Source organism: Setaria viridis, chromosome 1 (genome assembly GCF_005286985.2).
Source record: "Setaria viridis chromosome 1, Setaria_viridis_v4.0, whole genome shotgun sequence".
NCBI classification, from domain to species: Eukaryota; Viridiplantae; Streptophyta; class Magnoliopsida; order Poales; family Poaceae; genus Setaria; species Setaria viridis.
This window is the reverse complement of record NC_048263.2, coordinates 30255191-30322955: the sequence shown is the minus strand read 5'-3', so window position 1 is coordinate 30322955 and position 67765 is coordinate 30255191. Positions and strand designations below refer to the sequence as shown.

Below are 67765 nucleotides of genomic sequence, written 5' to 3'. Positions count from 1 at the left end.
CTAGTTTCTACAGTGAACGAAAGTCAGATAAGAAGGATCTATCATGGAAAGCTATGCGTACATTGAATGCGGCAAGGAGAAGACCGTGGTTGTGTATAGGTGATTTTAATGAAATTTTACTAAGCTATGAAAAGGATACCACGGGCACAAGGCTGCATGGACCGTTGCAGAGAAGCCCTAGAGGAGTGTTCCCTGACTGATTTAGGATTTGTGGGGGATCCATACACTTGGAGGAACAATAATCATAACAGTGATGGCTACATACGAGAGAGATTGGATCGTGCAGTTGCAGATAGTGCATGGTGTGCTAGGTTTCCAAGCTTCCGTGTGATCAATGGTGAACCTAGACACTCTGACTATAGGCCTGTTATGGTGATCACAAAAGAGGAGAATGCAAGTTACAGAAACCCACCTGCTCCATGTTTTCGCTTCGAAGCTAGCTGGACAAAGGAGGATAATTTTGTAGCAATTGTTGAGAACGCATGGAAACTCACTATGAATGCAAGGAATGGTAAAGTGCAGGATTGTAACAACTCTACCTAAATTAAGTGCTTTTAACTATAAACCAGTGGTTAATCCCTAATTAAAGAGGTGAAATGACCATTATGACCCTAAGAAGCTCTTTTTGGAGTTTGAAATAAAACTTGGAATTTTATATGCAAACTTAAGTTTATGCCCAAATAAGAGTTGTAAAACTTTTTAATTCAAACAACTTTCGTTAAAGGCCTTTGACTGATTCGGAGTGGAAGGAAGTTAAAAACCGCAATCAAAATCGGAATACTCAAGAACTCTAAAAACCTCGTAAGTCCTGGAATTCGAGTTTTCCTCCATCTTGCAAGCTTTTATCTCACAAATTCCTATCTAAACTCAAGGCAGGCCCTTAATGAAGTTGTAGTACCTCGAGTGTGTTCCAACTTTGTTACACTAACCAAGGTCCAACTCGGGCCAGAACCTGTTCAAAACCTCGGTCAAAATAAGGTAAAACAGTCAACTCATCCCTGATGCCTTAAAATCCTAAGTCTGGAATTCCAGATTTTTAGCAAACTTTGGCATGAAATATCTTCAAATCCTTTCACAATCTAAACCGACACCTTAAGCAAAGTTTGAAGAACGTCTAGATTTGAGCTTTGTTTAAAAGAGTTTTGGAAGTTGTGTCGAAAAATCCGGAGAAAGATCTCCCCAAAGCTGGTCGGGCTTGCTGCCCGAAGGGAGCCTCGACGCCCGCGCGCCAGAGCACGTTCGCTCGCGCGCTGCGCGCCGCGTGGCCACCGGCCACCGGCAGCTCGCCGGCGCCCTATCACCGGCATGATAGCGACAGTGCGAAGGCCACGGCGTCCAACCCGCGCCTGCGACAGGACGGGGCGAACGCCGGGCTAGCCAACCACCAGCCGCGCACGTGTCGTCTTCCGCCTACCACGGCTCTGCTCCACCAACCATGTTCCGCCCGTCCGTCGGAGAAGCTGCCACGCCCACGGCATCCCGCGCCTCCGCCTGCTCGCCCAACCCCCACGGTAGCCCTCCACCTCGCCCGCCCGACAGACCGGAAGCCCCAGACGCGCGTCGCCCAAGGCCAATCGCCGTCGGAGACCACCTGGAGCTCCGCCTCCTCTGCCCAATGGCGCCGCTGGCCAATGGCCGCCTTGCCCGCACACTCGCCGCTCCCGGCCTTATCCCTCCCCCATCGGAGCCCCGCCTCGACCCTCCGCTCCACCCCGGCCCTATAAAAGGGTCCCCCTCACCGGCAACGCCATCCCTTTGCCACCGCCTGCACACGCGCCACCGCTTTCTCCTCTGCGCCGCCGCTGAGCTGCTGTGGAGCTCACACCTCTGCGCCACCCCACACTCCGGCGACTTCGCCGCCACACTCTTGAGGAAGTTTCCCTCTCCACTCAAGCCACTTCCCCCAACCCACCAGCCGCCTGTTCCTCCCCACGGTGCTAGAGCTTGCTTGTTGTCCACAAGAAGCACTGCCGCCGCCGGAGTACTGTTGAACCTCGCCGCCGCCCAAGCCTTAGCGCCTTAGCCCTTCCGCCAAAGCCTGTTCCTTCCTGACCCCAAGACTTCACCCGTAGGCCTAAAGGTAAGCTGCTGACCCCCTTCTCGGTTCACCTGACCCCTTTTTTTTTGTTTCGCCCGACCCTTTTTCTTTTCGTTTCCTCCGACCCCTTTTTCTGTCTCGCTCGACCTTGTTAGTTTCGCCGACCCTTATCCGTCTCGCCCGAGGGCTCGGTTGTATCTTTTTCTTTGACCCGAGGGTATCTGTGTAATATTTCGGGGACTTCTCTGTGTTAAATCCGAGGACCCCGGTACAGTTATTCCTTAAGTCTAAGGGTCAGATCATAAGTTTCTCCCAATCCGACCCTTTTATCCTGTTCTCCACCAACTGAAGTTGGACTCCCCCACCTTTCCTGTAGCTTTGCTACAAGTGTCTAAGCTAAAACGTGCAAGTGTTGTTGAAATAACCATCTAAAATGTTTAACCCCTGCATTGCACTTCCGTGTAGAGCTAAATCTCACCAACGGAACTTACGAGCTCCACACAGCACCTGAAGAAGACCCCGCTGCGGAGCTTCACCCCTTCGAAGGCGAGCCCAAACCGGAGCAAGACCCCGAGGACCCACAAGCTTTTTTCCTAAAGGCAAGCCCCGGAGCATAAATTCCTATCTTGAACACTTGCAATACTATTGAATGCTTTGATTGCGCATTTACGTTTCTAGGAGTTGTAATGAAACCTTAGATGCATGAACTTAGTACCTTGTTTGAATATTAGTTGTTAAAGTCGAGTAGTTGCAATGCTTAATAGGCATCGGTAAAAGTCGAGTGATTTCCTGTCACTCGCGAGTTATAGGAGTTGAATGTTTACTTATGTTGCAAACTATAAGGACGACGGACGGGGTCAGGCTTATGTTCGATACTTGGTGGTTTTCCCCATTTGTCTAAATGAAATTGATCTAAGGTCGAAATGTGTCGGCGTTCGTGATCAAGTGTTTGAAAGTACTAATCTCATACGTAGTATGGGATGGGGAAGCCTAGTACCTGATTGAACTGGGGCGTGGCATGCCCTCCGGCTATCCTTGGAACGTCGTTCCCATGGTGCATCATGTGGGTGCAAGTGCGGTCATAGTACGATAGAGGCCGAGATTATGGAGCATTGCATGCCAAAGGCAGTTGGCCCTGACACGTGCCTAAGGGATCGATGGGGACGGCTGACAAATGAAGCGACCCTTCGTGGTGCGCAGATGTCGTGAGATTAGGTTTGCCATGCATGGTTAATAAATTCAAATCGATTCGTCTGCCTCTCACAGTTTGGGACTACTTGATCACTATTCTGCACTGAGTAACGATGAAACATGATTAAGAGATTAAGTTGATGCTTGTCATAAATTGCTTGGAAACTATGCTTGCTTAGAATAGTTGCTAATCTAGACTGGATGAAGAACGTAGAATATGAGCTAAAATATTGAAGGTAAGGACCAACTGTAGACGCTTTTGGCAAAGCAAACCCAAAGCCAGAAAGCCTTTCATGTTTAAGTTTTGGTGAAAAGAGCTATCACCCGACGGGTCAGTCTTGCTGAGTACTAGTTGCTCAGCCTTGTTGTGGCTTAATCTTTTCAAGTGATGTCAATAGTTTGGTTGCTGGCACCACTTGGCCTACCCAGCTCCCTCCGGGCTGGACAGTCGAGTGGGATCCCTCCTCGGATGGCGAGGGAAGGAATTTTTGATGTCATGATCGGCTCCGTCGTGATGTCATGTATCGACATTTAGCTTCCGCTTGTTTTAATTGACTTTTTGAACCTTGCATCTTATTTTGAATTTCAGAATTCTGATGTAATAATTTAAGAGACTAAGTTATGTGATGGAATGTTGTAATCTCTGTGCTACTCACCTTCACATGAGCGATGCTTCTCGATCCTGTTCAGGTGGTTAATCGGATGAAATCTGACGGTCGACCAGGTTGACTTGCTTAAAGTGCATAATCGCGTGTTAGGCGACTTCAATGCATTTTAGTCAGGTTAATTTGGGCGGTTCCGCCACAAGGATGCTCTTAGAGAGGTTGCTACAGACCTTTGGGATTGGAGTAGGAATATCTTGGGTGATCTTGAGAAGAGAATCAAACAAGCTCGACGTGCTCTGGAGGAGTGTCGGAAGAGCTCTCTAAATGCACAAAATGTAGCTAGGGAGGAAATTCTAAAATATAAATTGGAGAAATTGGAGGAGCAAAAAGAACTCTATTGGCGACAACGTGCATATGCCCATTGGTTAGAAAAGGGAGATCGTAATACAAAGTATTTTCAACAATATGCATCGGAAAGAAAGAAGAGGAACAAAATTAAAAGTTTAGTGAAGGAGGATGGGAGCATCGAGGCAGAGATGATAGGGATGTTCACTTATATCACTGATGATTATAAAAATCTTTTTGAATACCATGCAGGCGACATAACTTATGAGCTGCTACAACAAGTTAATCCCAAAGTATCGCCAGAGATGAATGATATGCTACTGAAAGAGTTCAGCAATGATGAAATTAAATAAGCTTTGGACAATATTGGTGATGTGAAGGCACCTGGAGCTGATGGCATGCCAGCCTTGTTTTACAAACAATATTGGGACATCATTGGGGATGACATTACAAAGGAAGTGGAAAACTTTTTGTACGGGGGAGAAATACCATGTGGATGGAATGATACTGTTGTTGTGCTAATACCAAAAGTGGAAAACCCGTAAAAGGTTAAAGACCTAAGGCCTATCAGTCTGTGCAATGTGGTGTACAAAATTACATCAAAGATAATTTCAAATCAACTAAAACTGATCTTGTCCGAGGTTATCCTCCTAAACTAGAGTGCCTTTGTGCCTGGCTGGCTCATAACAGATAATGTACTTTTACCTTATGAATTTACTCACTTCCTACAAGCAAAAAGATCTGGTGTAGATGGTTATGCAGTAGTGAAATTAGACATGAGTAAAGCATATGACCGAGTGGAATGGTCTTTTTTTGGAAAAAATGATGATGAAATTGGGTTTTGCAAGAAGATGGGTGGACATTATAATGAGATGTATTTCTACAGTCTCTTACCGCATCAAGATAAATGGTGAGCTTACTGAGGAAATTTCACCAAAACATGGTTTGAGACAAGGTGACCCTCTATCTCCTTATTTATTCCTGATCTATGATGAGGGTTTTTCTGCCTTGTTGAATGCAGTTGAAGCTAATGGTTTCTTAACTGGTATAAGGGTCTGTCAAGAGGCACCGAGCATCAACCACCTTCTGTTTGTAGATGACTCATTGCTACTTTTGAAAATTGATGATTGAAGTGCACATCATCTGCAAAATAGTCTCACCTTGTCTGAGGAATGCTCGGGGCAAACTATCAACAAAGATAAATCATCGGTGATGTTTAGCAAGAATACTAAGGCATCTGACAAGCTTCAGTTAATGGCAGTCCTGGACATTGCAACAGAGGCAAGAAATGATAAGTATTTGGGTCTTCCAGTTTATATGGGAAAATCAATAGCAAAAACTTTTGCATATTTGAAAGAAAGGGTCTGGCAAAGAACTCAAGGCCGGAAGGAAAAGCTGCTTTCAAAAGCTGGCAAAGAGATCATAATCAAGGCCATAGCGCAGGCGATCCCCACATACGCAATGTCCTGTTTTGACCTCACCAAAACCTTATGTGATGAAATCAGTACGATGATTTGTAGATACTGGTGGACACTACAAGATAAAGAAAATAAGATGCATTGGTTGCCCCGGGATTTTTTGTGTCAATGAAAAAAGAAATGGAGTTTGGGATATAGAGATCTCCACCTTTTTAATTTGGCAATGTTAGCAAGGCAAGGATGAAGATTACTGATTAATCCAGATTGTTTATGTGCCCAAGTCCTGCGAGCAAAATATTTTGAGAATAGAAAATTACTTGACGTGACAGAGGCTCCAAGCATCTCATACTCCTGAAGAAGCATTGTTCGCGGTGTACAAGCACTAAAGGAGGGCTTAATTTGGAGGGTCGGTGATGTATCACAAATAAATATTTGGTTAGATCCTTGGGTACCGACAGGTGTGATGAGAAGGCCAATCACTCCTGGAGGGCATAACATCTTGACAAAGGTTTAAGAACTTATTGATCCATTAACAGGGGGCTGGGATAAAATTATAATCAAAGATGTGTTTCGAGAAGAGGATGTGAAGCATATCCTTGCAACCCCAATAAATAATAATATGGAGGATTTTTTGCATGGTATGACACAAAAAGGCTATTTTCAGTAAAATTGATGTATCACACTTTGGAGGACAAACAGGAGCGGCAAGCCACAAGACAGAGAGGTGAGTCATCATCACCTTCGGCAACTGCAAACCAGATAGAGTGGGGAATAATATGGAAATTGGAATGCCCTTCTAAGATCAAACATTTTTTTATGGCGCCTAACGCATAATAGTCTGCCTTTGCGGATGAATATTAAAAGAAGAGGTATGGATGGTGTTGACACCCGCTGTCAAATGTGTTTGAGGATGGATAAAGATGGTAGCCATTGTTTTTTTAAATGCAAATTCATGCGCAAATGCTGGCAGATGTTGAACCTGGAAGGTGTGAGGGTGAAATTAGTAGACCTAAAAGATGTCAAGGAGGTAACAAACTGTATACTATCTATGGAGGAGGAAAACAAATATAAGACCATGATCCTAATATGGTCATGGTGGGATGCAAGAAACAAAGTTAATGCTAGTAAACAGAGAAGAACAATGGAAGAAGTAGTGCACCAAGCAAAGTTAATGCTAGTAAACAGAGAAGAACAGTGAAAGAAGTAGTGCACCAAGCAAGAAACATGACATGGGAGGTTTGTATTATGCTAAAAAAAAATAGTTGAGAAGCATCGTAAAAAAGTACAGAGATGGAATCCACCTTCGGAGGAAGTTTTCAAAATTAACATTGATAGAGCTTTCCTCATGGAGCAGAAATCGGGAGGATGGGGCTTCATTGTTAGAGATGCTAACGGCAATGCAGTAATGGCGGGAGCAGGGAGATTAGAATCAGTTCATGATTCTTTTTTATGCAGAGGCTCAAGCTTGCCTTGCAGCTTTAACGGCCATCTCAGCTCAAGGTATGACGAGAATTCAGTTGGAAAGTGATTCTTCGAACCTAGTCACTGCTTTGAAGTCAAGGGTTTTGATCAATCACCGGCTGGTACGTTGCTTATGGAGGCATGGCAACTTATTCAACTAGATTTTGTGTCTGTTGAAGTTTCTTTTACCCCACAATCTTGTAATCTGTGTGCACATGAATTAGCTCGTTCTGGTTTGAGTTGGGACCCCGATCAGTCATGTGTTTGGCTTGATCTCCTCCCGAATTTTGTAAAGTTTTTAGCAGTTCGTGATTTTACTGGACCTCCGACAGATGAATAAATAAAAAAAATATTTTCAAAAAAAACGCCGAAGCTTGACACGCTGTCATCAATGGCCGGCAGCAATCAACATGATGGATTGATGGGTGGATACGAAGGCGAACTGGATGAACATCGTGGTAGGTGCATGTTCCGAGTGTCCACCGCCGCGCCTAAAGTTCGATCCTAGCACCACCTTTGCAAATTGCAACGTTCACATACTCGTGCCAGCCATCATGTGGACCAATAAAAAAGTTCGATCGAATAGCTTTATTATTTGTTGATGAAGCACGCACGCGCACGGGTGCACTTTCTCGCCGGTCGCTCCCACTCCCAGTGTTTTACAGTCCCGTAGGTGTGGTTTGGTGGGCAGACGGTGGATCACGTTTGAGTAGTGGTCTACGCCTCCATGGCTTCATCCCGATGGCCGCGAGGTGCCGCACTGCTGCATCATCCAGACACCGGCTGACCCACCAACCCCCAACCGAGCAGGCAAGGATAGGAGTATAGGAGGGCCCACTTGAGCTGACCACGAGCACAACTGCACAAGGCACCGTGCCGTGGACATGGACTCGTGGGCAATTCCTCATGGAGCCCATCGGCGTCACCACCAACCTGCAACCAGCCAGGGTTACCAGACACCCACCAATCATCCACCAACTAAACAGCGTTCCTTCGTGTAAGCTTTCGGTCGCTAGGGTGAGCAGATCTTTAATCCCACACGGCCAAACCGCCAAACCCGCACCACACCTGCTCAGCCGATACATCAATGGAGCTCGACCTAATCCTCATCTTCTTTCTTCTTGCCACCACCTTGTCCGCGCATGGGGTCCCGAGGTCCTAACAAGAGGGGGGACTTCTTGGACCATCGCTGCAACAGTGCAACTGTTCATGGAAGAAGACCGACGGGTCGCGGGAGGATGGAGCTCTTCCCACAGTGCCCTGCCCGTGTCATGTGCAGTGTCTTCTCCATCCAGATTATTGAGCCGGCCCGTTTGGAGGGCAGCAATTCGTCAACTAGTTTGGAAAGTAGGTTCAGTCCTATGCAGATTGCTATTTGATAAGGAATAGGTTCAGACTTCAGACTGTACTTTCAGGTCCAACTTGCACGTGTGAAAGTAAAACAAGAACAGATTGTACTATTTCAAACTGATTGATCCATCTCGAACTCTCAGGGTCGTAACACTGTCCTGCACTCCTGCACACATTTTTTTGTTAAAAAATGGATCAAGAGATAATTAACCTTATTAATCTGTCTCATTAGGAACTGATTAAATTGTTCATCATACAATTGCTCAGGCCGTTCAGGCCCGTGACTCATATACGGCACAAAACGTGTACATCCAGCCCAAAAGGGGCAGGCAGGAACGGAAAACGTGTGCAGGAACTAGTATGTGTGCAATCAAAGAATCTTGCTGCAACCTAGTAAACTTGTAAGATCACCCTCCTGTTTCGATTCTGCTGCTCCTGCGCTTACTGATGGATGGCTCGTGTGTGAAGGAGATCAGAAGTCGTAGATGAGCTTCCGGAACTTCTCCATGTGCTCGGCCTGCAGCGAGATGGCCACGGACAGGCTGCCGTCGCGGTTGGCGCTGGGGAGGACGAAGGCGAGCCCCTCGTACGCGATGCCGCCGGGGCCCATGAACACGGGCCGCCCCCACCCGAAGTCCGCGTCGTGGATGGGCAGGCGCACCCAACTGGTGAGCCCCAGGTTGGGGCACCGGAACGTGTGCGCGCCGCGGACAAGCGCCGACAGGTCCGGCTGCAGCTCCAGGTAGTCCAGCGCCGACCGGCAGTACCCGTCGTCCATCCGGTCCAGCGCCTCCTGGATCACCGCCGCGCCCTCCGCCACCCCGGCCGTCACCGTGCCGGCGTCGGCCAGCGGCGTCGCCGTGAAGATCACGTTGCCGAAGTACCCCTCCGGGAGCGGCGGCTGCAGCCGCTGCCGCCCGTCCGTGGCGCAGTACATCTTGGTGGGCTGGTCGGCGGGGAGGCCGCGCGCCAGGGACGCGCACCGCCACACGTGCGCTGCCAGCACCGCGTACGTGCTGAACCGCGGCGCGCCCTCGCGCGCGGGGATCCGCGAGCGGAGGCGCCCGAGGTCGGCGCGGCTCAGCCTGAAGATGGCAACGGCGGTGGGCGGCGCCGCCGGCTTCGCCGTGAGGGGCGCCTGCGGAGGCTCGGAGAGCATGGCGGGAGCCGGCTGGTACTCGATGTGAGGGTAGGCCGGGGCCGGCGGGTCACGCGCGCGGAGGTGGGAGCGGTTGATGTAGGGCATGACGGCGATCGGGACGCCGCGGCAGAGGTCCGCCCACGAGTTGATGAAGTGCAGGCCGGAGAAGCCGTCGGCAACGTGGTGCTGCATGCCCACGCCGATCGCGACGCCACCGCATTTGAAGTGTGTCACCTGGAGCAAAAAATGCGCGCCAACTTCGGTTAGTTGCAGAAATTGCTTCAAAAATTTTGAACTAAGCAAGTCTTTGGCTTGTCAAATGTCAATAACTCGATATCAAATTTAAGAACACAAGGGGTAAGGCCACACTGAATGGGTTTGGGGTCAATGCACTCAATAGATGCGGATAGGTAACTGAATGGGATAATTCATTCACATGCTTAACCATGGTATCATGGTAACTGAATGATTGATATCAGCCATGTAATCATGTATGAACAGCTAAGTATGGACCAAACACGACAGCTACGTATATCCAAGCCAAGAGAATTGCAGACCAGAACGGAAGAAGCCACCAAACGTTGGTTGCTGTCTCAAGAAATGTCTCTATAAAAGACCCCGTCTCTTTGGCGCTCCAGTTAGGCTATCATTTTCTTTGAACGAGCGTGCCATGTGTGCATCCTAAGCAACGAACACCTAGCACGCAACGCAACCACCCAGCAACATTTCGCTGTTCAGACGACGAAAGGAGCAGCCCACGCTACTCATAAGTGTGGTTGCCGGGTCACACCACGGCGAGGTGCAAAAGTAGCACCTGATGAGCATGGTTATGATCTATCAGCCGTAGTAAACAAATAAAAAGGAAGTGTTCGGTATGCATGCATGTGTTATAAGATGCCATCATGTGGGCCGGTTATATCAAAATAGTTAGGTGCCGGGCATTCATCCGCCGGTTGAAAGAAAGCGAAGATCTATCATCTACGAAATGGCAATCTAGTGGTGCCGGGATTGCCGTGAGATTAAGCTAGCAGATAGACCACGGTATGCATGCTCAAAGAGTCAAGAGTGGTAGCACATTGCTGTCACAATGGTTTCTTTGCGAAGGCAAAAGGACGTCATATTTGGGCCTAACAGCACCAATAATGGAATGCGCGATTGTGTGCGAGCTAAGTCCAGTACACAATTTCTCTGCAAAGACCTACAGAAAGCGAGCTGATCTCTAGATATTATGTCCGCGACCATGAAACAATAAATTTGGGTTTCCATGGACAGGTAACAGGTTGCAACGGCACGTTTCCACTCTTCCAGCAATGTTTCCCAGAACTAGGCACGCTGATATATTCTACAAAAGGTGGAAAATCAACTTTTTGTAATATCTGAAGAGTCTACAACAGGTTGAAAAAACAAATTTCTGGTAATATTTGAAGAGTCACGAGCTCGAGAGTGTTTGCTGTGGGCAAAACATGGAATTCTCGTTCTCACCTACAGATTAGCGTAGCGATTAAATGTGGCACGGCACGTGTGACTCAGCAACCCATTTGTTGACTACGATTTCTCACCAGAGCGTTGCTATCTGACGAGATCCTACTGGCTTCTTGCATGAAATGTCAGAGAAGCTTTGGTTGCATTTTTCGTGAGGTAGATACTCTGTTTCCAGAGCACCTCCTCAAAAATAGCATCGGTATTTTTTCGTGGCTGAACAAGGCTCGTTCCAACATCTGTCTTCCCACGGGACGGAAGTACAGCCGACAGTACGGTGACGGCCGGCCGCCAACCCGCCAGAAAAAATACGGCAGAGCAGCGTGCGAGCAACGTCAAGCAGAGTTCGACCAGCGTCGGCGCCACGTCGCCCGCCCACGTGCCGTCGGCACCGGCACACCGCGCACATGCGCCGACCCGGACAAAACGAGAGAGGCACCCAACAGCTATGACGCGTCTGCGTCTGGGTCTGCGGTGTGCCTCCGTTGACTGAGACGTCGTGGGCTGTGGGCACTCGCGTCGTCGTGGATTCAGATAACCTCATCTTTTCACAATCTCACTCTCACGCAACTCTGTTTAGACCCTGCCTAGACGAAAATCCTAGCGAAATGTAATAGCAACCGACGAGGAGGTGTGATCGATCGATCGGTTTGTTACCTGGAGCACGAGGAGCGGGAAGGCGGAGATGTCGTCGGTGTACTCGACGGTGGGGATGAGGCGCTTGAGCTCCATGGTGGGCGCGAAGTCGCCGAAGTCGTCGACGGTGGCGTCGGGCGCGTCCGCCTCCTGGAACAGCACCCCGCCCGCGTTGCAGTCGATCTCCACGCGGCCGTCCTCGTCGCGGGCCAGCCGCCCCGCCATCGGGTAGAAGGGCACCAGCGCCTCCGCCAGCGCGCGCCGCATCCGTGCCCCGTCGAAGAAGCTCCCGTCCGCGGCCGCCAGGTCGTTCCCCTCCGCGTCCTTCCGGCGGAAGAAGTAGACGCTGGGCGTGTGGAACCGCGGCACCACCAGGTCCGGGCCCGAGTTCCACAGCCGCCGACGCGGCGTCTCCGCCGCCGGGTACACAATCTCCGACCCCCGCACCGTGATCTTCATCTGCACGCAACGCAACCCCGCACGACGACCGCGTCACGCGATTGGTCCACCACAAAAATCCAAACGGAGAAGAGGCAAAATCCAGGGCACCAACCTTTGCTGGAGCGATCGAAGAACTCGGCGGATCTGGGAACGCACGACGCGGTGTAAAGCAAGCAGCCGGCGTTAGGTGGTGGTGCGGTGGTGTTACGGTATATTCTGGTATTAGCTCTTGGTGGAGAGCTGGTGAGTTCGTGGGGGGTGGAGCGCCTTTTATAGCCGGGGAATCCGTGCGCGCAATCCTCCATTTTTTCCCCTTGTCGTCCGCCATGACCCCTGCGTCGCTTTCTCTTCGGAAAATTTTAAAAAAAAATCCCCGGGCGTTTGGTGGGATGGATGACCGGTGGAAAGCTACAGCCTACAGCCGAGGTGATGGTGGGGTGGATGGATGGGGGTTGGATTCGGCGGGGGAGGCGCGGGCGGGTTTCTGGATGGCGTGGCAGGAGAGGCTCCTCCTCCGTGGACGCGGTCCACCCCACCGGACGCTGGACGCTGGACGCTGGACGATCCGATGAGATCGCCACCGCATCAGCAGTGACACGATGATGACAGCGTCCGAGGCTGGTCATCTGGAAGGCCGACCGCGAACGCGGCGGCTCGGCCGTCGGCGCGACCTGGTCTGTATAGTGATGGCTGAATGCTGATGGGTGTGCATCGGAAGCGGCGACGCCGTCAGGGTCCAGGCTCTGAACGTGCAGAACTGGAGACGCCTTGGTTAGTTGGTTATGGGACATGCATTTCGATGGATTTTTCGCTGAAGTTTCTGACGAGCAACGTCCGAGAACGACTGCTTCAATGGCGTGCACGGACATGAGAATTGAGGCGATCCACAAAATAATCGGGCCCGCACATCGCTGCAATCTTCTATATCGACGGCGGCAGTGTGTTAGACATAGACCCGGTGCCTCGAGGCAGTCTCAACGTGTTGTGATGCTGATGATTGCTGGAGCCTACCACGATCATGTCACTCTGCACTTTTTCAAGTAACACGTTTTGTGCTTGCGTGTGTGCGGGTGAACCGTGATACCGTCGCAGCTCGCGCCTCCCCCGCGTCCGGTTCTGAGTTCTGGGTTCTGACGCCGCACCAGCCACCTGAGCTGACAACCAAAAACCTTTTCACTTGTCAGGCGTCTCAGGTCCCAGCCAAACATGCTTCACGCTCACTGCTGCAGCTGCAACCTGCGAGATTCTGGTTTGCTGTGGGAACAATTCGAAGTCAGCACACATTGTCAGAAGCAGGGCGCAACAGGCAGGATCAAGCAAGCAGAGCAGCCATGCTGTTTCTGAACTTGTGCTTTGCTCCTCCGTTTGATCCAAACGTTCGAGGACTCGAGGTTACAAGGAGCGATGCAGCGCAGTGGTTGCACGAGTGCAGACCAAGCAAGCAACCACACGCAGCTCTGGTTGCTTTTCACTCTCTGCTCCAAAGACACCAAATCCGAGAGCGTTTGGTGAGGGAGAAAATTGCAAGATAATGCGTATGCGGTGGCTCGAGCGACTCGCGGTGGGTCGGTCAGTGTGAGGCCGGCGCATCACCGCAACCGCCGTCATAGGTTTACTGCAAAAACCTTCGATGGAGACAGTGTTTTTTTTTTCACACGGAAAAAGGGCTGCACCGCAGGACCGGACGGATCGGCAGGTGTGTAAAGAAGTCAGAGGTGATCATCGTCCTCCACGGGGCATCACTAAAACGTTGGATCCGAGTCATGGTGAGATCACCCGGCCAGCCTCATGCGGTCATGCACGGTCAGGTAGTAGGTGGCACCCGTAGCAGTAGCACCGGGGGGATCAGAAATGGTGCGTGCCCTTTGTTGCACAACAGGCTGGCAGATGCAGCAGCAGCAATGGCGCGTCGCTTGTAAATGGAGTGGCAGAAGAAAACGGCTGGCTGGTTCTGTTGCCGTGCCTGCCGCGGTGGCCGGCGACCCGGATCGCCGGATCGCCATGCGGGAACGCACCACCGGCGGCCGTGGCCGTTCGTCCACGCCTTTTTTTTTTTCCCCACCATCAGCACGGCTCAAGGCTCGAGCAGGGAGGACGAGGATCTGGAAAACAATCCATGGAGCCTGGGTCGTGTGGCGCTGGGAGCCTGGAACCGGGAGATATGACGGGAGCGCCGCGTCGGCGTGCCGGCCTGATGCCCAAATCCACGACTGGCCTCGGTGCTGCTCGCGTTCTCCCCGTGGCATTTTACAAACTGTGACACACGTTTTGTTCCTGTTTCATGTGCCACTCGAGTACTTCACAGCACACAGACACAGCTCATGTTAATGGAACCAGCATTACTCCAAAGCTGTGAAAAGAGAGAATGCTTCGAACAGCGGAAAGGAGATTTGGATTGGTACGCTTAATTTTATAATAATTTGGCCTGAAGTGCTCCCTTTTTCTGTTTTCTTTTCTAGTAGGCCATTGCACATTTTTTCTTATGATCTTCTTTTTTTTGTTTGTACTTTAAAGTTATTTATAGGCAATTGACCGCCGAAAAGAAACAACAGCGGGTGGTGCGATAGAATTGCAAGTTATAATGGAGATTAGAGTGGCAGAAAGAAATCCACTGGACACAAAGAAGATGAAACACAAGGACGGGGTTTAACTTTTTAGTCTGCTCTCGACCTCTACCAGTGCTTGATTATTTTGTACAAGTTTCCAACTGAGCACTTAACACACTTTACTCCGGTGGTGAAATGATTAAGGGTAATTGGGAATGCATATATTGATCACTCTCTCTATTTGCTCTGAAGAATAGCATGCTATCATCCGCAGAAGAGAAGGCGGCTTACCACCGAAGCCGACGGAGCCACTTTAATACCCGATGGTTTGATTTCTTAAGCTGCCAAAGGAACAAAATAAGGAGAGATAGGATCATCATCTTCACGGATCCCCTCGACGAGTGAGATTGTTCAAGCCGTTCACCGTTAAATAAAATTACCAAGCGCATGATCAAGCCCAACGGAACCATGATAGCGCGTAGGTATCCCAATCCACGCGATCGTAAAAGCCTTCCCACATCCAGTTTCAGAGCACGACATCCGAGATCTCGCTCTTTCTTCTTTTTCATCTGATATCTCGCGCTTTCTTCTTTTTTCATGAAATGCGGGCACTCATAGGCCATGATGACGTTATCTGTAATGATCTGAGGCAACACCCCTTTGAGCTATACGCTGCCACCTTCGACACGATCTTTGGAGATGACATTACGGGTGGAATTGGTCCAGTTAGAGCAAGAGACTGCTAATCTTACCCTCAATACTTTTTTTTAGGAAAAAAGAGAGAAAAAATGAACTCCAACAATCCACCTAAACCTTCCTCAATTTTTTAGCGACGCTAAAAAACAGCCTGCCACCGTGTATATTTTAGCGTTGGCGTTCCTCCCCCAATCCTGATTCCCGCACGCCCGCGCGTCCCTTCCGATGGGCCCAATATGATGACGTGGCCTGTGTTTGAAATATTGGGGGCTATTTATTAGCGATCTGCTGTGGACTGATATGTTTTTGGGGGAAATTTTTTTTAGGAGAATCCCCAATACATAGTTTTGGGGAAGAATTTTTTAGGATACTCTTGGAGTTGCTCTTAGTTCCTCACTTCATCTGCCCTAGCCACTTTCGGGATTCGAACGACTAGAGTGTTGTTCTGACATGATTCCTCAGGTTCTCTAACCGTGTGTTTGGTTACTAGGTCGAGGTGGGTTGGAATGGGTCGAACCCTCGTCGTCCCGTGTTTGGTTCAGAACGGAGTGGGTTGGGTTCGACCCAGACGGGGAATATTCCCCTTTTGTCCGGGTCGAGTGCATACCGCCGATTTGGAGGGACCGCGCGGACCCAGTCCCACGCCGTTCGCTCCGTCGTCTCGCCTGCGCGCTGGCGCGGTCGCCGCTGGGCGACGAGCGGCGCTGGGAGGAGCCGGGACCGGGGACGAGTGGCGCGGTGGCGGGCGCAGGAAGGTGGTGGCGGAGCCGCCTACTCCATGGCTGGCGGCGCAGGTCCTCCACCTCTGCGACGCCCCCATGGCCGCGGCCCCTCATGCCGGTGCGGGGAGGGAGATGAGGCCGCCGGCGGCGGCGGGATTTGGGCAGGCGGCGGCGGCGTAGGGAGCTGGGCCGCTGGGGAGGCAGGGGCGGCGGCGCAGGGAGCTGGGGAGGCACGGGGCGGCGCGCGCGGAGCTGGGGAGGCAGGGGTGGCGGCGCAGTTGGGGGACGGCGGCGCAGGGAGCAGGATCGGGGGGGGGGCGCGTCGGCGGCTGAGGACCGGCCGGGGAGGAGCCGTGCGGGAGGAGAGGAGGAAGAAGATGGGAGGGAGAGGGAAAAAAACAGAGGCTGACAGGTAGGTCCTACGGTTGACAGGTGGGACCCACCACTAACGGTGTTAAAAGGACATCCATCCAACCTTCTCAACCTCTCCAACCAAACAAAATACTAGGTCGGCTCCAACCATTCATCCAAACATAAGATGGGTTAGCTCCAACCCGCAAAAGTGGGTCGGCTCCAACCCAACCCACTTCGTCCCAAAATAAAACACATGCTAAATTACAAATCCGTCATATGGGCCGCCTTATGGGCTTGTTCGGCCGAAAAGCCCAACCAAGTCAGTTGTGCAATCTCGTTTTTTTTTAAAAAAAAAGGTAGAACGGCTTGTGGATAACAATAACTCTAACAAGGTAGTGACATCAGATTGACGTGGCACAATATTTTGATATCGTACGGCTCATAATTTATATGTGACATCAGCATCACGTGGCACAATATTTTGACAGGACAGCGACGCGGTTTCAGTCAAAAAAAAAAAGATGCGCGCAAGAGAGGGAGATCATCAATTGTGGCTGGCCTACGAGGCGCGCATGGGCCAGACCAAGTCAAGTGGGCCGCCTTATGCGTTTGTCGGGCCACACGTTCTCCACGAAGGAGAGTCAAGAAGAGGCTGCTGCTCCTGTGCTGCCTGCTGCCTCTGCTGCCCGTGCCTCTGGCGGCAGTTCTAGCTCCGGCGTGGTCTTCTCCAACATCTCGACGACCCTGCTCATGGACGGGCGATCGGAAGGAGACATCCGGATGCACCAGAGGCCGACGATCACCATCTTCCTCACCACCTCCGCAGTGCCCACCTTCTCGTCAGGCCCACAGGCGCTCGCGCAGAACCCGTCCAGATCTTGGTACAGGCACTCCGGGAAGTAGCTGCTGCTGCCGCTGCTCGCCCCGGTGGTTACCGAACCCACACCATTGTTGACGGTGGTCCTCCTTGCACCGACCATCTCCAGCACCATCATGCCATAGCTGTAGACGTCGGACTTGCTGGTAACCGCCCCCAACCCGACCTGCCTGGAGAACACCTCCGGCGCGATGTAGCCGACGGTGCCCCTGGCCCCGGTAATGGACACGGGGATGGTGCTGTCCCTCTGGGGCCGCAGCTTGGCCAGCCCGAAGTCGGAGATCTTGGGGCGGAGCTCCGCGTCCAGGAGGATGTTGTGGGGCTTGATGTCGAAGTGCACGATGTGGGCGTTGCACCCGCGGTGGAGGTACTCGAGCCCCCGCGCGATGCCCACGGCGATGCCCAGCAGCTGCTCCCACCCGAGGTCGCCGCCGGCGGTGTACCTCTCCAGCGAGCCGTTGGGCATGAACTCGTAGACAAGGCCCCTCTTGGATCTGGGCCCCGATCCTTCCAGGCAGAAGCCCAGTAGCGTGACCACGTTCACATGCGAGGTCCGGCTGATGCTGGCCACCTCGTTAATGAACTCCTCGCCGTCCACCTTGGCCTCCTTGAGCATCTTCACCGCCACCTCGCGCCCGTCGGGTAGGCTTCCCTTGTACACCTCGCCATTGCCGCCCTGGCCCAGCTTGTGCGCAAAGGATCCGGTCATCCGCTTCAGCTGCGCGTAGCTGTACCTCCGCGGATACTGCTGGTGCTGCTGCAGAAGCGACTCCATCCTCTTCCTGCCTGACGATCCCTTCTTCTTGTACCACCATGTTGTTATTAGGCAAGCCCCGAGAAGAAGAACCAGCACTCCACCCAATGCTCCTGCTAGTACGTCTGCATCAACAAATCACAAATTCGCATTTGCGATGGTCGATGAGCCAAGAGGATCGAAACAGAATCCAATTGACAATAATCGGATACTCACAGCTCCTGGTCTTTTTCTTCGAGGATGAGGAGCTCCCAGTCCCAGTCCCAGAAGGAGCTCCTGGTGCAGATGGCGGCGGCGGTTCGGCGAGCGGCGCCATGGACGGCGTCGTGGCGGGCTCGAACGCAAAGAGTTCGTAGCGCAGGTAGCAGCTGGGCCCGATGAGCCGGACGCCGTCCATGTCCGCGCAGCAGACGCCAAGCCAGACCATGTGCGTCGCCAGGCAGCGGGTGCACTCCTCGGCGGTCAGGTCCTCCGTGCACTGCGCCAGCCCGTGCAGCGTCGTGTTGGCGGTGACCCGCTCGTCGCCGAACGCGAGCCGGACCGGCGATCCCGCCGCCGCGGCGAGCATCCGGCCGCCCAGCCTCTCGCGCGCCTCGCCGAGGACCGCCGGGTCGGAGAAGTTGTTCGGGTTGGGCACGCTGAGGCGGCGGTCGGCTGACGTGTCTGCGGCGCCGAAGAAGCTAGTGTTGTCGTAGCGCACGAGGCATTGCGGGTACCAGAGCACCATGTCCCTGCGGCTCCCGCATCGCGTCCCCGCCACCTCGGCGGCCGCGCCCGCCAGGCAGGCGGCGCAGGCCGGCATCTCGACGTCCGCGAGGCACGTGGCGAGGCCGTACACCGTGTCCCCGCCGTCCCCTCCCGCGCCGAAGGTGGCGTTGAGGAAGCTGGCGTTGGCGGCGGCCATGTCCCGGAGGGAGTCCCGGAGGCGGAGCAGGTTGGCCTCGAAGGCGACGCCGCGGCTGGAGGTGGAGGTGGAGCAGGAGGGGGCAGGCGTACCTGCCGTTCGCCTTGGTCGCGCAGAGGTTGGGGTCCTGGGTGAGCACGACAGGGAGGAGGAACGCCACGAGGACGGAGATGGCGAGCCAAATTGGAATTGGAAGACGGGAGGAGTAGAGGAAAGCAGCGGCATCCATGGCTGAACCCTGTGCCGGCTGGCAATCGAACGTTGCTTGTTGCCAATGCCAAGAGGAATGGAAAGAATGGACGTGGTGAAGAGGAACCGGCCGCGGGTCAGCGAGTGGAAGAGAAGAAGCTGCCGGCCTGCCGCCGAAATAGGTTTGACTGGCTGGTCTCCGCATTGCTAATGCAGGCCCACACGGCATCTGCACAAGTAGTCGGTGCCAAGTCTACTCGTACTGCAAACCAACAAGAACCACTACTAGTCACAAATTGACGAATGCAGCCATTGTCCGCACCACACCAGTAGACAACAACTCAGGCGGTTCCCTTTGCTAAAAGTTAGTGGACTAAATTTTAGCTCACTAACATTGCTAAATTTTAGCCCAAGCCCAAAAAGAACTTTAGCCATTAGCCAGCCAAGAGTAGCTAAAATCTGCTAAGGGAGTGTTTGGTTCCTTGTTAAAGTTTAGCTCAGGTCACATCGGATATTTGATACCAATTAGGAAGATTAAACATAAGCTAATAATAAAAATAATTACATAAATGGGAGCTAATTTGCAAGATGAATCCATTAAACATAATTAGTTCACGATTATCACATGTGATGTTACTGTAAACATGTGCTAATCATAGATTAATTAGGCTTAATGGATTCATCTCGCGAATTAGCCCTCATTTATACAATTATTTTTTATCATTAGTCTACATTTAATCATCTCGCGAATTAGCCCTCATTTATACAATTATTTTTATCATTAGTCTACATTTAATGATCCTAATTAACCTCCAAACATTCGACCCGAGCTAAGCTTTAGCAAGAATCCAAACACCCCTCTGCTCGAAAGTGAGCAAAGTTCAAAACACCGTCGCATTTAGGCCCTGTTTGAGAAGGGGGTGTTAAAGTTTAACAAGGTGTTAAAGTTTAACACCCTCAAATGGAGTGTTAAACTTTAGCATCTTAAGGTGTTTGGATAGTATGCTAAAGTTTAGCATATTTGGTGGCAAATGACCCAAGTGCCCCTCCTTTTCCCTCTTCCCTCGCCGGCGCACTGCCCCTCCCAGTGCTCCCTTTCCCCCCGCTCGCCTTCCACGCGCTCCACCCGCGCGCCATCTCCGCCTTCTTCCTCGCTCCGCCCATCGCTCCCGCTGCCCGCCTGTTTGGGAAGCACCTCTTCGATGGGGTGCCGGCGGAGCTCGGGCGGCTACCGGCCACCATCACATTCGACCTCCAGAGCAGGCGAGGCGGATCTGGCGCAAGGAGGCGGGGCTTGCGGAGGCAGCATGGCACGCCGACAGGGCCGGGCGGAGGAGGCAGGGTCGGCGGAGGGCGAGCAACTGAAGGCATCGGAGGCCGTGCGGGAGGCGCTGGACGGTGAGATGCGGCGCCTGCGGTCACCGGCGACGCGGAGCCCGACCCCCACGCGGGATGGTGTAATGATCTGGATTAAATAAGCCGAGTTTAATCTTAAAACAAGTTCCCTAATCTGGTTGACTCAGCTTTTCTTGAGCTATACCGGCTAAGTCTGGTTTTCAACCCAACCTAGCGCCTTAGGGAGGGTTTATCTTTGGAAAGTTGAGCAGGACACCAAGAAAACTCTTGTTAGAAGTTGGAGAACGAAGTCCCTGCTTTAGCTTTGTTAATTGGACCTTGCTCCAATCCATCTCTGAAACTTCCCAAATCTGCAGTTCAAATCAGCCCCGACCCCTGAAACCCAGCAAACCGTCGTTTTCTTTAAGTCCCGAAACCAGTGTTCCTTCCAACTTTGGAGCTTTGGATCTACGAATCCACTGCGTCTTTGAGCTCGATCCAATTACAAAAGTTGGACCTTAGCTGGTGTTCTACAACTCTTGTTAAGGGAGTCAAAGTGGTGAAGATTGGAACTTGGGAGATCAAGAGGCTGGAAAATGGATCCAGAAAAAGGATCCCGTGGATCTCTCGAGCCAAGCGCGCCAGAGCTTGCGTGCGCCCTATTTCAGAGTGCCGCCGCCACGTGGTGTGACCTCATCGTCTCGCCCAGTCGCTGGCCGCAACACGATGGATCAGCGCGCCTCCTTCCCAATCGCGCGCCGAAGCTGCCGCTGCTGCGACCGAAGATTTGGCCGCGCTAGTCTGCCTCGCCTCCCGTGTGCATCTCCTCACCAGGATCCCCGCCCGCGCCCCAACTCCTTCCGGCTTTTCCGTCATACCTCAGTCGCGCTGCCCACGCGCGCGCCCCGTGACGATACCGCCTTCGCCAACCACCGCGCAGGCAGTGACAACTCTTTTTCCCCCGCCTCGCCAGTCGTGTGCCGCGGCAGAGCCGCTAGTACGCGCATGCTCGCGTCGCATCGCTCGCCCTGTCACCTCGCCTGCAGCACCCTCGCCTGCAGTGCCCCTCTCTCCCTCCTGTCCGCCAATACCGAGTTGCCGCACCCAATCCGGCGCTTGACGCGACCAGGCACAGGCTCGACCTCACCAGTCCTTCCGTCCGGCAAAACCGCGCCTGCCTAGCGCTATCTTCAGTGCCCAATGCTGTAAGATCCTCTCCCCGGAGCTCCTCTTCGCCGGCCAATGGAGATGCCGACCAATCGCCGCCACAGCAGAGCACTCCTTTGTCTCTCGATCTTATCCTCGCGCCGCTCGAACTCTTTCTCTTCCGCGTAGCTATAAAAGGGGTACCGAAGCCTCTTACCGGAGTTCCCTTTTGCCACCACCGCCTTGCCACCCTTGCTTGCTTGTTCTTCTCCAGCGCACTCGTCGCCGCACACTTCTCTGCTTCACGCGCAAGTGCTGCCGCCTGAGCTCTCTATGGAGCTCCCCTTCCGCCCAACACCTCGCCAGCCGTTTTGCCTTCCTTCGCGCTGTGCTAGAGTGTGCTTGTTGCCCTCAAGCAGCGCCACCGCCGCCCGAAACTTAGCGCCTTTTGTCATTCCGCCTGAGCTTGCTTCTTCCCGACCCCAAGTTTTCGTCGGTAAGACCAAAGGTAAGCTGCCGACCCCTTTCCGTTTCGCCCGACCCCTTTCCGTTTCGCCTGACCCCTGTCCGTTTCACCCGACCCCTATCTGTTTCGTCCGACCCTTGTCCGCCTCGCCCGAGGGCTCGGCTGTATCCTTTCCTTTTGACCAAGGGTATCTGTGTAAAATTTCAGGGACTTCTCTGTGTTAAGTCTGAGGACCCCGGTACAGTTATTCCTTAGGTCTAAGGGTCAGATCGTAAGTTTTTCCCGATCCGACTCTTTTATCTTTTCTAAATCAACAGAAGCTTGGGGAAATTCATCTTAAATCGAGGAAAAATTAGAAAAATGTGAAATCACTTGGGTTCGAATCCTCTTTCTGAGTAGAATCCAATAAAATGGGTTTCACACTTTTCCTGTAGTTTTGCTACAGTTTCTGGGCTAAATCTTGTAAGCGTTGTTGAAATAACCGTCTAAGTGTCTGACCCTTGCATTTGCATTCCGTGTAGAGCTAAACCTCGCTGACGGCACGTACGAGCTGCACCCGGTGTCAGAAGACAGAGTTATAGCCGAGCTGCCGCCTAGAGGAGCTGAAGCCGAGCACCCAGAAGATTAGTTTGCTTCCGCTCCGATCGAAGGCAAGCCCCGAAGCATAACCCAGTCTTTCTAAACTTGCACATGCCTTCATTTGTATGTATGTGCATTTACGTTACAGGAATTGTTTGAAACCCTAGATGCATGACTTAGTTCCCTTGATCTAAATACTAGTATGATAGTCCGAGTAGTTGCAGTGCTTAACATGACTTGGTAAAAGTCGAGTGATTCCCTGTCACTCGTGAGTTATAGGAGTTGCTTGCTCCCCTTCTGGTTACAACTATAAGGACGATGGACGGGGCAGGGCTCTGTGAACTATTTTGGTGGTCGGTGGATTGCCTCGTCTGTCTACATGAAATTGATTAAGGTCGGAAAGTGTTGGTGTTTGTGATCAAGTGTTTGAAAGTACTAATCTCATACCTAGTATGGGATGGGGAAGCCTAGTACCTGATTGAACTAGTGCGTGGCTTATACCACTGCTGTCCCTGGAACGAGGTTCCCATGGTGCATCATGTGGGTGCAAGTGCGGTCACAGTACGGCAAGAGGTCGGGACTGTGGAGCATTGCATGCCAAGGGAAGTTTGGACCTGACACGCGCCTGGGAACTGATGGGGACAGCCGACACAGGAAGCGACCCTCTGTGGTGCGCGGATGTCGTGAGATTAGGTTCACCATGCATAGTTAAAAAATTCGAATCGATTCGTCTGCCTCTCACAGTTTGGGACTGCTTGATCGCTATGCTACACTGAGTAAAGATGGAATATGATGATGATGTGAACCTTGATGCTTGTTCTTTAAATTGTTTGGAACCTATGTTTGCTTAGCATAAGTTGCTAATGTAGACTGGTTAATAAACTTAGAACTTGAGCTAAAATATTGAAAGTAAGGACTTACTGTAGTCGCTTTGGCAAAGCAAACCCCTTAGCCAAGAGCCTTGCATGTCTAGAATTTGGTGGAGTAGATCCCAAAGGTCAGTTAAGTCTTGTTGAGTGTAGTCGCTCAGCTTTGCTTGTGGCACATCTTTCAGGTGATGTTGAAGCTACTGTGTTAGCTGCTATTGGCACTTGGCCTCCCCAGTTTCCTCCTGGGTGGACGGTCGAGTGGGATCCCTCCTCGGACGGCGTGGATAGGGACCAGTGATGTCATGATCGGCCTTATCAGTGACATCCGACCCCGGTGCTAGCTTCCGCGGTTTATCTTTTTCGCTGCTCATGAACTCTGTACAACATTGTTTTTTGAACCAGTGTTGTAAGAAATTAATGTACTCATTTAAGTTGGATGATCCGTTGTATTCTCTGGAACCACTCACCTTCGTGTGAGCTCTGCTATTTCGATCCTGTGTAGTGGTCTTATCGGATGAAATCCGACGGACTGCCGAGTTAACTTGATTAAAGCATATGATCGTGGGTCAGGCGACTTAATTGTGCTTTAGCTAAGTTAATTTGAGCGGTTCCGCCACAGATGGTCAGCGGGAGGAGATGCGGGAGGGAGAAGAGGGGCCGCGGAGAAGAGGGGTGGCGGGGCTCGGCGAAGGCGGCGGGACGGGGGCGACGAAGGGGTTCGAGTCCTGCTCCCCCGTCGAGTCCTGTTCCCCCGTTGAGCTCGGTGGCGGCAAGGACCCTGTCGTCCAGCCTCTAGCGGAGGCGTGCGACCTCAAGCTCGAGGCGCAAGGCCCAAGCCGCCACGGCCACAACCGTGATCTTGTGCGCCACCTCCAGCTACTCGTACGGGTCTGGCGGCAGCACGGCCGCGATGGCGTCTGGCAGCCCCGTCAAGGCTGTGGCGCCGGTCGAAGGAGGACGAGTCGCGGCGCCACCGGTCGGAGGCCGCGTCGAGGTTGTGGCACCGGTCGGAGGAGGATGAGTCACGACGGCGGTGGTCGGAGGCCGCGCCATGGATCTGCGAGTGGGGATGGCCGGCGGGAGGACCTACGGGTGGGGAAGGACCGGCGGCAGGGGATGGCCAGCGTGAGGAGATGCCGGCGGGAGGGGCGGACGCGATGCGGGAGGGAGAAGAGGGGCAGCGGAGGAGAGAGAAAGGGGGGCAACCAGGGAATAAGTGAGGAGGGGGATCACTTTTAACACCTTTAGCAAGTTTTAACACCCCCTCCATGTGTTTATGAAATATGGGGTGTTAAACTTTAACACAACCCTTTTAAAACAACTGTTTGGCAGCCAATATGTTAAAAATGTGTTAAAAGGGGCTTCCCAAACAGGACCTTACTCGCACCTACAGCGCCGCACCCGTCGGTCTCCTCCCGTCCTTTTTTCCCCGCAGCGCCGCAACCCCCTACCGATCCACTTTTCCCGCAGCGCCGCTCTCGCCGTCCCCTTCATCGCTCCACCGCCCATCGCCACCGCACCGCCACCGCATCCCACCCCCGCCTCCAGTGCTCCCACACCGGCACAGGATGGAGCGCCGAGACGAGGTCGACGACGACATCTTCTTTCGGGAAGCCAACACCCCGTCCCGTGGAAGGCTCTTCTCCCCATCTTCATCGGCGCCAGCCCCCAATCCCCGCTGCCGAGAGGATGGTGGCGGCACTGACACCGGCTTGCCCCGTGGTAGCCGCGGCGGCCGTGGCAGCCGAGGCGCCGGTGCTAGCCGTGGCGCCCCTGCCGACCGTGGCGGGGCTGCTGGCTGTGGCCCGCGGTGGCTCGCCGCTGTGGCCGTGGCCGTAGCCGCCGCTTTGGTGTAGGGGATTATTAAGGTTAATCTTCTCTCTCGAGGCGGATCTGCTGGAGTGGTGGTGGTGGTCTGTCGGTGGTTGCTGTGACTGTGAGTCAGTGCGTGAGTATGTGCTGTGAGATTTCGTTCCTTTCTTTTCGTTCTTCTTTCTCCTTGTTCATTGTTCAGTTGCTGTTGTTCAGTGTACATATGTATGTGTCTTTGCAATTGACAGCTGCTTGTTTTTTGCGTGAGAACAACAACACGGCAAAGGAGCACGGTTGGCCTTGGCGCGCTAATAAAGAAGGGTAGCATGGGCATTTAGAGGGGTTTAGCTCGGGGATCCACTAGCTAAAAAAACTCCAAACTTTAGCTAAGTTAAGAGGGATCTAAACAGGCCCTCAACCGGGCGAGAGAGCTCATAGTTTTTTTTTTCTGAAAATGATCACCACGTCTTTTCCAAAAAAAGAAAATGATCACCATCCGACCTCGGTACAGGGAGGATGGGATCTCTCCGCAGCTAAGGTCCTTTGGATTCACCGTCTAAAGTTAGCTCGGCACAGGGAGGATGGGATCTCTCCACAGCTAAGATCCTGTTTGGATTCATCGTCTAAAGTTAGCTGGTCAAATTTAGTTACTAGGGATCCAAATAGAATCCAGCTAAACTTTAGCTTTAGCTAAAATTCTTTAGCTGGTTGGAACCAGCTAAAGTGATGAAAGATCGATATGCCCCTCCTACTTCCTGGGAGGAATCCCCTCCCACCATCGGTCCCGCCGCTTGCCACGCCTATCCTGTCGCTCGCACCTCCTCCGTGAAGCTGCTCGCCGGGATGCTGCGCCGCCGGGGACGCCGCGCTGCTCCTGCACTGCTGTGCCGTTGGGGACGCTGTGCCGGGATGTCGCGCCGGGGACGCTGCGCCGGGATGTCGCGCCGGGATGCTGCGCCGGGGAGGGATGGCTGCCGCACGCGCCGCCGGTCTCCCATCCGTCCCGGCCACCGCCATCCCCGCCGCGTCCCTGCTTCGCGCCATCCTCCACTCCGGCCATGCCTTGATGCCATCCTCCTCCCGGATCCGTCGGCTGCCACCAACGTTGTCCACGTCATGAGGAGCAGCTCCAGTGCGAGGCCAAGCGCCGCCGTGAGTCGGACCTCCACCTCGTCGTGCTTCGCCGCAACCGCGGCCTCGTCCAGGCGGAGCCGCCCTCCACAGCTCCCCTCCTCCCGACGGCGGCGCCGGTGGAGCCGCGGCGGATGCCTTTCCATCCCCGACCTCTGACGGAGACCACATCAACCTCTTCTCGGGGAGATTTGACACGGGCCGCCGCTCGCCCCACGCCAGCCTCCATCCATATCGGCCTGCTCCGGCCACCGGGGGCTTAAATTCCTAGCCGACGAGGACACAGCAGGTGACCTGAAAAAGTTGAGGAGGAAGCTTGTGAGGTGGAGGATCTATGGGTACGGTTGATTTGTGACCTTGTGGGAGATAGCCGGAGGAGAGTGGAGTTGGCTGGCGGTGATGGAGTGAGAGGAGGAAGGAAGGAAGAAGGGAGGAGGGTGAGATGAGGGTAGTATGCTAACCACTAGCTAGTGGATCCAAACAACCCCATTAAAGTTTAGCCAGCTAAAAAAATAAGCTTCTAAACTTTAACCAGCTAAAAAAATAAGCTTCTAAACTTTAACCAGCTAAAATTTAGATGGGTGGATCCAAACAACGCCTTAAGTTAGTGACAGAAGTTAGTGACAGAAAACTCAGTTATAATCGTTTCTCCGTTTACTCCGACTATAGAATACACACCGTGTTCCGATATCGATGCAACCTCGACACCCACTACAAAATCAGCAGGGCGTCCATCCTCACGTACAAGGCAGCGTAAGGCTAGTTCCAATGGGGAGTTTCATGAGGTTTCATTCTCATTAATTAGTATGCCACATAGGATTTTGATTGATGACACGGCATGAAATTAAAAAAGAGAGAGAGGGAACCAGTTTCATCTGGATGAAACTAACTGTACACGAATACCAACTCTCGATGAGACATGAAATCAAATGCTATTTTGATCCTATGAAACCACACCATAAATTATACATTAGGGAGGGTAGTTGCAAGCACATTTCATTTCATTCTTGCTTATCGTGGCTGTCTTGGAAGCTCAATATAAAACTTTTCATTAGGATTAAATGACACGAATAGCACGAATTGCTCCATCTGCCTTCTGAACGTCAATAATGGATACCATATATCCATCATCCATGCCTTAAATGACACCACTGCCATCCACAGCAAAATAGACTTCAACGAGCTGACGCACCATTACCTATCGGTGGTGCACCAGCACGTGCTCCTCACGCAGCAGAGTACAATCCTGTGCTACCTGTGCTGCCCATTACGTAAAGTTTAATAGATTCGTCTCATGAATTATATCAAAACTTCTGCAATTAATTTTATAATTATCTCATATTTAATTCTTCTAATTAATATCCGAATATTTAATGTGAAAAAGAATAAACTTTAGCTGAGGATTTAAATACGTCCTAACTCCGTCAGATCATTAAGCAGGAGAGCGCCGATCAGACAAATCGATTCCTGCACATGTAATGCACGAGAGCTACATACCAACACGCATAACGACAGCTCACACACAACACATAGCAGATGCAATCACAGCAACAGAGGTGAAGCGACTGACACTGTCCATGAGTCCATCGGCGGTTTGCAGCCTGGAACGGGTGGCGCAACTTGGCATGTCGAGAGTCATTTTGGAGACAGACGCAACATCGACGGAGATGGATCGAAGCCCGAATGGTTCCCTTCTTAAGCAGATACGAGAGTTTGGGTCTTCTCATTTTGTGCACTGTACTGTATCTGCTCGAGAATGTGTAACAGGGTAGCACACAGTTTAGCAGCCTATGGGATTGCAGGCCGGCTCGCATGAGTACAGGGTATTTGGGGTATTTTGATACCAGGTGCTAAACTTTAGTTGTATCACATCGGATGTTCGGATACTAATTAGGAGGACTAAACATGACCTAATTATAAGACTAATTGCAGAACTCTGGGCTAATTCGCGAAACGAATCTATTAAAGCTAATTAATCCATCATTAGCAAATAGTTACTATAGCATCACATTGTCAAATCATGGACTAATTAGGCTTAATAGATTCGTCTCGCGAATTAGACTCCATCTGTGCAATTAGTTTTGTAATTAGCCTATGTTTAATACTCCTAATTAATATCCTAACATCCATGATGACAGGTGCTAAACTTTAGCAGGTGGGAGCCAAACAGACCCTATATGTACATGAGTCAGCCTCAGGAGGCCCCAGACTTTGTAATTTGCCTTGAGCCAGTTGTTAATAGAACTCGCTCGAGCGACCCGGGAGGTGACACCGTCCTCCCCAACCCCACCTCGCGGAAGCCCCTGCATGGTCGCCGCCGCCGCCGCCGGTAGCTGGTGGTGGCGGCGTCAAGCAATGTCGCTCACTCCTGTTTCCTCCTCCCCTCCCTCCTTTTCCCCTTTTTTTCCTTCTCCCGTTTCCTGTGTGTTGGCGGCGGCAAGATTCGGCACGGCAAGGTTCGATCAACGCCGGGGATGTGCGGATCTGCGTCCATGGTGGGTGGATTTGCTCGATCGGTGCCGGCACGCGCCGCTGTCCGGGGTGACGGCACACGGCCTGGGAAGCGGCGCGTGCTGGCGCTCGTGGGCGGCCTGGCCCTACGGCGGTGGCGACGCGGCTTCTGGCATGGGCTCCTTCATCTCACCATCGGGGTAGGTGGCCTGGGGTGTGAACATGGGCGCGCCGGCGACGGTTGTGGTGCGCGTGCTCGCCGCCCTCTCCGACCCGTCCACAGGCGGCGGGTGCGCTCCCATTCGTCCTCTCCTTGGACGTGAAGCTCCAGGCGTCGCTGCTCGTGTACCGGGGGGCATGGCTTGGGAAGCGTCGCTGCTCATGTACCAAGGGCCGCGGCGGGGAACCAGCGTCCTGTGGCGTGGCGCCCTGCAGCGGGGCTTGGCTGCCGGCGGCGCGCCACTACATTGCCGCAAGGTCCTACCTTTCGCACTCCCGGCGAGTGTCGGCGTGGGTCGTGCTATCCAGCCCACCGTCTTCGGCGCTTGGATGACCATCGTTCAGGGGGCGCTCGGCACCGAGCTTCAGGGACGTGGCCTTTTGGAGCGGCAAGCCTTCCCTAGACCGTCGTTGACCAGCGGCTGTGCACGCTCCTCCCACCTCTCTTCCCCTGGTCGCGCTCCTCATCCTCCTCTCACCTCCACTGCACACCCCATCACACCTAGATCGCGCTCTGGCAGGCCTGCCTGCTCCCCCTTCGGTCGCTTGGTCGCTCCATGGTCATTTTCGGTTGTCGTGATGGCAGCCCCTCTCTACCGTGCCTGCGGACGTTCCTCATCGTCGTCACCATGGGTTACTCGCTGCCATTCCATCGCATTGGCTATCTTCCAGGCCTCGGCGGTCTCTGTGCAGAGTTGGTTTTTTGGGCCTTTGGTGAAAGCCTAGCTAGGCACTCGTCGGGGCCGACAACGGTTGTGTCCTTTGACATAGTTAACCTCGCTGGGGGCATTGTTGCAGCCACCAAATCCAGTAGTTTGTGCTAGGTGAAGACTTGGTCTCCTTCCTCAAGGACAGATGGACGATGCCGGCATTGGCGTAACTCCCTCCCTGGAGGCATCATCTTGCACGACCTTCTCACTATACCTCCAATGGCTTCGTGTTGTTAGGCAGTCGGTGATGTGCGTGTGCTTTTGGTGTCTTTCTCTCCTGCAGGTATCGGTCGTCTTAGGTCATGTTTGGTGTGGTGGTGGTGCCGTAGTTTTCTTTTCTATTGTTGCATCTGTGTTTCCTGGTGGTGGTTCATGTAACTCTGCGGTTTGGATCTTTCCTAAGTTGTATCATTGTAATTCTTTTCTTCTTAATGAAATATTAAGAACAGTGATATGCATGTCTTTAAAAAAAATTGTTAATGGAAGTGATTTCTTCCGTGTCAAAAAAAGAACAACCAAATATGGTAACCCTTTCCGATCCCAACTCGTCAATTCGCCACCGGAAAGCCCAAAGTTCGGCCCGACAAGCCTTCGTCAATTCTGCTTTGGGCCTGCAAAGAGACTGAATCACCCTGCCAAAAAGGGCGCAAGCCCTAATAAAGTCTCCGCGATAAAACCCCGCACCCCCGACCACGCAGCCTCCTCTTTCCTCCTCCGCCTCTCCTCGCCGATAGAGAGAGAGATACAGGTGCCCAGCTCACCAAAAGCTTTGGTTCCATCCGCTCTCGTGCGCCCCACCTCGCGGATTCGCCCCAGGCTCGGTTGTCGATTTTCATTCGGAGCAGCGGAGCAAGCATGACGACGGACCAGCCGGTGATCAGCCTGCGCCCGGGCGGCGGTGGCATCGGCCTGCGCGCACCCCGCCTCTTCCCCACCGCATTCGCCGCCGCCACCGGAGCTGGAGACTTCCTCCGGCCGCACGGCGGCTCCTCGACCGGCTTTGCCGCCAAGGTAACCCGCACGATCTGGAGTTGGGGGCGGGACGAGGTGTGGTGTGCAGTGTGCTAGGGTTTTGGTTGGGGTTTGCGCTTGCGCCGGCTCCGTGGCCGAGATATGGGTCGGATTGGTGCTGGTGCCGATTTGGTAATCAAAGCTATGTAGAAATAATTTACCGTTGAGCTGATGTTAGAGGCGATGGCATGGAGCGTATGGCAAGAGACACATTGGTGTGGGGAGGTGGGACATGTTAGGCACTTGTCTTGGGTTATTATTCTGGCTAAGCATACTTTTTGGTGGGTTGTAATGCTCCGGTGGCATTGCAATGACTTTGATGGTTTGATTGTTCCTGAATTGATTGGAGCTTTTGACAGTGCAGAAGCTGTTTTAGCTTTCGTTATTTCTGTGTGCAGCTTTCTTTACGTACTTTTTGATTTAAAAATCATAGCATATTGTGTTGGTAGAGGCATTTCTTCCAGTTACAAGTTGAGCAGTTTAGCTATTGTAGCTGTCAAATTGGAAGCTGCTTCCTATGGACCAATCAAACCACAGCCATCATCATCAACTGCTAGCTCTCTAAAAACATCTGAACCTCCATGTCTGTTGCATTCTCTTGGACAACCAGACATAGCAAAAACCTATTTTAGTTTGGCTGCCTTAGATCTTCATATTTTACTACCAGCTCACATTGTCAACAGCTTGTGTGCTAGCTTTGCCTATGATACAGCAATGGGTGTTGGATCGTGGCATCATATCTTGTAGTTAAGCTTATTAAAGAGAACTGGCGCTCTCAAAAAAGAATTGTGACTAACTATTTGATATACATCTTGCATAGCTTTCAACCCTATGTACATCAAATGAGATTGCATTACATGTATTTAAGCTACAATAATTTCCACAAATTAAATAGGAAAACTAGTTACAAGCTTTGTACTCGCCAGAAGGTCAAGTGACTGAGATAAGCAGATAGCACCATTTACTGAATTGTGGAGTCCTGGTTCGTATGAGCTACCATGATCTCATATTTTCACTCGCACAGTGTACTGTCCAAAAGAGTCTATGCATTCATCTTTACACGGGTACGATTATTTCTTATAACTGGTAACTGTTAACTATCTTTATTTAGAAATGTTTGCCCCTGCTTATTCAACAAAATCTTGATTAAGACTGAAAGAGAGCAAAGACAAACACCAATTGCACTCAGAGCAATGTAATATTATCGGTTCTTGATTTTTGGTTACTAGTTGCTACATAGTTCATCATATGGTGATGTAATTGTTTCCATGGTATGTGGTCATCCCTAGGGAAGTTGTAAGACTAGGAGTTTGCACAAAGTTAGTTAAGCTCCACTTTTATTAGGAAACACTGAAAAAAATGATAAGTTAAACTGCACATCACCGTTACATGCCAATGCAGGCCGTTGGCCGTGGAAATGGTCCTCTACTCAAGTTTACTTGTTTGACTTTTGCTGGCAAGTTCCAAAGGCATGTTGTTGGGGTGTGTGTGTGTGTGTGTGTGTGTGTGTGTTCAGCTAATTCTGCATGCAACAAAAAAATTGCTGTATCCTTATCTTCTCTTTCTGACTTGCGTAATAATGCATTGCAGCTTGGAGATTCATGTTTTGAGCCTCTTGAGCGGGTTCGCTACACAAGAGATCAACTCCTTGAAATGCGTGAGGTACTTGTTCTGTTCATATAGCTGCTTATTACATTATGCGAAAGTAACTCCTGAGACGCTACTCTTGTGTAACCAGACATCCAACTCATAGCATATCATGTTGAAACCATTTACCTCTTCTGAGAACTATGATGCGGAAACAACACTATGTTGAAATCATTCTTTGTCATCAAACATCTCTTTATTTTCTCTGTTTTTATCCTTATCAAATCTAAAAGGCAACAAAATCTATCAGTAATTCAGGGTGGTAACCATTGAAAATTTGAAAGTGAGGCAATGGATTCTATTTATCTAAACTTCACTTCTAATATCCTATGATGCTTGCAACTGTTTTTCTGTTGATCATGTTATGAATGAAAGAGAGGTGTGCTTTTTTTTTAATACTGGAGGTTATGCTTTGTTCATCATCTTTTTATATATTGGGTTTCAGCTAGCCTACCCAAACTTTCTTGGGACTAAAATGCTTTGTTGTTGTTGCTGTGGTTGTTAATAGTAATAACTATTACTACGTCCTTTTATGCTCTTCCCTGTGGCTCTTAATGGGTTACATATCTAGAACGCCCAACTTGCTTGGGACTAAAGGTTATGTTGTCTACTTCTTGCATTTGTGGAAGAGTACCTTTCTGGGTGTCCAAAACGCAGTTTGGACTGCTAATTTCTGTTATTATGTATTTACAAACTAGTCAAATTATAATATTTAGGAATACATTCTAACTTCCGAGACAGTATTTCATATAAAAGGGGCACAAAATGTCACTCTTTTGTGAGTGTATGTGAGTATTTGTTAGGAAAACTGAAAACATGCCATCCTAACCTGTATAAAGAAGTGGTGTTGGCCAACGTATAGACTTTTGTAGAGGGTAGCACAGTATCCTTATCAGTCCATGTTTTGGTTAAAATGACTTTGCAGATTGTTGATATAGCTAAGGAAATCTTGAAACTTCAGCAAGATATTAATGTATTACTCCTTGGAGAGGAACGTGAGGATCAAAATTGGGCTCGCAATGACTCAAATGTGAGAACACTTCCATTACTTCCTCCATACTGCTATAACTTTCCTCAGTGTTGCAAAATGTTGTTACAGTACGATTGAGTGCTTTATCATGTCTAATAGGTACAAACTCAGTCACAAAACCGCTATACTGAGAAAGACACTCGCGACTGGCGTTCACGTTCTGAAACTTTGCCGGTTGTTGGTGAAGAGAAGTCTTGGGATAAAATCCGTGAAGCTAAAGAATCTCGTGTTTCAAGTGGAAAGCAAGAGCAGTTTGCCGCTAAAGCTCAGGTATTTTTAAACAGATGACTAACATATGTGCTAAGATCGTTTTTTCCAATGGATTTTGTAATCATTTATTTAGGTTGATCTCTGTTGTTCTGTTTGTGTATGACTATATTGCTTTTCTTGTAACTATTATGCTAAACTGCTTCACTTAAGTCTGTAGATATTTGTTTATACAATTTCTGCAGATTTTTTTACATGTGTAAAAATTGCCTTTATGCATTCAAATTATCACATGCCTGACTGCAAGAGGTGATTGATTTTTTAGCAATCCAGCAATTTTGCATAACATAAGCATATACAATGTAAATGCTGGTGCAATGGTTGTATGGACTTTACTGAATTCAAATCTTACTAGCCACATGCTAAATGTTCTAATGTTGAGATGATAAGATCAAATTCACATAAAATTTGAAACACGTGAACTTATTTGTTATATCATACAATAAAGGTTGCCTAATAACATTTAAGCACTTAATCAACAACCACAGATTTTTGGATGGCGCACAAGGCTACTGCAAAACTAGTGTATGACCATCTATCATTTACATATGGAACCTAAATGAATTTTCTAACATTGTTTATTTTACATCAGACTCGTCCCACCCCTGCTCTTGTTAAGGCTGAAGTCCCATGGTCAGTCCGGAGAGGAAATCTCTCTGAAAAAGAGAGAGTTCTGAAAACCGTGAAAGGGTATATTTGATTTCAGAGTTTTTCTCTCTCTTTCTGCTCTCTGTTACCTCTGTCAACAACCTTTTTATCTATACTATTGTATTCGGAAAGTCAAACTTGTTTTGTTTCTTAAAAAAATATTTGGTCATTGCCAGAATACTGAACAAGTTGACGCCAGAGAAGTTTGACCTTTTGAAGGGCCAATTGATAGAAGCAGGAATTACTACAGCTGATATTTTGAAGGTTTGTTTATTCCTAGTTCTTTATTCTGTTGTCTTTGACGTTATCGTTCCTTGCGATTAACCTCCTTTCTCCTGTCTATTCAGGATGTTATTACTCTTATATTTGAGAAGGCTGTATTTGAGCCCACATTCTGTCAGATGTATGCTCAGCTGTGCTCTGAACTCAATGAAAGCCTCCCATCCTTCCCTCCTGAGGAGCCTGGTGATAGGGAGATTACATTCAAACGTGTACTGTTGAACAATTGTCAAGAAGCATTTGAAGGTGCTGGCAATCTACGGGACGAGGTAGAGAAATTGACCGGTCCAGACCAAGAGATGGAGAGACGTGATAAAGAAAGGCTTGTGAAGCTTCGAACACTTGGAAATATTCGCCTTATTGGTGAGCTACTGAAGCAAAAAATGGTGACAGAGAAGATAGTACATCACATTGTTCAGGTACATAAATATGTATTTTTGTTGTACCTTCAGCTTGGTAGTTTCAGCAAACAGGAAAAATGGGTAATCTGATGTGATCAATTTTTTCCCCACAATCCATCAGTGGGAATAGACCTCTAGACTGGAATGCTTTTCTCCACATGCATTATGTTCTTGCCCTATGAAATATTTACTAACTCATTTGCTGTAAATAGGAGCTGCTGGGTTCTGATAGCAACTCATGCCCTGCTGAGGAAAATGTTGAGGCCATCTGCCAGTTCTTCAATACAATTGGTAAACAGTTGGATGAGAACCCAAAGTCTCGTAGATTTAATGATGTCTACTTCAATCGCCTGAAGGAGCTGACAAGTAATACTCAGTTGGCAGTACGTTTGAGGTTCATGGTGCGTGATGTCCTTGATCTCCGTTCAAACAACTGGGTGCCTCGACGTGAGGAGGTATGTGTCTCTCAGTTCCATCTTGAAACGCATTTGCATTAGTGTTCTGCGTGTCAGAGTCTGCTATACAGCCAGTGGATCTTGTGAAATCAAGGGAAATAAAACATACATTGCAAATTGAAGATATATGTTTCACATGCTGATAGTTGACCAGACACTAGTCTCTTCAGTGCAATATGCCTTTCTTCATGGACTGGCCTGGCTATTCTTATGCACAAACTGGTTTTAAAATCTCTAGCTTTCACTAACTTTGATATGTTGTTATTTCTTTCTCAGATTAAGGCCAAGAAAATCAGTGAGATTCATACAGAGGCAGAAATGAAACTTGGATTGCGACCCGGGTCGACCGCAAACATAAGGAACGGACGCACTGGTACTGGAGGATCGCTCTCACCTGGAGCTTTTCCAATGAATGGACCTGGAACTGGTGGCATGATGCCTGGCATGCCTGGAACAAGAAAGATGCCCGGAATGCCTGGGTTAGATAATGATAACTGGGAAGTTCCACGTTCTAAATCCAGAGCTGACCCACTGCGCAGCCATACCCAGCTGGTGAATAAGCCATCGGTTGTCAATTCTAGACTACTTCCTCAAGGCAGCGGAGCACTAGTAAGTGGCAAGACAAGTGCGCTATTGGGCAGTGGGGGTCCAATATCCCGTCCTTCAAGTTTTTCTCCTGGACTTGCTGTTGCACCAGCTCCAGCTGCTGCTCCTGTAGTTGAGAAGCCAGCTGCTGCTCCCAAGCCAAACTTACCAAGTCTTCAAAAGAAGGCTGTCTCTCTTCTTGAGGAGTATTTCCATGTCTGTATTCTAGATGAAGCACAACAGTGCATTGAGGAGCTCAAGAGTCCTGATTACTACCCAGAAGTTGTTAAAGAAGCCATCAATCTTGCTCTTGACAAAGGTGCCAATTCCATCGATCCTCTTGTGAAGCTACTGGAACACCTTCACAGCAAGAATATTTTCAAGACGGTAGACTTGGAAACTGGATGCTTGCTTTACGGTTCCCTTCTGGACGATCTTGCTATCGACCTTCCAAAAGCTCCAGCACATTTTGGTGAAGTTGTTGGACGTCTGATCTTGTCATGCTGTTTGGGCATCGGAGTTCTTGAGGATACCCTAAAGAAAATGGAGGATACCTTCTTCCGCTCAGCAGTTTTCAAAGCTGCAACGAACGTCATTGGAGCACATTCTTCGGGTCAGGCTATCTTGAGCTCCCACATTGCTGAAATTGAAGCTTGCAGCAATCTTTTATCCTTGAAATAAATAGCTTAGAATTTATCGCAGCTATCGGTCTCCAGTTTTGCCCTTGAGTTGAGAAATTATAAAGCTGCTGTAGTGAGAAGCAACCATTTGTGAGCTGTATATTTGTTTGAGAAGCCATGGGTGCTTATTGTTTGGACAGTGAGGAAATGAAAGAAGGAAAGCCACAAATTTTGCTCTAATGTAGCGTTAGGTTGATTTTCTGTACTACTGCCTGAGATAAACAAGGTTTTAACGTGACCCTATTTGTCGTATTAATGTCATTGATTTTCTTTTTGGCTCACGTATAATGTAACATGTATTGTGTTTTGGCACGTATTCTTTGGGGTACAACCGTGTCTCACAGTACGTAGCCCGCGTGATGACACTTTTGTTGGTTTGGTGAAGTAGATTCTCGTGACTACAGGAGTGTGGCAGCAACTAAATTCTCGACGGGAAAACGGTAAGGTAGGCGTTCTGTTTGTTCGTGTGCGTGCGTAGTGTTTACATGGATGTGGGAGCCGTGATTAGTTTCCCGATCCACGCTCCCCTCCCTCCCTCCCCCCACTCTCTTTGTTTGTTCTTGTTGTTGTTTTTAAATGAAAATCATTCAGGTGGGCCTCTGGCCACACGTTGCGCGCTAAAAACACCTCGTTCGGCACCGCGTTAAGCCGCTGCGGCTTCTTTTTCCGGCTGCGGCTTATCAGCGGAAGCCGTTCGGATGGCTTCCGCTGCTAGTCACGAGCGGAATCCGTTCGTATGTAGGTAACGCCGCACCGACGTCCCGCGCCAGTGCCTCCCTCATCTCGCCCCCTCCGTCACTTGCTCCCACCGAGCCTCGCTCAGATCCGCCGCCGCGGCTCCCTCCGCTCCCCGCTCCGTCCACGCCCGGTCTGCGCCGCCGGCGGGCCCTCGGCGCCCGCGCTCCGTCGCGGTCGCCCGCCGCTCCCTCGCTGCCGCGCGCTCCCTCACTGCCTCGCGCTCGCTCCGCCGCTCCCTCGCTACCTCGCGCCCCCTCCGTCCCTCCGTCCGGATCCGCCGCCGGCCGTCCCTCCGGATCCGCCGCCGCGGCTCCGAGCCGGCGCACGCGCTGCCGCCGCCGGTGGGCCGTCCGGATCCGCCGCCGCCCGTCCCTCCGGATCCGCCGCCGCGGCTCCGAGCCGGCGCACGCGCTGCCGCCGCCGGTGGGCCGTCCGGAGCCGCCGCCGCCCGTCCCTCCGGATCCGCCGCCGCGGCTCCGAGCCGGCCCAAGCGCTGCCGCCGCCGGTGGGCCGTCGGGTGGACGGACCCTCTCCCGCGCCGTCGCCCCCTGCATCACCTCCGCTCACAGGTACCGCATCCCCTGAGCCCCTAGTGAATGAATGAAATCTGTTACACATTTCACTACATACATGATCTGGTCAAGTACATACCTTATTGCGTATTGTTGCCCATTGTGATAAAAGGAAGGCCTCAACTAGGATTGAGGTTATTTCATGGGTTGTTCCTTACATCTAGCGTATCTGCAAGTGAAATATCAGTTTATAGCTTGAATGGTTTGATTTAATTTATCCCCTGGTTTGTGAGGCATATACTTTGTGTGACATACTAGATTACTTCATAGTTTGCTGACATAAGTATATATGCAGTATGAATTGACAATGTCTTCAACACTTAGTTCAAGTAGACATTACTTACTTGTTAGCTCCAGGAATGTCAGGTAAACAAAAAAGGTCCTCATAAGTTACACTTCCTGATTTTTACAAGTATGTGAGAGGCAGACTGAAGCTGTAGGTCATTATGGCGATTGGAGTGCACATTTTTTTTGTGACAATTGTATGAAATCAAAGGGGCAGCCATCTAAATGATGGATGAAATGTGGATAAATTTGATAGATAACCTGAATTACCTTCAACCAAGAAGTGTCAATATGTGTTTATTTCAGTTCAGGGCTAAAGTCCGTTGTTCTGATGCCTTTCTCCATGAAGTGTTAGGTTCTGTCCTTTATCCAGAATTACTGATTCTAGTTTTCACTAGATTTACCTCTGCTAGATTTCTCTTTGTCTCCTGAATTTATTGCTATGCCATATCTTTATGCATCCTAGATGTGCAAGGCACATTTAATCAGTACAAATACGTCTTCCACATGCATTTTTCATAGCTGCACATTCAAATGCTAATTGTAGACCCAGCATTTGGTCCAATCCCATTGCTTGTTTTCACTCAGTCTACACAGCTGGTTCGTTTTAGACTTTTGGTGTCTCCATTTTTTTTCTTCAACTGCAGGTCGGTAGCCACCTTATTGTGATGATTTTGTGCCTTATTTTTTTAATTTTCTAGATCTGCTTCATCAAAGAATCTTTGCTTACCTTTTGATTTAATCAAATCATCATTGTTGAACCTTGAAGACGGCTACACTTACCCTATAACAAATACAGCCTAGACTTATAACTGCTTGTGTTCTGAAATAAATTATCATGACTTGAGCATATTCCAATATTCCATACTATAAGATTGCTAATCTGTAACAATTATTTCAAGTATTGTTGTGGCAGTAGAGCATATTCTGTCCTACATGTTTAGCTTGTACTTAGACCCATATATGTGTAATCTGCCCTTCTGATTTTTTTTTAACCTTTCAGGCTTGAGGAGGAAGGGTGCAAGGACCACAAATCTGAGGCACATTCAAAGGTGCCCACACTGGCATCGTCATCGACTGGGTCCTGCTCTCCTCCCCCCGTGTGCCCGTACAATTTTCGTCACAAACGCCACAAAGCACCTGCTAAGGCAAGTAACAAATTCTTCATTTTCCATTGCTTAGTTGTGTACGTAGGTCGTAGTTGTCCATAGATCGGTGCCATATAATTGCAGCTACTGTGTGGTCAGATGAGTATCCGTGCCAGCTGGGATGAGCCCACGACAAAAATTTTGCTGGAGATGTGCATTGAACAAAAGAACCAGCTAAACTGGAGCGACAGATGCCTCACTAAGTTGGGATGGAGGAATGTCCACTCCAGGTTCAGGGCAGCAACTGGATTGCAACTGGGAGTGAAGCAGCTGCAGAACAAGCTCAACAACTTGAGGAGGCAATTCTTCGGCTGGCGGGCATTGGAAACCTCGACTGGTTTAGGGCGCGACACACAAACTGGTGGGGTGTCGGCTGATGCCACGTATTGGGAGCAGGACCAACAGGTAGGGACTTTCCGTCGTCCCTAACTTACTGATCGTCATACTTGTAATTTATTACATTTCCAATGCTGATATTTTACTTTTATGGGACTTTGCAGGACACCCAGGCGAGGTCACAGCCGCATTCTGTGAAGCCTCCACCTTTGCTGGACCTGCTGTTCGAGTTGTTTGGCCACGAACCACAAGACAGGGGCACATTGCTTTCGGCCGGAGGGATTCGGGAGGGCACACCTAGCATGGGGGGCACACCTAGCATGGGGACTGAGGGCAATTTCGTGGACTTGGAGGACGAGCAGGCCCCTGCTACTAGTGCTCGTTTCAGTGCTCGTGCCAAGTCAAAAAGGCCGGTCCGAGAATACTCAGTGGACAGTCCCACCAAAAAAAGAAGTGACACCTTGGAGCAGTACATTAGGGACCTATCTGATAGTGTGGCCAAGCGGAGCCTGCTACGTGCGCCGAGTGCCCATGAACAAACAAATCGTTGTCTTCAGATCCTAAAAGAAGATGGTATAGAGCAGGGGTCGGAGCTTCACAACCAGGTCATGTATTGTTGTGGGCAGAGTTCGGATTGTCGGTCCACGTTCTTAGGGTTAGACACAAAAGATGCCCGATTGAGTTGGATCAATTTCTACTGGAACATGATGCAGAAGAAGTGATGGTGGCCTGGTTCTTTCTTAGCTTAGTTGCACTTGTGTTGTGTTGAACATTGAATGTAGCTTCTGTAATTTTTAGATGAGGTTGAACCTTTCTATGTGCGCTGACTTGAACATTTTTTAAGTTAATAATCGTTGAACCTTTCTCTGGTATGTTAGTGGTTGTTTATGTTCTGGTGTATCTGAATGTCCACCAATTGTATTAGTTAGTTGCATCTGTTCAGTTGCACGTATAAGTTATGTTGCTAAGTTACTTTGAAGTTACGTTACGTTCAATTTTTTGTGCAAACTAGTTCTACCTGCTCTCGGTATACATAACGTTGTTCACCTTGTCTTATAAGCTGTGTTTTCATTTTGGACAGGTATTTCAAGTATGAGTGCTCCAGAGGAACACAACAGTGACACCGGCAGCGACAACAGCTCCGTGTTTGATATGAGATGTTTAGGAGGAGCTGCAGCCGCATATGACGAGCTTCGCAGCATAAATCGTGCTAGACGGAACCGACCTGTCGACTTGCCAGTTGAGCTGCCACGCCTGACGGGTCGGCAGTGGGTGGAGCTGAACCTCCGGGACAGGAGGTGGTGCTACGACAATTTTCGTATGTATCCCGACACGTTCCTTCACTTGCACGACGTGTTGGTTAGCAACCATGGGTTGACAACGTCGCAAGGGGTAGAATCCGTTGAGGCGTTAGCTATGTTTGTGTGGGCATGTGCGACACAGCAAGCGTGCCGGCAGATTAGAGAAAGGTTTGACCGGAGTCTGGACACGGTGAGTAGGAAGATGGCGCATGTGGCGAATGTAATGTATTCGTTTGCCCAGCAAGTCATCGCTCCAAAGGATAGAGCGTACTCGACGGTCAATCACAAGCTGACCCAATATGCACCGTTCTTTGATGGATGCATAGGTGCGCTTGACGGTACGCACATTCCAGTAATTGTCGGCCGTGAGTCCCGTTTGGATTTCCTAAACAGAAAAGGATTCACAAGCTTCAACGTGCTAGCCATATGCGATATGGACATGCGTTTCACGTACGTAGGAGCTGGCATGGCAGGCTCATGTCACGACATGGCGGTATTGCGTGACTGTATGTCGGCACGGACGTACCCACATCCACCTGCAGGTATGTGACTTATAAGAGTGGCACATGTAGATTAATCAAGAAAATGTGGTGCACTAATGTTGATTTGTTGTGATTACCTGCAGGCCGCTATTATTTGGTCGACTCGGGGTACGCCGTTCGCGAAGGGTATCTGGGCCCGTATAGAAATACCAGGTATCACCTCGAGGAGTTTAGCAGAAGGGAGGCCGACACTTTGGAGGAGAAATTTAATTTTCACCATTCCAACCTTCGAAATGTGGTGGAACGCGCCTTCGGTGTCCTGAAATCGAGGTGGCACATTCTGCGGGAAGTGCCACTATATTCGAGAGAACGACAAACCAAGATTGTTATTGCTTGCTTTGCACTGCATAATTATTTGTTGGACGTTGGCAATGACAGTTCGGCAGGATCGTCCAGGGCGCGAGAACCGGACTATGCGGTGTCCGAATGGGTGGCAGCTAATGCTACACCTGATATGGGCAGTGTCCGAGATTGGATTGCTGCGGGCATCTCGTTGATGTAGACGCGGGATGTATGTGTGTAAATCATGTTGTAATTTGTATGTACGAATTTGTAATATGTTGTGTGTACGTTCGTAAGCTTGAGTGTGTTTGTTATGTTTGGCGCGCACCATTTAGATACTGTAGTTGCATTAACCGCTACAAAATTTATTTTCGAACGTAGTAGCGTATCAGTACGGAAACCACTTTGGAAATTGGTAAGGATAAGTCGTTACCGCTCTCTCGCTTGTTTCGGTACAGGAACAATTTAATTTCTGTTTTTTAACAACCTTATATTTTACAAGTATGAACAATTCTATTATTATTTGTAGTCCCACACATTTTAATTATTTCATTTTGTAAAATAGAGTACGCAAATTCGGTTTGCTTCATTGGTTTCCTGCATAAATTTGAGTTGCAACCGGACTAAATTTAACCTTGCAACTAATGTGGCCCAAACGGCCCATTAGCACGCACACCCGGCGGGCCAAACGGCCGTTACTACCAGGCGCTTAGCGGCGGCAGCAGCAGCAGCTGCAGCGCTACAGCACCGGCTGCGGCAGCCAGCAGCCGCAGCAGCGGCTTAACGCGCTGCCGAACGCGCTGAAAAAGTTTACATGTTCTGTTCGTGCATCTGCATCCTCGCGAACAATGCGATTAGTCCGTTTTATATTTGTATAGTTGGGATCATATTATGTGAAAACCATAAGTGTTTGCAACTTGAAACTAAAAGAAAATCATGTCGTGAAAAACTCACCATCTATAGATGATGTTATGATACGATGGCATAAAAAATCTCTAGTCCAAACTCCATAGCAAATGAGAGATGCACAAGTGATAAATCCAAGGCTTAGAAGTACAAATGAATAAATTATAATTTTTGTACTTATATCCGACATTCGTGATTTTTTTTTTATCTCACAAGCAGGATGTAGTTCGGCCTTGAAATTGTGTTTTGTTAATGTGACATGAACTATATTGAAAACTTAGATATAATTTTTATGAGGTTTTCAATATTTAGCCTAAATTATATAAGCTGGATTATGGTCAAGAGTACTAGGTTAAAAGAACATCCTAGGATCACCTTTAGATTATTTGTGGTCCCTAGAATGGTCATTTATCATAGTACCCATGACTACCTTTCCAAGTTATATAATCTAGAAAGAGCATTAACCAGGTTTCACTAGATACGAGCTAAGTGTCCCTTACCTACTTCACCTTCATTTCTTTCTAAAAAATCAGAATGTGCTTGTGGTGTGGTCAAATGTTCTGCTCACCCTAAGGTTCGGTAAAAATATGACCCTTAATATGTATATATAGTTTGGGACGATCCGAAAATAACCTATAATTTAGCACGGACGATGGAGTAATAATTTCTTCAACCTCCGATCACATTGCATGCTTCCATATAAACAGTTTCTGCCACCACCAAATCTATCCCCGCCCTGCTTTAACCAGGTATTACTAGCCTGACCATCTTTCGTTGCTCACGAAATTGTCCTCTTACCAGTTACCACCACCGGTTGTCTGGCAATTGAGAATTTGAGATGGGAGATCTAGTTTCTACGTGTTCACCGTAAAACATCGACTGCTCTGCTGCATCTACACGGGCTACTGTCATGCTGATAGTCCGATGTTCCTGCGAAGCATCCAACGTGGCATCATACAAGTATCCAAGTTCCAACAGAAGCCGTTGTGTTCTTCTTTTCCATTTTTAATAATCACGTCACAAAACAAGGCCCCACTTCCCTTTCCCCACGCAGGAACGCGCAAACCTATTCGACTCCTACCTCCCTACCCCAATCGCCGCCTCCTTCCTCGACTCTCGCCGCTTCCCCCAGCTCCCGCCCGCCCGCCCGCGACCTCCATGGTGAGCTTCCCTGTACAATCCTCTCCAGCTCTGGGATTCTCGGGACGAGCCGCGGGGCGGGGTTTTGGTACCCCGTAGCGCGCGTGCTCCAGACCTAGTAGCGGCAGGGTACGATTGGAGGTAGGATTTGAGCCTGTGACCGATGGGATCGTAAAAGTCGGCACCGGATTGGCCAGTGACGACGCGACGCTCGCAGATTATTTGCAGTTTGCTTTGCTTCCCTTGTCGCGGGCGCCAGCGGTCTGTTGGTTAGCTGAATCGAAGTAGCTCGATGTGTTTCTTTGATGGCTTGTGTGGGGGTTCGCCGAGTAATCTGCTATTGTTATTGTTTCTTTTGTTGACTTGGGCAGTGATTCAATGTGAATTTTGAGAATGTGGTGATATCTATGTAGCGTGGTGTGAACATTCCGATCCATACTTCTCCCCAGAAGACTTTTCCCTTCTGCATTCTACCGAAAATATTTGTTCTAAGCTCATTATCATGATACTTGGAGACTTTGCTTCTATGTCATGGTAGGTTTTATAAGGTTATGGACTTGCTGTAAATAGTAGGATATGCTATAATGTGCTATCTGCTAACTGCGCTTTGGATGCCAAAACTACAATGGTTGCGTTTCTCACCAATGGGTGATATGTGGTTTTTGAAAACCTCATGTGCTTAATGCTTCGTGACTATGAAAAAAAAAACTAGTATGAACCCAGCCCCTACTGACCCTGCCCCATGTCATTATGTTAATTCCCTTTGATTTCATTTCCGTTACCATAAACCTATGTGTGCCCAGTTACTCAGCATTTGCCACACTGTCAGCTCAGAGACTGCAGCTTGATTGATGATTAGTTATAATTTATCGCTGGTAAATGGATACCTCTATCTAGGTTTCTGATAATGCCTTTGGCCTGCATTTTCTAATATTACTCCCCCAATGTTGTGTTGGCCCGTACTGAGTTTCATCCCAAGCTCCGCGCACTGGGCATCATGATTTTTTTTACCTCGAACACACAAGATAGCTGCTTGCCATTTCATTGAAGAAGTATCGTGCATTTTTGCAATCTTGTCTATTATGAATGTTTGGTGGGACTCTGTATACCAAGGCGCTCCCTATTTACATCTGCAGGCACTGATTTTATCCTGTCCAGTGTTTTATCATTTTAAGGTTCAAATAAGGATGTGATGATCATAATTTATTCTGCATCTCTCTGTTAGTTAGCTTTATCAACGAATTTTACTGTTTTACTCATAGGTTATTGTGTTATTTGATATGTTTCAAGAATTGTTTGTTCATAGATTGGTGACATGTTTGAGCTTCTAGTATATAGCATAATAAATTATTTGCTGTATATGTTTTCTCCTACAGCATATTTCCTTTACTTAGATGTGCACTACGGGCATCTAGGGGTATAGGTTATTAGGTAACCCTTTAAACAGTGCTCTGGAAATGGAAATATCATACAGGCACAGCTCTGGATGCTGGATTGTTCTTATCATGAAGAAGCAAAAAATATAAAGATATCTCCCCTGAAATTATAGTCTAAATATTATGCATTATAGAATTGTGAAAGAAAGCTGCATAGTTTGCATGCAAAAGTACAAGAGTCAAGAATACTATTTGATATTGCTAGTCACTGTGTTGGGTTGAGTTTGCTTTATTCCCAGAGTATTGGTGTCTCAGAAGTTTTTGGATGCCATACGGCGGATCCTGTCCAAAGCCAACTTGATGATGACTAGATCAATTTTATTATTACTGCTTGAAGCAAAGGAATCATTCTAGGGAATAAAATATGTCTTTATTGGGCCTTTATTAATAGATGGGTTGTCTAGCAAATCTTCGCTTTTGTGATATGGTACCTTTTATGAATACTCTAATAGTATAGGAGCTGCCACAGAAAATATTTCTCTATTAGGAAACTGTCTAAGGCTAGTGGGCATGGGGCATGAGTATGTCGGTAATTTCTTAGCATCCATGTATATCCAATGCTTTGCACTCTGGAAGTACTGGCACATGTTGATGTGGATCTGATTGATTGCTCTATACAGGCTGGGAGACACACCATTATTTTGATGCAGCCATCCCAAAATAGGGCATCAAGGACATTTATGGACTATAATTCAATTAATCATGCATTGGATGGTACGTATGATTTGGAAAAGGATCTGCTGCTGAAAAATTCAATGGAAAAATTTATTTAACTCTATCTGTATCACCCTGGTGGTTTTCATGTGATTCTACAGCTGTATGAATTTGGTTTTCTGATTTGCATCTGCAGCAGCACTGATTTGTCATGATCAGAAAAAAAGTTGCAGTGATATCTAAATATTAGAAACATTATAGTAATAATTTCTATTCCATGGTGCCTTAGACATTCATGGATCTAATCATCTTTCTTCACACTTTTGTTCACTGGCCTGATACAACCCCCCATCCCCACCAATGGGCTAGTTTGGCACAGATCCATCTTATGATCTTATACCCCTCTAAAATCAGATTTGCACTTTCTCAGTGATTCTTCTTGATTTATTTGCCTTCTAAAAGTTCATGAATTACTTAATACCACTTTACTGAAATGGCAGGAATCTGTGGGCTTTATGAAAGGAAAATTAGGGATATCAACCCAATGGTCCCAAACATAACCTATGATATCAGCGACCTTTATAACTTCATTGATGGCCTAGCTGACATAAGTGCACTAGTGTGAGTACAAGAGCTTTTTTAAGATTTTTTAAGTCACTTGAAGCATTTTATGCTCAAAGTTAAAAGAAACCTAACGACTTGCTATTTTAACTTTTGCAGTTTTGATCACTCGATCCAGGCATTTCTGCCATATGATCGACAGTGGATAAAGCAAAAGTTGTTCCAACACCTGAAGAAGCTGTCTCAGCGGTAGCGCGACTGTTGTTTGGTCCGGTACCTTGCCACCAACAATCAAGCATGCGTGGTAATGGGTGTCCAGTGAGTGTATTGGGCGGTGTTCCTTGTAAAATTGTGAAACGTTACACTGCAGATTGCACCCTTGTATTCTGGATGTTGTACTCGGCCGTTGACGGCTTGCCTGGGGCACCCTATATATCTGATAGACTTGTCTGGTTGTTTTGAGTGTTGTGAATCAGAAGACCCTCAGGCTATAGATGTTTTTTTTATCTGTTTCTGTTATCTTGATTTCGCACGTGTCGCACAAAACACAGATCGTGCGCGTCCCTGTTTCTTGGCTGCAGTCAAGCAGTCGTTGATGCTGTTCGGTAGGAGAGCGGAGCACTGCTGCGCCGAGGCTATTGCTCTTTAGTTGTCGACACCCGAAAAGAACAACCAAACAGACTCATCACAGGGACGCGCGTCGCCCGTGGGCACTGGGTTCACGCCTGCTCGCCTGCACCCAGACATTCATTCTCAGATGTAGGAAACACAGATAAATCACGCACATAGATGCCAACAAGATTCCCTACATAGAAGCCAAGTTTCACATGACAAGCACTACAGTTCGACACAACTTAACATGCCATTAGCAGTCTGGCAACACAACATGGGATTGAAATTGTTCAACAGGACTTGACATGCCACAACAGTCTGGCAACACTACGCAAATTCAATTTCTCGAAGCACAAGTTCAGTATGACATCACAGCTTTGCTGACTCCCACGGAGGGAGTAGAAGCATTGGCCCTTGCTTTGGATCAGGCCTTGTGATCTTTGTTGCACTAGCGGAGACATGAGCACCGGCTTTCCCAGTAGCTGAGCCACCCTGAATAGTTGACACCCTAGCACTTGCGCTTGTCTTGGTCACATTCTGGTGGAAAGAGCTGTTAGATAATGCAAAAACTTTGAGGTTCTGAAATTTTTTTTGGGATATGATATTACCTTAACTGGTGCTCCATGGCTGCTGCCGGCCGGTGCCTTCCTTTTCCTTGAGGATGTACAACTTTGTTGAGTGTTGGACACCACAGCCATTGCATTTGGACTAGCAGCGGATTGAACACCAGCAGTACCAGAAGAAGCAGCTGCATTCCTTTTCTCACATGTGGATCTGTTGTGACCGGTCTGTTTGCACTTTGTGCATCTGATGACAGTACCAACCCTTGACAGCTTTGTGCCCTTGGGTGCCTCTGTTGGATCCCTTCTCTCTGTCTTAGGCCTTCCAGGCATCCAGACATAGTCTGGAGCTTTGAGCTTGACTCTATCAGAAACCGGCCAGTTGGTCATATCCTCAATAGGTTGAAGGCAATGTTCATATGTGTTCTTGAATGATTCAACTGAATAACAACTCGCAACGTATTCATCCAGGCTATTGGTCTTCAAAAGAATGCATGAAATAGCATGAGGACAAGGCAATCCTGACAGCTGCCAATATCTACATAAACACTCCTTCTCTAGATCAACTGTGAACCTGGTGTCAAAATGCATCACTTCAAAGTTTGATGCCCCATTACAAATTGCATGGCACTTGCCTGACTGAGTGATGTAGACATTCAATTTCTTCAAAATATTGGGGCAGATCTTGGTGACCCAACTCTCTGACTTGGTCCTGTTGTCATGAATCCTAGCCATAACCTTCCTTCTGATGGTTTCCAGCATGGTGATGACAGGAAAAAACCGAGCCTCAACTATCCACTTATTGAAGGACCCACATAAGTTGTTGTCTACAGAGTCACAGTTAGACCCCAACCTGAACCAAGCCCTTGACCAGTGTTGAGGGCGAGTGTTGAGTATAGCTTGAGCTCCTTCTCTAGTCTCACCTGCCAGCCTTTCTCTAGCACGGTTAAACAGCATAATGCAAGGAGCCTTGGCACATCTCCAGAACTTCTTCTGCCACTCCTTGTCACTGAAGTGCTGCTTCCAATTTGCATAGATGTGCCTAGCGCAGTTCCTATGCTCAGCTTGAGGAGCCCAATAGCTGACTGCTTTTAGAATTCCCTTTTTTTGGTCAGATATGAAGACCCAATCAGTCCCATCACCAACACCTAGGTCCTTGAACAAAAGGTCACAAAACCAACCCCATGAATCATTTGTCTCCTTTTCCACCACTGCCCATGCAATTGGATACATTTGGTTATTGGCATCTCTCCCTATAGCACATAGCAACTCCCCGTTAGTGGCTCCCTTAAAGAAACAACCCTCAAAACCTACTACTCTTCTACAACCAGCAAGAAATCCCTTCTTCAATGCATCAAGACAGATGTACATCCTTTGAAAGGTGGGTGGCTCCACACCTGGCTCTTTCGTCACTATGACTGTACTCCCTGGGTTACTTCTCAGAAGCTCTAACTGGTAATCATACAACAACTCGTACTGACCTTTTGTAGCATCGAAGGCTTTCTGCATGACCATGGCCTTTGCTTTCTTCAATTTAGAGATAGAAACATCTGCAAACATCTCCTCTTGGACAGTCTGCTTCATGCTTACAAATTTCCAAGTTGGATTTGCCATTATAAACTTCTCGTACTTCTCAGCTATCCTTCTTGCAGTAACAAGCCTATTATCTCTTCTAGGGGGGCATGTATGGTAGTCATTGAAGGTCACTATCTGCCAACTTTCAGTCCTAGAGTTGATTGAAAGAAGGCAGACCCAAGGGCAAGCCTTCCAATCACATTTTGCCCTAACCCTTTTTGGTTCATTCTTGATGAAATTGATTACTTTCCTCTCAGCCAGACCATACCTGATAATGGCTTTCTTGAATTGCTTCTTGCTTTTAAACAACATGCCCAAAGCAAATATGGGTGTTCCTGTAGTCTCCTTGAACCTTGTAAAGCTGTTGTCCTTCCTACTTAACTCTCCATCACTATCCAAATCATTCATTGAGTCTGCATCATCACTGCTTTGAGCATATGCAGTCTCACTACCATCGTCTTGGCTTCCTTCAAAACCTGCTGGCATAGCAGTCGACCCTTCCAGAACAACATCATCAAGTGAGGCAATATGTCCTCTTTTCAAATCCTTCTTAAAGTCCTTGAATTTCCTCAGAATATCAACACCCTCATTGTCTGCTTCTGAAGATGAATCATCTCCACGCATGTAGTCACTATCTGAGCTAGAATGCTCATCTTCATCCTGCTTCTCCTCTTCTTGTTTTCCTTTATCTTTCTTCACTTGTGCATCCTTCCCTTTCTTACTTGGGCTCCTGTGAAACTCCTTAAGCTTCTTGATCTGCCTCTCCGCAACTTCCCTGGAGTCTGGTTTTGCAGATATCAAAATTACTGCATCTTCCCCAGCTACGTCATCATCATCTGAATCACCTTGATCATCTCCTTCTACATCACCATGGCCACCTTCCTCATCAGCAGAATCTACATAAACCATTGCCTGCTCATTCTCAAATCCACTTCCTTGACCACCTTCATCATTTGATCCATCTGTTGCTGCTGCCGCCTCAACATAGATCTCTGCCACCTCTCCTTCCATAATAGCATCAGCCATCTGCAAACATGTCTTATCATCCGTGAGTACACGAAGTCCATCATATAGTTCTTTCCCTGGGAATAGCCAATGCACCAATGCACCATCTTCAACCGTGCAGTGGTCCCGCAGATGCCCAACAATTGCTGCCAAAGATACCTTATCACGATTTATATATGACATTGCATCCCTTCCACCAACATAATGCACTTTCATGCCATCATTTATGAACTCCCCGTTGAAGTGAAATCTCACTACGAGCTTGCTCAAGGCATCCATGCTGCACACTGCAAATCCAAACATACAGCTACTTTAGCCCCTATGAAAAAAATGAAGAAACCCTGAATCCCCATCTAAAGTATAGGTCTCCAATTATGAAATTGAATCGGGAAACTTAAGCAAATAGGACTCCCCATCTATCTGCTCCACCCAAACATCAGCAAATGCAAGATGTGGCACATTAGACTGTGCAGCCCAACAAGCCCAGGTGAGCGAATGTGTGCGTGTGTGTTCCTTTAAAGTGCTAGGGACCCTGCCCATTTTCTGCATTGCATCAGGAGTCAGGACAAAATGGTTTCTTACGGTTAAAGTTGAGTGTATGCATTTGGAATTTCGGATCACATGAGTACATCTGCTCACAAAAGATTACTGGCATGATCACAAGCGCAATTGATGCTAGACATGGTTGCTCTTTTGCCAATAAACAATTAGCAGGTGCTTTATAGGCAGCCAGGCCATGTCGACAGTAATGTCTAGTCTACCTCTGAGGCTTTGACAACTAACTACTCCCTCCATCCCAAATTACTATTCACTTTGGCTTTTTTAGGTACATAGCTTTTGTTATGTACCTAGATTATGTCTAGATACATAGCAAAAGTTATGCATCTAGAAAAGCCAAAACGAATGGTAATTTAGAACAAAGGGAGTATGTTGTAAATTCAAGTTACTAATATTTAAACACCAGAAGAAGTGATCCCTTCTGTTACAAATCATGTTTATAAAAAATCAACAAACACCGCTTAAAAGCTCAATACAAGGCAATAAGAAACTCCCAAAAAGAATTTGCGTGCACATGGATAGAATTGTATCAGGTAGCCTGTCTAATAAATTTACAAACACCATGTAGAACAAAAGAAGAATATACAAGTGGCACCAAAAATAAAAACATTAAAAAGCATAAGTGATATCCAATCTGTACCAGGGTACATATGTTAGAAGCTAAAATCACCTTATTCTAGATTATAGAGCAGCTCCTTGGGACACGATATATACAAATATTGCAGGACCTAAACACCAAAGAGAGAGTAGATATTTACAAACTAGTTGAGACAATCAGGGACTGATGAAATAGCTTGAGATAAAATCACAGGGAAAATGTAGGTGGACAAATGAAGTAATTTCACACATCAGAGATTCCAAGTACATGAAGTGAGAACAATATAACCACATACAAATCATTGTTTGCATATCTACATTCAAGAAAATCTGACTGCAAAGGAAAATAGAAACACATAACAGTTGTGAAATATTATAAAGAAACTAAAGCATGGACATGATGGGAAAATAAAAGCAAAGACATGTTTATTTAAAAAAAAACTAAAGATCAGCCTAAATTTCAGCCCAGATCACTCGGTGAAAATTTTACCAGGGCAGAGAACATGGGTACTGAGCTGGAAATCTTAAGCTCAACTAGTGTCTCAAAGAGCAAAGTATTTCAGAGAGATTCATTTGCATTACTATTTCAAGAGGCAGCACTAGCTAAATGGGTAAAATTCAACTACAGTTCTAGTAAGAAACCAATGGGTACAAGCAAGTGCAAAGTTACGAAAAGAATGAACAAATCACCAATCGATATGAACAAACTGAATAACCTCAAACTCCTGATCGACACAAGCAACAGCATCCCAGACAGTCCACTTTGGTGTGCTAAGCAAGTTCCTTCCAAATACCAAATTCAAATGCAAACAACAGAACCGCATGTCCGAGCTGTGCACGTGCCTTATGATGCCGGACAAGCACCGGAAGGCTCTGAAGTTTGAACAAAGGAAAATGCAGACAGACAAGCACGTTCACAGATAACTTGCTGGCACGCACCCGGGGGGGATGTGGAGGCAAGTCAGCTTCTGGCTCGCAGGGGTGGAGCCGTATTTGTAGATCCTGATCACCGGCACCTGCCCCCCCCTGCGTTCCACTGGAGCAACGAGTTCACTTCAGCGCGAGACAGGTTTCCGTCGGGAGAGGAAGAGGACGAGGGGGAGCGCAGCGTGGAAGGGTGCAGGGGCTGCAGGAGAAGTCGAAGGCGGGGAGGGATGGCGCCATGCAGTAATCGATCGAAACGGTGCGGACGCGGCGACGGCGAACCGGGGGAGGGGATCCCCGACTCCCCGGTGTCGAGGGCTCTGGCGACTGCGGGTGGCACGGCTCATGGTCGCCGGCGCGGAAGACGGCCGGGTTCGCGTGCCTCGGTGCCTCGCGACGCCAGCGGTGTGGGCTGGTTAGTGGGCCACCTTCCAGACCTTGGGCTTTAAGTGCGCAATCCAAAGCCCATACAGTGCATCAAACTGTTTGATGGTATGTTTAGTTTCACGGACTAAAGTTGCATTGGATGGATGGGATGTTTGGCTCCACGGACTAAAGTTGGGTTCTATCACATCAAATGCTTAAATACTAATTAGGAAGATTAAATATGAGCTAATTATAAAACCAATTGTACAGATAGAGACTAATTCACGAGATGAATCTATTAAGCCTAATTAGTCCGTGATTTGACAATGTGATACTGCAGTGAATATGTATTAATCATGACTCTCGCGAATTAGCATCCATCTGTATAATTAGTTTTGTTTTTAAACATTTGATGCGATAGGAACTAAACTTCAAAACCGCAGTTCAACCGTGGCTTTTACCACAGACCAATAAAAAAGAGCGGCTTTACCGGAACCCACCATTCAACCATAGCCTGTTCGCTTCAGCTTATCCAGTCGGCTTATCAGTCACCAAACAGTATTTTCCTCTCACAACAAATTAGCTGTTTCAGCTTTTCAGCCGGCTTATAAGCTGAAGCGAAGGCCGATGCTTACGCTGCTGGACACTGTAGCTTTTATAATAACATTCTCAATCGAACAGGTATCCAAACATGATTTTTGGACAGAACTACCCTTACCCCTTAATCAATATTTCAAACAACAATGCCAGATCCACACATCGCAAGATCTTTGCATTATTCGAGACACAATTTAGAACCAAAATCAGATATGCATATCCATAGCTACTCACAGTTAAGTACCACAGGAACGAGAAGCTCTTTGTAGCTACAGGGCCAGATCTCTACTGAATTCCTCGTCAAACCCCAGATCCGAGCGACGCGCGGAAGGATAGCAGCCTGCTGGTGGTGCTGCCATTGGACGCAGCGCTCGGATCATCGAGGGAGAGGCTGGCATGTGGCAGGCGCCGTGCGCGGCGACGATGGCACCCCCGACGAGCAGCCCGGAGATGATGAGCGAAGCCACGGAGGTGAGGAAGAGGAGGATGAGGAGGGAGAAGGGGTGCGCCAGGAGCGAGGCCGCGAGGGAGAAGGCGACCACGGCAGCGTAGTTGACGCGGAAGTAGGCAATCTGCGCCCCCGCAGGGAGGGGCCTCCAGCGGGCGGCCGGCGCGCCGGAACGGACCCCCAGCGGGGTGGGGCTGCGCCCCGGAACAACCGCCGGTGGGGGGCCTGCGCGTCGGGAAGGGGACGGCGGCGGCGCAAGAAGTCAGGGGGAGGGAGGGAGTCAGCGATAGAAAGGATAAAGGTTGGCGGGAACGGTTCTTGAGGTCGAACGTGAAATTAAAATTGACTAAAACATAGAGTATAAGTGTCCGGCGGATATTACCATGGTTGAAGAGTGTGCAATGGCAAAGCTACCTTTTTTATGTCCTGTGACTTTGCCGCGATTTAACGATGTCCCCGAGCTAATGTTGCCTCTGTTTTAGCCCATCATGTATCGGGCCTGCAGGTACAAACCAAAAAAAGGGACGAGAGGGCCCATATTAGTATGTCACCTAACGTGTGCGCCGGGGGGGAGGATAATGGAGCGGATATATTACCGAATAATGAGTCACAGTTGTGAATTCTGGTCAACTATTATTAACTTACATCATGGTATGTCTGTCTGGAAGCCGAAAAGGCATTACAATCACCAAAAACAAGTCCAAATCCTGATCGCTTCAAACAACAAAATCATGAGACCAGCACCTATCAACTTTATAATCTGTGGAAGCATTTTCATGCCTCGAGACGATGGATAACAAAAAAAGAATTCGGCCAACCTATTTTCCAACATTTGAAAGTTTGGTCAATTTGGTTGTGCCGTTGTCAGTGCTACCTCCAAGGTTCTCTGACCAGAATCACTGCCTGCTTGCGTGCCCAGCAGATCACTGCCAGCATACAAGCCCTAGCCTCAATGCCTACCAGTGGGACGAAGCCCACCCCTCATCCTTAAACTGGCCTTAACACCAACCTCGATTGTTTCTGATGGTTCAAAGCCAAATGATTTCATCATTTTGTAGTATTTATTGGCCTCCTCTGAGAATCCACCGTCCAGAAGGCCTCTTATAATCCTCTCGAACTGATCAGCCTTCAATAGTTTCTTCTTCTCTTCCAACATCTTGAGGGATCTGCGGGCTTTCTCTTCCTGGCGTGACTTTGCATACATATCAGCAAGGAACACATGGACTTCTATGGGTTCTTCTCCCAGCTGTTTTATCTTCCGCGCAAGCTGTTCAGCCTCCGGAACTAGCTGCAACATAGATAGCCAATCCAGTAACACGAGGTTCGTCTTGACACCAGGTTTAAGTCCTTCCTTCTCTAAACTCAGCAGCCAGAGCAAAGCCTGGTCTAATTGGTTCTTCTTCATGTGCGCAGCCACCACACCGGCAATAGAACTATCATCCGGTTCGTGTCCAGATCTCCTCATGTGTTGAAACACGAGACAGGCATTCTCAGGATCACCAATGCGTCCATATGCTTCTATACTCATTGTGAACAACTCTGGCGTAGACTCAATTCCGGCAAAGTGCATCGCCCTATGAACGTTCTGGGCAGCAGCCACCATGCCTTGCTGAGCATATGCCCGTATCACATCCGTGTACATTTCTCTGGTGGCTTTGATATCCATGCCCTTCATAGTGTTTAGCAAATTATCTGCTTGTCCTGGTTCTCCATGACTGATATAGCATTTAATCATCGAACTGAAGAGTTTCAGATCTGGTTTGAAACCCTCATTCCGAATAAACTCAAAAGCCTCCTTGGCTCGATCTAGATTGCCTGCCTTGCTATACATGTGGACTAACGTGATAGATGTGAGGATATCAGGTGCAACACCTTTCTCTTTCATTTTACCAAGTATTATCTCAGCACCTTCCACATGATTTGCTTTAGCATGAAGATCAATTAACTTTGAGTAATCTCGGATGTTTGCCTCGAAAGATTCTTCAGCTAACAGAATTTCAGCAACCTGTAAATTCAAACATGGAACATATGTTAAAGAAATTGAAGTGGTGTGATGACTTTTTTAAAGGCAACTGCAAAATTGATGTAACATATCTAACTATTGCTAAGAACCTTGGGATTAAATGTAATCACATATTTAAATGCCTATGCCTGACTCAAACATTTTTTGTGCATGCGAGTGAGTGAAGATATCAAATTACCCAATGTGTTTGAGTCTATCAAGTTACTGAAGGATTAACATGAACTGCTGCCAAGTTTTTACCAAATGATAATCACCTTCTAGGAGAGTAAATTGCGTGAACATAGAAGTCTTCAAAAGCTCTAGTGTTATATCGTGGTATGTAGGTGAATGGGAATAATGATCCCCAAAAATTCATGACCAAACTTGATTGCATCTGGTAGACATGATAAGTAGCAGCAGCAGCTCAATGGAGCATTAGAGAACAACATAAATCATTATGCAGACCTCAACTTTGTCATTCTGCTTCAATCAAGCGCAATCAAATTTGGCATGAAATGTTACAGTGCAATGTAGCATCCAATTCCAGTAAGTCCACAGATAACTTCAGAAATTTCAGACTAAATAGGTTTAGTTTCACTAGGTTCAAACTTCAAAGGACGAAATGGGTTCCCACTAGATACTCCATCCATCCATATATCTTGAGCGTCTTTTTCTCAAGCCATTATCCATGCTTGTCAGACGTGTTGTGCTACTCCATGCAAATTCTTGCGCTCTTGGTCACTACTCCTCTATGCTTAAATGTGCATGCTGCATAGAGCAGCCAGCTAGCACTGAGGCAGCATGGCAATATATTAAAGGTTACTTAAGGAACTAAATAGGGGTGTTTGAGTCAGTTTATAGTTTAAGCGAAGAATTGGTACCAGTGCTGAGGGAAAACACGCCTATGATATCTGGATGGAGGGACTACACCTTAAGTCCCTATGTCCCTCAAATATAGTTGATGCAATGTCCTTTTCTCTAAGAAATGAAATAAATTCGAACTGCGTTCTAATTTTGTAATGCATATATAGTCCTTGATATGGTGGTCCAGGTACAGATATTGTTATATGATTATGCCCGTGATAATTGATTCGTATGCCCTATGATAATAAAAGTTAGCTCCACTCTTCGTCCACAACTATCTCACTGAAAACTCTGCTTCAAACAATTTCTTATGTAACTATGTGTTTTCACTGGGAGATCTGGATCCTGCAAAAAATCTACTAAACTAACATCGCAGAATGATGGACACAAGCTTTCAAGATTACCAAAGATCTCACCTTGAGGTACAACTCAACATTGCGTGCCTTAACCCGCTCAAGCAGCGCCATCCAGTCAACTCGCTTTGGCCGGAGATCCTCCTTCCACTCCTCCATGGCAGGCACCGGATCTCCTCTCCTCGGGTCGACCCGCAGCAGCTGCTCCTCGGCCTTCTTCGCTTTCCCTTCTACAGGCTTGGCTTCCTGAGGCACAAAATGTGCCTCAGCCTCGGCCGTCCGCTCCGCAACCTCGGCCCACTTCGGGTCAGACATGTCCAACCCGTACATCGTGAACTTCACCTCCCCCTTCCTCTTCGGCAAAGCGGTCAGCCTCCGCACCGGCGCAGGGGCCGGGTTGGCGGCGGCTTCGGCCTTGGCGCGCATGTCATCGAGGCCGCGGTAGAACTCGACCTCGTCGAGCTTCTCGCGGGCCCACTTGAAGCGGAACTCCCGGAGCATGGAGCCGCGGATGCCGACGTCGACGGCGAACCGCGTCATCTCCTTGACCTCGTCGCAGTGGAGATAGTGGCGGAGGTCGGCGCGGACCTGGTCACGGCGCATAGCCTCCTGCACCGAGGCGCTGACCTTCCACACGGCCGCCCAGAGGTCGTCGCTGAGCTCGGCGGCGTCAGGCCCCGGGTCGGCCCCAGTGACGCGGCACACCACGGCGTCCGCGACGAGGCGGAGCATCTCGTCGAGCACGGCGCGGTCGTAGTCGGGGAAGGCCGCCGCGAGTTCCGGGCGGAAGGCGGCCACGAAGCGCGCGAGGAACTCATCGAGGAACGGGTCGGGTGCCGGTTCCGCCTCGGCGCTCGGGGTCAGGCTCGGCTCCGATTGGAGGATGCGGGAGACGAAGGGCGGCGGGTCCTGGGGTGGCGGCGGCGGCGGGGCGTCGCCATGGAGGTGCCGGAGGAGGAGCGGTGTTGGGGCCCTAGCGGCGGCGAGAGGGGCGGGAAGCCGGCGGGCGATCCGGAAGAGGGAGACGAGGGCTCTCATGGCGGCCGTCGCCGTGCGGCGGCTGCGTGGGGGGAGGCGGCTCTGGTGAGAGAAAGTGAGGAGAAAAACCCTACGGCGAAGGGGGAGAAGATGGGCTGTCCAGAGAGAACCGCGTCTCGATCTGCACCGTCGATCGTCCGATCTGACGGCTACTTTTGCATGCTGCCCCTATCTTGGATCATCGAGTAACCATGGCAGAAGATCATTTCACGAGTATTGCATTTCGTAGGGATTTATACTTAAGTCACCGAGTCTAGTGATTTTTTAGGTGGGTTAAATTTTTTTCTATCAGATATAATTATGCTGCCTTTTTTTAGAAAAGATTATACTGCTGATTGAATTATTTCAATATTCGAATGGTGTCCAAAACTCCAAGCAAAAGCATGAAACAAAAAAATATAAATAAAACGGGATCAATTTCTCAATCACCAAGTGGACAAAGAATGCTAATTCAATATTCACTCTTGCCGTTAACAACAAGAATTCATCAATTTCAAAAGTCTTTGCTCTGCTATTTGATGTTAGTACTGTACCTAAAATTTAAACATTCTAAATAGGATGTAATTGGTATAAAGAAGGTAAAATTCAGACGTGTGTTGCTCATTTCACGAGTGTTTGATTGCACTGTTCGGGATCTGGAGCCGGACCGTTCAGCTTCCGGCGTCCACCCTCAGTCACGAACGCGCCCAAGTTAAATTGGCAGATATTTACGGCCCCTGAAAAAAAAAAGAGTTGCAATATGTGGCAGAAACCCCCCTCTCGCTTCAGCACACTCTAGTAGTCCACTCCGCTTCAGCGTCTCCGCCCAGTTCCAATGTCAAATTGCTCCGAACCCTAACAACCGCAGCCCCTTCCTTCCCGTCCAGTCGGCATGGCAGACATGTCCCTCGACGCCGACGGGGACGCCGACGGCCACCGCCGCGGAGACTCTCGGACGCTCGAGGAGCACGTGGGCAAGTGGGCGGCGCGGAGGATGCGTGCCGGCGTCCCTGCCCGCCGCTGCGTCCTGCCTTTCCTCACCGGCGCGCCCAAGGCGGTAAGGGTTTTTGCTCCAAGTGCTTCGTGTTGTTGGACCAATGTCTGATTCAGCTTACTTAAAACTAAAATTAGCATTTAACTCGGACTCCATGTCTGGGCGGATCAAGCAAAATGCAACTGGCAATGCGTTCTTGCAGTTCAGGTCAATCCGCGATTCAAATTCTTAAGCATTTCGGCAACTGTACCTGCGCTTGAGTGATGGGTATAGAACTCATAGGTTTTGACTGTGTTCTTTTCTGTACATTTCGCTCTAGTCTTGCTGAGACTTAAGACACTCTGAAAGTTTGCAATCAGCTTTGCAGTCTTTAGCAGTGACATACTTTTAGTTATGTAGTACGCACGTCGGTAGTATCGAAATATGCTATATTATATTTGTTATTAAAATGCTATCATATTTATACTTTACAGCTCTATAATGCTCAAAATTGCATCCAAGAGTAAGACTCTGAAAAGGAAAGTAGATATTATGGTGGTTTAACAACAGCTTCAATCCCAAGCAAGCTGGGGTAAGAAAAAGATCAAACCTAGGGACAGCCAAAAGGATAATATGATATGTATAAATTTGTATGGGAAATTAGTTGGCTACCAGGGGTTATAGCTTCCCAGTTAGCAAAAATGCTATTAATACAACATGCTGCATTTCTATAAACATATCTGAAGAAACATTATGTAGTACACAGAGTTAAGAAACTTGCATAAATTCAAGATTGAATTCATCTTTGATATCATGATAGAGAAACAGGTACTCTGTTAGCTCAGGATGAATGAACAATGCCAGACTGACTGCTTGTCTGTTTTGTTTTCTCGACATCGTGGGTGTATTTGGCATTTATTATTTGCAGATTAACAGTTAACTTTATGTGTAATATAGACATAATTTCTTTTTGACAATTTTTTAAACATCACAAAATCCTGAATTTGTTAATGGAGACTATCTCTAGATACAAACCCCGCCCTTATTTTATAGAGTATGGGGCCTGGATTTCTAGCTCGGAATTCCTTATTATTTTCATTCCACAACATAAAACTCATCATACTTAGTATATCTCTCTATCAGTTAAAGTTTGAAACCACAGCTCATTAATCCTGAATTAATCTCCCAAGATCTTAGCATCTCATACCTTCTTCATTTGTGCAAAGGTCGAATGCCGTCTATGCTCCAGGATCATCTATGCTGGAGAAGAAGTAAGATGTTCAGTTAGTCGCTGTCAAGAGATGTTCCATCTGAATTGTGTTGTGAAAGATACTTCAAAATTCACCACTGAAAGCTTCAGGTGCCCTCAACATGTAAGTTCCAATTTTATGGCATGAGGTGCTTTTCAGTTTGCACTATTTCACATTAGTTAACATGTAATACTTTACCAAGTATACAAGTCAGAGAGGTCTGAATAGAATGTTAATTGCCAAAATGATTTAAATTTCTTTGATTATAACACATTATAACCTACTCCTCTCCATCTATTTATTATAACCTACACCTCTCCATCATAATTTCTTTTATCATAAACCTGTATTTTGTTTTTGAAATTATGGATTTCATTTTTTTTGAAATTATGGATTTCATTTTTTTTGAAATTATGGATTTCATTTTTTTTGAAATTATGCATTCCTGTCCTTGTACTGGTTACGTTACATGATCATTATGCACATCAGTTTAACTTTCTGTCTCCTAGTAGGGTTGTATTATTTGTAAGCAAAAAATGTTCTTTTGGCGCTGTGGACGTTGTACAGTTGCAGCACATACGAAATGTGCACCTTGGCCAGTGATTCATCTAAAAGATGACCGAGGAAGTGCAATTTGCTGGAGGCATCCTTCTGATTGGCTCCTGCAAAATGAGGTCTATCCTTTTTGCCCCCTAAATCAGTCACTTCATGTTTTCATATATGAAATAAATACTGACAGTTTATCCAGGTCTAATTTGATAAATAGGCAAGAGTGAAATTTTCTAGTATAGAATTAAATAAAAATTCAATGCTGATTTCTCCATTACATTTCAAGTGTGTTTTTGTTTCATCTCTGGATCCCTGGAATATTAATAGCGAACAAGAATAAGTTACCTTTTGAGATTTATTCTTGGAAAATATTATCACAATGCATCCCAAACACCCTTTTATCCATATTTGTAATGGTTGAGGTGGCTGACAGGAATACTTTGTTTGCTTATGACAGAATGCTGAGTCTACTAGCAGCATCGAGGTGAGCGCACGCATGACATAACTTTCCTTTGCAATAAATCATTTTCAGAGCTCCCTTTAGCAGCTTGTCCTTGTAATAACAGTGCTAGGTAGGTTCCGGAATGTATTGTTTAGTAGTGTTTTATTATTCTCTTGAAGTAGAAAAAGGTTAATTTTGTATTTTTATTAGTAATGTTTGGGACATCTTGTTTACATGGTTAACCACTAATATTTTTGTAAGTATTAGAATGGCTAAATGGAAATGGTATTAGTAGATGTGTTTTCGGCCATTTGTTTCAATCTTTGCTAGTATTTTTATAAAAAAATTGGCCATGTTGCATCTTGGGGACTACGAAGTCCAAAAGATCACATATTTTATAATTGATGGGTTATTGCTTATTCGTACTTATCTTGTTTTTAGTACTTAGTGATGCAACTGGAATGCATAAAAAATAAATATTTGATGAGAAAAATGGTTAATTTCCTTACAATTTAATGCCTCAGGTGAAAAAATTAGTGATTTTTCTTCCCTTGTTAGTATACAAGTACTATTGTCTCATCAAGATGAAGTGCATTTCCTACAAAATATTTATTCATGGCTAGACTAACATGCTTATTTGATAGGAAGTGTTTTGCCGGCTACCTCTTCCATATGTTAACAAAAACTTCAGTGATTCAACCATTAGAAATTTTGCTGATGCTGTTTACAAGCCACCCCCCTATACGGCCATCAAGCGCAGTATCCTAACGCATTACTTGTTGTTGAAGATATCTATGTTTGTGAAGCTGTTTAGTTAGGTGATCTTTCTGCTTGTCTGCTTTTCTTTCTACATAATTACATCATGGCTATTTCCTTAATTTGTAAAAGATATTTATTTGATCAAGAAGAAGCGCACTGGTGTTCGTGTGGATACTGGGTGCACAGACTGCAGAGCTTATTCTACTTGCAAAGAAGACTGTGAATGCAGGTATTCTTTCTTACTTTGTTGAAACATGCCAAAGACATGTGAATGTTTGTGCAAAACTTTTATTATAAAAATGTGTTCGAAACTTGGAACCAACATTATTTTAACAAAAAAAAGCACAAACATGCATTATCTGATTGTATCAACGGTAAATGTTGCAGTGCTGGTTTAAATTAAAGATATAGTCTGTAACTCTGTATTGTTCTCTTTCCCTGAAATGCATTTCTATCGTTAAGTGTTGTGTTTGAATGGTGCAAGAAAACTGCACAAAATTCACATCTGTCACTTCAAATAAGGAATCCTGTCCACTGTATGCTACTACCTCCAGTCATGAATACATGGTGTTTTGGAGAAAGAAAACAAGCTAGTTTTAGTATGTTTTGTTTGTCCAAAACATAAAGTATTAATGACTGGAGGGAGTATTGATACTGTAGTTTGCGGAAAACCTTGACATAGAAACGTTTAAGTGATAGCATGTTCACTTCCATGTTGAGTGCTGTTAGAACTATGCTAAGGCATATTTGGAACATAGGATGTTCATCGTAAAAAGGTACGATTTTCCATCCCATATGAATGAGCTCTATTCGAGCGTTTGAAACATCATACTGTGTTATGGATCGGCCATTGGGCCTGGGACCACTGGTTCCATAATGCAAGGCTAGGCAACAGCCGCATCAATGCAGCAAACTAGCTGTGTGTCTGGCAAGGAAACATGTGAAGGTTAAAATAGTATTAGTCAGTTTATTAGATGGTTTCTTAGATATGATCATTTAATTGAATCAGTTAGCCACATATGTTAGGAGCTGGTCTGTAAAAGAAAGGCATCCGGCAAACTCTAGGATGAACAACAATAATCCTAAAATGGAGTCAGAGCCTCTAGAGGAGTGTGACTAGTCGGTTCTTCCTGCTATTCCATCTATCCCTAGTCAATCCATATCATACTGACTAAAAGAGTTTCACTGGATAGGATTCCTTTCTCTTTGATTTTAGAGGAATTTCACTGTAATCTGAACCTTCATTTCTATCTCGCTCATATAAGACTGAGGTGATATATCCTGTTACCCTTAATTTTCATGTGGCTTTCAATGCAACATTTTTCACTTGACTTGGAATCTGAAAGTATTGCTGCATTTTAACTTGGGCAAGTTTAAACATTTGAATACCTACTTTTTAACAAATTATTCATATTGTTTCCTGCATCTTAAACCAGTGCCATATTTGCTGGACAGTAGCATTGGTACTTGTTCATAAATGTTTGCGCTTGTGTGTTACTAATATTTGCTGAATAAGTTAGCATGATTGATGGTAAAGTTCTATATGATGTATATAGAATCTATACACGTCACTTTCCTCCAAAATGGTGTTCCAATTTGGCTTTGACTTGTCAGGGCTCTTTCCCTGAGTTGTTCCAGGAATTGCCGCTGCTCAGGTCTATGTACAAACAAGCCATTCTGCAAGGATAAAAAAATTAAAATTGTGAAGGTAGCTTTCTTGTCAATGATGTGCTTGCTTGATTTTCTGGGAACTGTCACCAATTTTTTCACTCCTTATTTCCTTTCAGCACAAAATAGTGTTGCATGTTTTGATATTATATGTTTGCAGTTTCCAACTTGTTTAGGATCAAGAGTTTGTGGATCAAAGCGATGGCCTAGTGGCGTCTAATTTTTAATTGTTAAATTATTTAGGAGTGGTAGCAAAGGTCATATGATCTGTGGTTGTTACTGCTACCCAATGTCAGACTTCTATATAGTGTGGTTTACAAAATATCCAGTATATTTTTAAATATCGTTAAAGCACTCTTATGGCCTATGTAAATAGGGGAGTGTGGATCCAAACCCTAAAGATTAAGTCCAAATTCACCTCATCAACAGGGGCCCTTTGGTTTTCTTACCATCTACTGATGCCATAGTGAACCCTGTGCGTTTAAAACTCAAAATTCCCTTGTATTGTTTTCGGATGCAAAATGATGTTGGCCCTTTGGTTTTCTGTGAAGTTGACCTGGCATCATGTAGAATAGAGGTCACTTGGTTGGATGAAACAAAAAAATGGACACACCTGCATGCTTGCGCCTACATATGGGCAATAGAGGTGGCCTGGTTTAGTGCAGTGGGAGTGATTATTTTTTTTCTGAGAGTTTTGTGTTTGTTGTGCAGTTTTACTTACTCAGAGTCAAAGATGGCACTAGTTTTCATTTGATTATAATGCAGCAACATTTCCCCTTTACAGACACATCAGTGTGGATGGGGTGCTGTTGCATTGGAGCCATTGGAGAAAGGTGATTTTATAGTCGAGTATGTTGGTGAAGGTAAGTTATTTTTTCATGGTCATGTTTTCTTAAAAAAAAAATAGAACCAGCGCAACTAGCAAGTTCTTGTTAGATGACTTTCTGCATAACATTTGGAGTTACATGTTGCTAATGCTCTCAAAATATGCAGTTTTTCACGTTTTCATTGGTTAGTTCCACCCAAATTTTCATGTACTTTGTGCTTCCAAACAATTACTTAACTTTCCATTATATGTGGTCTAGTACTGATAAGTTAGTACTACCATGCTTGATGGTATGATTCTATTAAAACTCGTGAAGAAGTTCTAATGCCATTTAGATTATATTGAGTTTTTAAAATAGTTTTGTAAAGGTAAAATCTTGCAGATTACCTTATGCAAGTTGTAAAGTGCTACCAAAGGCACATGCCTATCATTTGAATGGGCTTCTTGCTTAATGCATTTGTCCAGCTATATAATCCAATGGTTGAATATTGAAGGGATATTTTGTGCAAATAATCATAAGCATGTATAACATAGCTATAACTAAAAATAGAGACACTTATACATTTATTTGTGCCGCATAGTCTTTTGACTTGTGATGCATTGGAGGCTTGGAGACAATTTGTTTAGAACCTACTGTATAGTAGTGTACATTGTATTCAACTGTTTCTTTTATCATTCCCTTTTCTGTTTATAATTCATCTATTCCTCTCTGCCACGGTATGGTATCATCATATTGGGACCATTTAGTCAATGGAGTAATCATTTTACTGCAATTTTGCTGCTTTTCTTTTAATTTACGAGCTAATTTTTGTGAAGTTAATTGTATCGTATAAGGCGTCATGTATAATTCTTTTCCCCTCCTTTTCTTATCATTGTTTCAGTCATTGATGACACGACATGTGAACAAAGGCTTCGGGATTTAGAAAAGCGTGGTGACAAAAACTTCTACATGTGTGAAATCAGCAAAGATTTCACAATAGATGCAACTTTTAAAGGAAACGTATCACGTTTTCTAAACCACAGTTGTGAACCCAACTGTAAACTAGAAAAATGGTAATACTACATTCTTGAACAAGAAAAAAAGTTCATGTTGTACGATATTCCTGATTGTTTATATGGCCTTGCCAGGCAGGTTAGCGGTGAGACAAGAGTTGGTTTTTTCGCTTCTCGTGCCATCAAAATTGGAGAGCCCTTAACTTATGAGTACAGGTACTTCAAACAATTTATTTTATTATATACTGTTGCAACGATGAGAGGCTATAGGTTCTAGCATTGTACATTTTGTCAGGTGACATTAAATTCATCTGATTTATCAGGGGAATTTTGTTGAGTTTTTGGAAAAGTTAGTTTTTTGACAGTGAGTTTTTGGAAAAGTTGCCATTGCTCCGCTGTGTACCAAGAAGACACTCCACAAATAACAACGCGTAGAAGATTTAAAGTTGCCCTTGGTACATCTCAGACTCGTTGCAAAAGAAACCCCTGTTTTTAGATTTAACTTATAAGAAGGTTTAGAAGATTTTAAGTTGCCTTTAGTACATCTCAGATTCTTTGTAAATGACGCCTCCTTTTTTGTCGATTTAAGTTAACAGTTCATCACTCCTACTTATTTTGATCACTTAATAAATCCTGTAGGCCTGTAAGGAGGTGTAAAGATAAGGTACCAAAGTGCTTGTTTCTGGAACACCAACATCTCCCGCCATCTCATCCATTGGATCTCATGTGTGAAGGTAAAGTTGTACATTTTCCAAAATATTCTTGAGAGAGGTGTGATATTGTTCAAAACTAAGTTAATATCCTAGTGCTTAACAGGAAACATAGCTTTCCAGTAATCCTCTTCTTTTTTTCAAACACAAACTCTGATGCGGGACAATATCTATGTGCTTTCAGCTATTGCTACAAGACGCCCACACAATGCAACCATTGGTGCCAGTGCTCAACATGTTGCAAGCATTGGTGAAGAGCAAAATAATATGAATTCCACGCAAATAATGGTTGACTTTGGAAGGCAAGGTTTGGACCATGAACTTGACCAAGATCTCCATGATGAATCATTGAATGTCTCAGCTAACGATGCCGATCAACAAGCCGAAAGAAATGATGAGCGTGTAACTAAAAGACCTTTGACCAGATCAAAGAGAGGAATATCCAAGAAACACAAGGTTATAGCAGTGACGCTGACGCCTTGTGTCGAGGAGACTGGATCAGTTCATCCAGAGTTCAGAAGTGTACAAGCTAACGTGAATGAATCATTGGATGTCTCAGCTAATGATGGTGATCAACAAGGCCAAAGAAGTGATGAGCATGTAACTGAAAGACCTTTGAGTGCATCGAAGGGAGGAATATTCAAGAAACACAAGGCTATAGTAGAGACGCCTTGCAGCAAGGACACCGGGTCAGTTCATCCAGAGTCCAGAAGCGCACGAGCTAACATGAACGAACAAGAAGCAAATCAAGGAAAAGATTACTCTATATCAAGATGCCTGGATGTGCTAGATGCCATGGATGATGTGCCAGATGGGATCAAGATCCTCGCCTCTGATGTCTTCATGGATGTCATGAAGCGGGAGATGTTTCTTTGTTATGCACCAAAACTTCGTGGTCCATGGTTGAAGAAGGAAGTTGACAAGCTTCAGAGTTCACGCCTGGTTAACTAACTCTCTGTAAGCTGTTCTGTTATCCTAGCCTTGTATCCAGCTGCGTGCCAGGAGATACTTGTGCTGATGTAACCGGTGGATTTCATCTGGATGGTAAAACTGTGTATATATCTGTTTATAGATGGATATATCTTACTTGGAGTGTTCGGTATATATTTGTAAATTTGTATCGTGTTCGGAGTCAGCTGTTGATGTGCCTGCACTCTATGTTAGCAATACGGGCGTACTAGCCTTTTGCAAAATTGACCGAGGCTCATCAGGAGTAAGTTCTGTGTTGGTGCACCAATCGGGTATGAGATGCTTCTTTAGCTTTTAAATTATTGTTCAGTTCCTGCAAAAGAAAAAAAAAAGTCAGTTTGGGTGGAAAAAGCAATTCATCATCTACTTCCGCTTAAGC

The 67765-nt window shown here is 47.4% G+C and overlaps 7 protein-coding genes across 10 annotated transcripts; 3 read left to right on the top strand and 4 right to left on the bottom strand.

The window, feature by feature from the left end:
* Positions 1 to 8611: 8611 nt before the first annotated feature.
* LOC117861549 (hydroxycinnamoyltransferase 2) lies at positions 8612 to 12448 on the bottom strand. The gene is made up of 3 exons (XM_034745122.2): positions 12218 to 12448; positions 11686 to 12123; positions 8612 to 9783 (listed from the first exon to the last, which is right to left on the bottom strand). Exons 1-3 carry the CDS (start codon positions 12431 to 12433, stop codon positions 8881 to 8883), a joined length of 1557 nt encoding a protein of 518 aa, XP_034601013.1. The 5' UTR covers positions 12434 to 12448; the 3' UTR covers positions 8612 to 8880.
* A 4381-nt stretch (positions 12449 to 16829) lies between these two features.
* Positions 16830 to 19313, bottom strand: LOC117843045 (cysteine-rich receptor-like protein kinase 10). The gene is made up of 2 exons (XM_072294000.1): positions 18271 to 19313; positions 16830 to 18179 (listed from the first exon to the last, which is right to left on the bottom strand). The coding sequence occupies exons 1-2, from the start codon at positions 19181 to 19183 to the stop codon at positions 17065 to 17067; spliced, it is 2028 nt and encodes a 675-aa protein (XP_072150101.1). The 5' UTR covers positions 19184 to 19313; the 3' UTR covers positions 16830 to 17064.
* Positions 19314 to 30558: 11245 nt separating this feature from the next.
* On the top strand, positions 30559 to 37149 carry LOC117861486 (eukaryotic translation initiation factor). Its single transcript, XM_034745056.2, has 9 exons — positions 30559 to 30876; positions 32467 to 32538; positions 33449 to 33553; positions 33653 to 33823; positions 34413 to 34510; positions 34645 to 34732; positions 34816 to 35166; positions 35361 to 35603; positions 35880 to 37149. The coding sequence occupies exons 1-9, from the start codon at positions 30721 to 30723 to the stop codon at positions 36867 to 36869; spliced, it is 2274 nt and encodes a 757-aa protein (XP_034600947.1). The 5' UTR covers positions 30559 to 30720; the 3' UTR covers positions 36870 to 37149.
* Positions 37150 to 43999: 6850 nt separating this feature from the next.
* On the top strand, positions 44000 to 47231 carry LOC117861465 (enhancer of rudimentary homolog). Of its 2 annotated transcripts, XM_034745034.2 has the most exons (4): positions 44000 to 44139; positions 46175 to 46268; positions 46709 to 46829; positions 46929 to 47231. In XM_034745034.2, exons 1-4 carry the CDS (start codon positions 44137 to 44139, stop codon positions 47020 to 47022), a joined length of 312 nt encoding a protein of 103 aa, XP_034600925.1. In that variant the 5' UTR covers positions 44000 to 44136; the 3' UTR covers positions 47023 to 47231. The 2 variants fall into 2 exon arrangements, with proteins under 2 accessions (XP_034600925.1, XP_072150092.1); XM_072293991.1 differs by lacking the exon at positions 44000 to 44139 and having other exon boundaries at positions 44280 to 46268.
* A 328-nt stretch (positions 47232 to 47559) lies between these two features.
* LOC117861421 (uncharacterized) lies at positions 47560 to 52967 on the bottom strand. Of its 2 annotated transcripts, XM_034744989.2 has the most exons (4): positions 52616 to 52967; positions 51750 to 51807; positions 47990 to 50808; positions 47560 to 47918 (listed from the first exon to the last, which is right to left on the bottom strand). In XM_034744989.2, exons 3-4 carry the CDS (start codon positions 50798 to 50800, stop codon positions 47751 to 47753), a joined length of 2979 nt encoding a protein of 992 aa, XP_034600880.1. In that variant the 5' UTR covers positions 50801 to 50808; positions 51750 to 51807; positions 52616 to 52967; the 3' UTR covers positions 47560 to 47750. The 2 variants fall into 2 exon arrangements, with proteins under 2 accessions (XP_034600880.1, XP_034600887.1); XM_034744996.2 differs by lacking the exon at positions 51750 to 51807.
* A 1657-nt stretch (positions 52968 to 54624) lies between these two features.
* Positions 54625 to 58325, bottom strand: LOC117861444 (uncharacterized). The gene is made up of 2 exons (XM_034745008.2): positions 57294 to 58325; positions 54625 to 56016 (listed from the first exon to the last, which is right to left on the bottom strand). The coding sequence occupies exons 1-2, from the start codon at positions 58266 to 58268 to the stop codon at positions 54961 to 54963; spliced, it is 2031 nt and encodes a 676-aa protein (XP_034600899.1). The 5' UTR covers positions 58269 to 58325; the 3' UTR covers positions 54625 to 54960.
* Positions 58326 to 59031: 706 nt separating this feature from the next.
* Positions 59032 to 67552, top strand: LOC117861451 (histone-lysine N-methyltransferase ASHR3). 2 transcript variants are annotated; one of them, XM_034745028.2, is made up of 12 exons: positions 59032 to 59304; positions 60447 to 60593; positions 60983 to 61144; positions 61477 to 61503; positions 62106 to 62220; positions 62350 to 62449; positions 63859 to 63928; positions 64673 to 64751; positions 65596 to 65767; positions 65843 to 65923; positions 66347 to 66441; positions 66602 to 67552. In XM_034745028.2, the coding sequence occupies exons 1-12, from the start codon at positions 59140 to 59142 to the stop codon at positions 67366 to 67368; spliced, it is 1980 nt and encodes a 659-aa protein (XP_034600919.1). In that variant the 5' UTR covers positions 59032 to 59139; the 3' UTR covers positions 67369 to 67552. The 2 variants fall into 2 exon arrangements, with proteins under 2 accessions (XP_034600919.1, XP_034600911.1); XM_034745020.2 differs by having other exon boundaries at positions 63835 to 63928.
* Positions 67553 to 67765: the final 213 nt, after the last annotated feature.

What these genes read in the sequence shown, in the direction of transcription:
- LOC117861549 (XM_034745122.2), bottom strand. Translation starts at nt 12,433, where the DNA reads ATGGCGGACGACAAGGGGAAAAAATGGAGGATTGCGCGCACGGATTCC. An exon ending in CTTCGATCGCTCCAGCAAAG is followed by an intron (nt 12,124 to 12,217) that starts GTTGGTGCCCTG and finishes CGTTGCGTGCAG; the next exon opens with ATGAAGATCACGGTGCGGGG. An exon ending in TCCCGCTCCTCGTGCTCCAG is followed by an intron (nt 9,784 to 11,685) that starts GTAACAAACCGA and finishes TTTTTGCTCCAG; the next exon opens with GTGACACACTTCAAATGCGG.
- LOC117843045 (XM_072294000.1), bottom strand. Translation starts at nt 19,183, where the DNA reads ATGCCGCTGCTTTCCTCTACTCCTCCCGTCTTCCAATTCCAATTTGGC. An exon ending in GAAGAAAAAGACCAGGAGCT is followed by an intron (nt 18,180 to 18,270) that starts GTGAGTATCCGA and finishes TTGTTGATGCAG; the next exon opens with ACGTACTAGCAGGAGCATTG.
- LOC117861465 (XM_072293991.1), top strand. Translation starts at nt 46,112, where the DNA reads ATGCTTTGCACTCTGGAAGTACTGGCACATGTTGATGTGGATCTGATT. An exon ending in AATTAATCATGCATTGGATG is followed by an intron (nt 46,269 to 46,708) that starts GTACGTATGATT and finishes CTGAAATGGCAG; the next exon opens with GAATCTGTGGGCTTTATGAA. An exon ending in GCTGACATAAGTGCACTAGT is followed by an intron (nt 46,830 to 46,928) that starts GTGAGTACAAGA and finishes TAACTTTTGCAG; the next exon opens with TTTTGATCACTCGATCCAGG.
- LOC117861444 (XM_034745008.2), bottom strand. Translation starts at nt 58,268, where the DNA reads ATGAGAGCCCTCGTCTCCCTCTTCCGGATCGCCCGCCGGCTTCCCGCC. An exon ending in ATGTTGAGTTGTACCTCAAG is followed by an intron (nt 56,017 to 57,293) that starts GTGAGATCTTTG and finishes TTGAATTTACAG; the next exon opens with GTTGCTGAAATTCTGTTAGC.
- LOC117861451 (XM_034745020.2), top strand. Translation starts at nt 59,140, where the DNA reads ATGGCAGACATGTCCCTCGACGCCGACGGGGACGCCGACGGCCACCGC. An exon ending in TCACCGGCGCGCCCAAGGCG is followed by an intron (nt 59,305 to 60,446) that starts GTAAGGGTTTTT and finishes ATTTGTGCAAAG; the next exon opens with GTCGAATGCCGTCTATGCTC. An exon ending in ATTGGCTCCTGCAAAATGAG is followed by an intron (nt 61,145 to 61,476) that starts GTCTATCCTTTT and finishes TGCTTATGACAG; the next exon opens with AATGCTGAGTCTACTAGCAG.
- LOC117861486 (XM_034745056.2), top strand. Translation starts at nt 30,721, where the DNA reads ATGACGACGGACCAGCCGGTGATCAGCCTGCGCCCGGGCGGCGGTGGC. An exon ending in CGACCGGCTTTGCCGCCAAG is followed by an intron (nt 30,877 to 32,466) that starts GTAACCCGCACG and finishes AATGCATTGCAG; the next exon opens with CTTGGAGATTCATGTTTTGA. An exon ending in AACTCCTTGAAATGCGTGAG is followed by an intron (nt 32,539 to 33,448) that starts GTACTTGTTCTG and finishes ATGACTTTGCAG; the next exon opens with ATTGTTGATATAGCTAAGGA.
- LOC117861421 (XM_034744989.2), bottom strand. Translation starts at nt 50,800, where the DNA reads ATGGATGCCTTGAGCAAGCTCGTAGTGAGATTTCACTTCAACGGGGAG. An exon ending in GCCATGGAGCACCAGTTAAG is followed by an intron (nt 47,919 to 47,989) that starts GTAATATCATAT and finishes TCTTTCCACCAG; the next exon opens with AATGTGACCAAGACAAGCGC.